The 72,089-nt window shown below is 43.4% G+C and overlaps 1 protein-coding gene across 2 annotated transcripts; it reads right to left on the reverse strand.

Moving 5' to 3' along the window:
- Positions 1-887: 887 nt before the first annotated feature.
- NT5E (5'-nucleotidase ecto) lies at positions 888-56,261 on the reverse strand. 2 transcript variants are annotated; one of them, XM_067560733.1, is made up of 9 exons: positions 55,611-56,261; positions 37,270-37,492; positions 32,123-32,311; positions 21,095-21,292; positions 19,146-19,300; positions 17,267-17,375; positions 14,826-14,975; positions 6,661-6,861; positions 888-2,166 (listed from the first exon to the last, which is right to left on the reverse strand). In XM_067560733.1, exons 1-9 carry the CDS (start codon positions 55,965-55,967, stop codon positions 2,003-2,005), a joined length of 1,746 nt encoding a protein of 581 aa, XP_067416834.1. In that variant the 5' UTR covers positions 55,968-56,261; the 3' UTR covers positions 888-2,002. The 2 variants fall into 2 exon arrangements, with proteins under 2 accessions (XP_067416834.1, XP_067416836.1); XM_067560735.1 differs by lacking the exon at positions 21,095-21,292.
- Between the last annotated feature and the right edge of the window lie 15,828 nt (positions 56,262-72,089).

Here is a 72,089-nt window from a genome sequence, read left to right on the forward strand (position 1 = left end):
TACATGGGCAGTGTTGTAGCGCTGTTGGTCCATGGATATTAGAGACACGGTGGGTGAGATATCTTTTAGAGGCCCAACTTCTGTTGGTGAGAAAGGCAAGCTTACATAGAGGCCTTCAGGTTTTATTACATGGTAGTTACAGTAACTTTAAATGAGTGAGTGAAGACTGGTGTATGTATCTTCCTCCCCGCTGCTCCCCTGCAATCATTTTCATCTCACCATCTCCTTAAGCCATTAGCATTTCAGAAGCCAGCACAAAAAACATTGCTACAATCTGCTAACTTCAAGAAAAGCTGTTCCTTAAAGGGGGCTGCATCTCAGAAATCTCTTGCTTAAATTACTCCAAATTTGGGTCATTACCTCCCTCCCGCCCTTTCAATGAGGCATAGCAAATAAAGACTCTGGCTAACGATGTGGATTTTGCAGCATTTAGGATTGTTCTTTAGACAGAACAGCCATATCAATCTCACCCATAACAGAACTAGTTCTCTGTTATAATATTGTATTGTATGCAATTAATCATTAGCACCTGCTTTGCTGTATCCAGATACCTATCAAAGATTAATCCCCAAAGCAGAGATGGCACTGTGGGAGGTGGCCCATTTATTTCCCTCTGTGATGGTCTCAGGTGACCCAAATACCCCATGAAGATGACTAAAGCCTGAAGCAATAGCTCTGATATGTGTGAACTGCTCCACTCATGTTAGAGGCTATTTCCCTGTTCTCCTCCCCCATGCTTAAGAGCATCTCATGTATGTAGCAAGCATGCCTGTTCTCAACTCCTCCCCCTCGTCTTATCAACGTGTTCTCGGTGCATGTTTCTAGCATGCCTGGTCTCAGCTTACCCTGAAGAGGAGCAGAGCTTCCTCCAATCCCAACTCCCATGAGAAGTGGCTTAGACAGCCCCCAGACCGGGAATGGAGATCATGCCTGCCCTCACCTGGAGCCCAGCACACAGGAGAGAAGGGGTAGGCACCCCCCATTCCTGCACACACACAGGAGGGGATAGAAAAGGGGGCAGGCACCTCACAGAAGCAAGGATCTCCAGATCACAAAGGTGGCATGGGAGGGAGTCAAACTCCCAGAGATGGATAGGGCCTCCCGCATCCTGGCAAACCCATGTGAAGAAAAAAAACCCTGGGTCTGATAGGCACCCACCCCTGCCACTAACCCCCCCTGTCTCCCATCAGTCCCCCACCAAACAGTCAGGGTAGTTTTATTTGCAAAAAGTTTAATTACATGTGTCCAAAATAATCCTCTCCCTCCAAAAATAGAGATTTTTTAGCATCATGCATTCAGACCTTTTACACTTATCTGTCCTGGCTCAGACTCAAATGGGCTGGGTGTACGACAGGATCAATAGCTATTACCTATTCCCTTTCGCTACTCAGCTACAGAGAAAACAGATAGGTGACAAACTCTCATGGCTATTCAGTGTGTGCATACTCAGTGTAATCCATTTAGTTTGTGAGCACCAGATAAATCCCTAATTTGAGAATATAGCTCTTACAGCTACCATTGCAATTTTGCTCCCCCAAAGGGTTAGTGAGGGCCATCCAGTAGTTGGGGTATATGTACAGTGACAGACCATTTTGAGCAGGATCAGAGCCAAGCTTTGATCCCCAGATCTGGGCAAGAAAAACAGTGGTAGAATGTGTCAACCTTCAGAAAAGCTGTTCTGTTCTATTTGTTCCCCAGTGAGATGCACTTCAGGAACCCCTTAGTCAAATGACTCCCAATTTGGTTAAATAATCCTACGTCATAACCCTACACTGCATATCAAATTTCAAAGCAACCTGGGTAACCAGCAACATATTAGAGCATTTAGAAGAGTCAAGAAAGAGCTGGTCTCAATCTTAACTGTAGCTGAGCTGCCCTTCCATTGTAATTACTGAATGCAGGCCGAGACCTAGAACCTGTGTAAATGTTTGTTGGGAGGTGTTGGGGAATAGGTTGGGGAACAGACATTCTACCAGCAGCCCCAAGCCACTCCAAATAAGCATTAAAAAATGAAGTGCAAGAATGTCACAGTAAATAATCCAGAAATCAGAGTAAGACTTCCTTGGATGAAATTTCCTGCAGAAAACTTCACTCGACCTTCAACTGCTGGAAAAACATGTCCCATTCTAGAGATGTAATTGGAAACTACATCAACATCAAGCTCACCTAGATAAAGAGAAGTTATACATAGTCAAATTACTATTCAAATCTCCCATGAAGTAGGAATTGCTTTCTACATTTTCATATTCAGGAGAGCACAATTACTTATGACAGTGATTTTCAACCTGTGGTCTACAGCCCTCTAGCGATCTGCAGACTATGTTGAAGTTAGTTTTTTTGCCCCCACTGCTCCGCTTGGAAGGCTGTTCAAGAACTTCACTCCTCGAAGGTTGGAAACTTTCTCCTAATTTCAAGCCTAAACGTGATGGCTAGTTTATATCCATTTGTTCTTGTCCATACTGGAATTTAACTTAAATAACTCCTGTCCCTCCCTCATATTTATCACTCTGATGTATTTATAGAGAACAATCGTATCTCCCCATAGCTTTCATTTGGTTAGGCTAAACAAGCCAAGCTCTTTGAGTCTCCTCTCATAAGGTAGGTTTTCCATTCCTCAGATCATCCTAGTAGCCCTTCTCAGCCCTGTTCCAATTTGAATTCATCTTTCTACAATAGAGACTAGAATTGCACATAGTATTCCAGATGAGGTCACACCAGCGCCTTGTATAATGGTATTAACACTTTCCTTTCTCTGCTGGAAATATCTTGCCTGACGCATCCTAGGACTTCATTAGCATTTTTCACAGCTGCATCCCATTGACAGCTCATAGTCATTCTGTGATCAACCAATACAACCAAGTCTTTCTCTTCCTCTGTCTCTTTCAACTGATACATCCCCAGCTTATAGCAAAAGTTCTTGTTCTTAGTCCCTAAATGCATGACCTTGCACTCTGCACTATTAAATTTCATCCCATTTCTATTACTCCCATTTACAAAGTCATCCAGATTTTATTGTATGATATTCTGGTCTGCCCCTGTATTGACAATTCTTCCCAACCTTATGTCATCCTCACGTCCTGTTAGCATACTTCCACTTTTTGTGCCAAGGTCAGTAATAAAAATGTTAAATAAGATTGGTCCCAAGACTGATCCCTGAAGAACTCCACTAGTAACCTCCCTCCAGCCTGACTGTTCACCTTTCAGAATGACCCAGTGTAGTCTCCTCTTTCATCAGTTCTTTATCCACCTTAAAATTCTCATATTAATCCCCATCTTCTCTAATTTAACAAATTTCCCATATGGTACTGTACCAAATGCCTTATTGAAATCCATGTAGATTAGATCTACTGCATTTTCTTTGTCTAAAAAAACAAAACAGTTATCTTCTCAAAGAAGATCAGGTTGGTTTGGCATGATCTACCTTTGTAAAACCATGATGTATTTTATCCCAATTACCTTTCACCTCTATGTCCTTAACTACTGTCTCTTTCAAAATTTGTTCCAAGATCTTGCATACAGTTGAGGTCAGACTAACAGGCCTGTAGTTTGCTGGATCACTTTTCCCCCTTTTCTTAAAAACAGGAACTGTATTAGCAATTCTCCAGTCATAGGGTACAACCCCCAAGTTTACAGATTCATGAAAAATCCTTGCTATTGGACTTGCAACTTCATGTGCCAGTTTCTTTAATATTCTTGGGTGGAGATTATCTGCTCCCCTCCCCCCAGTTTAGACCCATTAAGTTATTTGTGTTTTACTTCCACCTTGGATGTGGTAATTTCTGCCTCCATATCCTTGTTGTCATTAGCTATCCTGCCACTACTCCAAAGCTCCATTTTAGCCTCATTAAAAACTGAAGCAAAGTTTTTGTTTACGTGTTGGGCCATGCCTAGATAATCTTTAATCTCCACCCCATCCCCAGTGCTTAGTGGTTCCACTTCTTCTTTCCTTGTTTTCTTCTTATTTATGTGGCTATAGAACCTTTTACTATTGGTTTTAATTCCCTTTGCAAGGTCCAACTCTGCTTGGCTTTTGGTAGTTCCACTTTATCCCTACACTTCTGACCTCAAAGAGATTGCTTTCCTTGCTCATCCCTCCCATCTTCCATTCCTTGTAAGCTTTCTGCTTTCTCTTAATCACCTGTCTGAGATGCTTGGTCTGCCACCTTTCCCTACAAATTTTTTGCCCTTGTTTGGGATGGAGTCTTCAGATATTTTAAGTCAAAGTTGCAGAAGCTAATTACAAGCCTCCTCCACATTCAAATCCTTCAGTTCTTCAGTCCAGTCCACTTCCCTAACTAATTCCCTTAATTTTTTAAAGTTAGCTCTTTTGAACTCAAGGACCCGAGTTGCAGATCTATTTTTGTTTATCCTTCCATTTAGTTTAAACTGAATTAGCTCATGATCACTCAAATCAAGATTGTCCTCTACAATCAGTTCTTTCTTTTATGAGGTCCTCAGTACTCACCAATACCAAATTGAAAATGGCATAACCTATTGTTGGTTCAGCAACTATTTGGTGATGAAATCTGTCAGATATCACATCCAGGAAAATCTGGGCCCTACTGTTATTAGTACCACTTGTCCTTCAATCTATATCTGGAGAGCTAAAGTCTCCCATAATCACATAATTCCCACTTGTATTTATTTCATTAAAAACATTAAAAAGAGGTCTCTGTTCATATCCAAATCAGATCCTTGTGTACTGTAGCACACCTGAAGCACTATATCAGGGGAACCTCTAGTAGCTTTCTTCCTCAAAGTGATTTTGGCCCAACCAGACTCTTTCTTATTCATTCCATCACTTCTAATTTCTTTCCAGTCTACCTCATCATTACTTACAAAGCTACTCTGCCACTTTTGCCTTTCTCTTTCTTTCTTTCTTGAACAGCACATATCCTTCAATACCTCTACTCCAGTCATGACTACAATTCCACCATGTTTCTATTATCCCTATATCTGGTTTCACTTCCGGCCTTCCTCTCGTTCTTTCTGGCTGCAAGTCCTCTTGTCTTTTATTCTCCCTTGCAATCTTCTGCAAGTCATCGTGTATCCTCCCGGGGCTCTGAACTCTGGGTATCTCCATTGGCTCTTCCCCTCTTCTTAAAGGACTGGCTGCTCTTCTCTTCTTCCTTATCTTCCCTCCTTCAGTTACAGCTTGCTGTGCTCATTGTTCATTTTCCAACTCAGCAAACCTGTTCCTGAGCTTTATTTCTCCTTCCCTCGCTGGTCTTATCCTCTGCTTGGTTCTCGTAAACACATGCTTCCACTGATCATTTTCCTCACCCAGCAGCCTCCCCTCCAAGTTCTTTAGTCCAGTTTGAATCTGCAAGTCTTGACTTTTCCTTTGAGCCTTCTCTTGCCTTTTCCTCCATCATCTGCTCGTACCTCCTTTGAAACTCAACCAATATGTTTAAAGTGAGACATCATACAAACTAAAAACTGTCTGAAAAGCTCATGAGAACGATGACCCAGGAAGAGAGAGATCTTGTTGGTAAGGCATGAAGACCAAAAGGGAACTTACTCTATATTTTTGTGGACAGAGCTAACAGGACAGTAGCCAATCTGAAAATGGGAGACGCCTCAAAGTTAGGTAACATTACAGATCAAATGAAAACTTGTGCTAGATCGAGAAGCATGCCTTTCCAGGGTATTCTGTTTTATGGGAGGTTCTGTCCTTTTTGTATCTTCAGAAAGGAATTTGAATATATGACTGCTAACTCTATATATTAAACATTAACTCCTTTACAAATTTTTCTTCATAACAGATTTGGATGGCAGCTATACAGGACAGAATATTTTACTTGCTAAACACTTAAATGCTGTTTTAAGTATTTTTAAATGGCTTTAGAAGATCCATTTCTTTTCTTCTCCTCTGGTGGCTGGCTTGGCTTTTATTCTTGTACCAGCAGCTGTATGTTGATGCTACCTACTCATATGTGACTAGTCATAACTTGATACAAGGCTCCAATTGGCACAAACGACACAGTGCTAGCTTTTAAAACGCTGGCACTATTTTGTAGAGAATAAGTATTTTTTTCCATCTATAACTTGTTTCCAAGTTCAGTGGATACTTCAGTACCTGGCTATGCGTCTTTGGTAATCACACATGACACTGACTCTTAGATTTTGGACTAACCTTTTTGGTAAAAGCTACTTGAGCAAATATATTTCTAGTTGGTGGAACGTTTGAGGTGTATATGAAAGCAGTCACTTCCTCTTCATTTATTACTGTGCACAGAGCATCTAGTGCACATACAACCTGTGGCCCCTCCACCACACTTCTGCTCATTTCCTTAAAACGATAGTGACATCATTAGTGACAATGTGGTTCCTGCTTGGATGATAATCTAAACTGTTACATGCAGCCAAAGAACCTGATCCTGAAAGGTTCTGATTTCAATGGAAGTTGCAGGTGTTTAGTCTCTCAGGATCAGGCCTAACTCTTATCAACTAAAAGATACTGAGTTAAATCTGGACAATTAATCCTGAATGTTCAGTGACTGAAATAAAATGGATATAATTTGCTTTAAGATGAAAACAGGAGGCCTCGTACTACAACAACATCTTCAACATTCTTAAAACTAGGGGGATGTTAGGCTTTGATGTCCACTACACTGCTAATAGTTTGCTATATGTTCTATAGAGTGTGCCTATGCTTACCATAACTGTGACTCAGTGATTTCTCATTTAGCATAGAATATCCATCTCCTCCATGATACAGAAAAGAAGGAAGAATCACTTTGTATGTTTCATCCATTTGGAGTGGTACATAGACTGGTACTCTACAAGCTGTGCAAAGAACTACTATACTGACAGCTCTGCTTCCTGGTGGTCTGGAAAGATCGTAGACTACTTGAATGCCTAGGAGAAAACACATTTTTAAACATCACTTTAAATAGCCCCAGTTGAACATCTCAGATCCATAAAACTGTTAAATCGAAACTCCACACTTCCTTATGTGAGAATTAGGCCTGACTTTTGAACAAGAACATTCTGATTGTAAATAGCTTCCTGTCCTGTCCCCCTCCTACACACAAAACAGTTTTTACTCTTTACTCCAGAAAACTCCTGGGTTACTGGAACTGTTAAAATAGAGGGAGCATCCCATCTCAAGCTCCGTACCCTTTTTCTTTTCCTGGTTCCCTACTGGCTGCTCACACACAAAAACAGTTCGTTGGCGAGTGGGTGGGACTATGATATTGGAGATAAGACACTTTCCCCTGTCATCCAATTCCTAGTCTGCCTCATTGTCCTACATTTGGTTACATACTACAGTCTTACCGGTTGAAATGAGTTAGGCATGTGCAGACTGATATGCTAACACTGTGGTTATTACAGATAGTGGCTATGTTCCTTATTCTTTTTTGTACTGTAGCTACTAACTCAAATAGATCTAGGTTCTATGGACTTCTTGGCCTCCTTATACATTATGTATGGAAGTTTTAAGTAGTGATGGTATAACTCTGGCCATAACTGATTCATAAAATATTAAAATGCAGAGCCAGACAATGAAACCTAGCAACCATGCAATTACATTTAGGTGTCTCTGTTAATTGGAAGACAGCAGCATGAGTGAGCAGCTAGCATTAAAGGAATTACACACAGGTCAAGATAATTACCAGTCTCATGCAGGAAATAACTCACTACAAGGTGGATTAGTAATCCAATCAATATAGTTATTAGTCTACTTCAGAATCATCAACACAGCGACACGGTGACAAACTGACAAGAGAGAAAGGACAGGGAAAGTAACCCAGTGGACCGATTTAGTGCAGTTTATTTAGGGACACCTCTCCAGGTCAATTTTAGGCAGAACGTCATTTTACTCTCCTTAGAGGCACATGCACTGATTAGTCAAAAGTGTCATTCAAGCCACTGCTATAACAGAGTATTGAAATAAATGTGGGTACCCTACCCACGGCTCTGGAACTGCTACAGCACATGATATTACATAATCTGGTGCAGCTGCTCCTGCATGGATCCTTAGAATGGTTAAGAACATAGTTATATGAACAGGTGTGAATAAGATTTCTTACATGGTCATTTTCTTTCTGTTGGCAGTTTCTCTCCTCATTCATTACTAATGGGTTAATGCCCTCCTCCCCACCTATGTCATTTGGAGGTGATCCAGTGTTGTTGCTGGAGGCTCCAGGACTAAGCCCTGCCCTTCAGCTCAGACCACCTGAAGAGTTGTTCCAAAGCTGCAGAAATGCTCCAGCAACCCATTATCTACATTGAGAGAACAACCTGATATATTTTTTCTTAAAGTTAATTAATACACTATGTCTAAGTCTCCCTTCAGAGAGAAACTTTCGATTTTGCATTCTGGTCATTTACCAAATTAGCAAGGTGGGTTGAATTCAGAGAGAAGCTGCTAACAGAAAGAAAATTACCTGGTAAGAAGTTTCTCATTCTGTTTCACAGCTTCTATCCTCATTCATCACTAATGGGAAGTAGCGAATCCTAGAAGTGAGGGGTTGGGGGAGGGAATCATAGAATCATAGGGTTAGAAGGCACCTCAAGGGTCATCTAGTCTAACCCCCATTTTTAGGAAGGATAAGCAGAGTTTTATAGAATAATAGGCAGGAATGGATGTTCTTACCATATAAAGCAAGAGATTTGTAAGCTAAAAAAGTTACATGGAACCCAACCTACTAAAGGAAGCACCTTTCTACCAAAGGATGAGGAATGGAAACTTACTTTGCACATCTTCCTCAGATGAGGCTCAGAGGTGTATTCCCCAATGCCCATAGGGACTTCTCTGAATAGTTTCCCAAGTACCTAGCATGCCAACTGGTCCAGAATTTAATATCTTGCCTGTGGCAAACTTGAGGCCCCGAGGCCCTGGCATTTTGGATGGAATAAGATGAACAGGGTGCAATTGGCACGTGTACTCTGTATGCGTGAGACACATCCTTAGAGTGCTAGGAATGCCCATTTACTCCACTACTTCCGAAAGGAGGGTTAACGTTTAGAACAAAATGATGGCACTATCTCCTAGGAATTGTGGAAAGAACTTACCTTAAATAGAAAAGGTTCTGGAGTTATAAGAATAATCCTTTCCTCATGACAACAGCAGTGTGGTTCTTGTGTAGATTGGGGAACTAATTCCAAAGCTTGCCTTTTGGGGGTAATGGCAACTAGAAAAACCAGCCACAGGACTTGTCTAATCTGTCGTTTATTCACATTGACATCTGATGATACTCAAAGGGAGAGTCCAGTGTGCCACTGTACAAATAAGAGGCAGTCTCTGCTGTTTCCCCTTGCACTAGAAACATATGTTTGACCAGATCAATAAATGAGATGTCCTGGTTGAGTTCTGTCAAGATACCCAACCATAATGGGGAATCCATGCCCAGCTACACTTTTCTTCTGATGCCCAGGCTGTTAGCTGTAGGTGTTCCTGGCCTGAATGAATGAATCCCGACTTCAAGAGGTCTGGTCCCTTCAGCAGGTACAACGTGGGATCCTTGGCTATCTAGCAAGTCCAAAGTGCCTTCTGGGACAGTGGAGACCTTCAACTCTCCCTTTATCTCTATGTAAACAGTCTTGAAAGGCAGCAGATTGTTCTCTAACCAAGACATTATTTCCATTCCCATAGAGAAGCTATGACCTCTGGTTACTCCCTGGTTTTGGAAGGGATATAATCATAAGACAACCTCAGATGGAAGTCAGTAGGAAAATTCCTCTATGATTGCCTGCTACATGATCTCTTGCACTTTCTACTGGTGCAGCTGGTACTAGCCACAGTCATAGACAATACTGGACTTAATGGACTATTGGTCCAATCCCATGTGACCATGTTTGTGGTTTTTATCATTTTGTTCAGACACAGCCTGATAGGGCTGTCAAAGTGAACTATAGAGATGCGTATTCTGCAATTTTGGAAGTCTGTCTTCCAAATATGCCCCCCACTCTCTGAGGCTTGCTTCCATAGTGAGTATGCAAGAGCTAGAGTGAAAGTTGGGTTGACTCTTAGCATGTTGTTTGAACCATCTGCACACAAAGAGGCATTCAGATGTGATCTGAGAATGACACCTAATTTTGCCCTGCATCAAGTTCATGCATATAGGTCCTCAGAAGGATTTTCTGCAGGCACATTTTCAGAAACCTACTCCGGGGATGGAGCTGATGCATGATACCAGCAATCCTACTGATTGGAGACAAGTGGTTACTGATGACCCGCTCAGGAATTGATTGCTGCAAAGTTTTGGATCTTTGCAAATCTTTATCATTATGGTAAAATTACAGCCCAGAGCCATGTCTGTTTTGATATCTGGGTGAGCAATTCTCTGCACTGGAATCAAAAGCTCTTCTTGATTTTGAAGGACTTGTAGCTATGAATCCTTTCCAGTAGCTTTCCAGTTATGACTGAATCTGTGTAAGCTGATGAATCATCCCGGAGCTAGAGAGTCTGATTAAACCACATGTGTTGATGAGCTATTCCTGTACTAAGTTCCAGTCAAACCACAAGCCTGGAGCTGGTCTGGTGACTCTCAGGACAGAATTTAAGCCTCACAAGAGAAACAGCAACTCAGTCTGCTCACTGGCACTTCCTGAGTTGAAACTCTCCTCTACCTGATAGTGGTAACAGACTCCCCAGGCCTTAGCCTGATCCAGCCCGGCTCCTGTTACAGCCTTGCTCTTACTCTGGCCTTGTTCCAGCACTTCTCTGGATTCCTGATTCTGGCTCTGTCCCCTTGGCTCCAACTACTAAGCCTGACTGCTACAGCTCTGGTGACTAGGCCTGACCATCCTCATCATGGTTTCTTACAGTCTGTTTCCCTGGACAGAGTACTGATTGGCATGCTGTCTACGCGAGATACAGGTCTAACGTACAACCTGTGTTTTGCTATGATTACTACCAGCCACTTAGACTCTGGGGGCAGAGAGTTGATCAGAAGGAAGAGTCTTGTAGAGGAATTGTAAGCTCTTGTACACAAATGCTTTTTGTTGTTGTTGTCGTGGTCGTCATGCTGAGGATTTTGTTGGTTTGGAAGAAAACTTACCTAGGTTTCCTTGGAAGTTTCTGCTTGTAGCATAAATATGAAATTGAAGAATTAGAGTTAGGCTAAGTTTCGTTAAGGAATATATACGTGTTGTAAAGAAAGGCCCTGACTTGCAAGCAGAATGGAGGCCTTGAAAATAATGAGTTATAAAGCCAGAAGGAATGAAGTAGGGAGGATGGCTGGTTCAAAGGATTACTGAGATAAGGTGAAGCTTCTAAAAAGAAGGCCTCTGACCGACAGGGGTTACTGCAGGTGGTTTTAAGTAAGACAAAAGGAATCTGTCTTAAAAGGAGCCAACATAAACCTTCCCACTCCACATACCAGTGCTTTTTTAAAAGTAGAGCCTGTCTGTACCCAGATGCAATGGGAAAAGTGTTGGCCAGCAAGAAGGAGGTGAAGAAAGGCAGTGGTATATTTTATCTGGATTAAGACTGGAACTAAGGGAATTGTCTCAAACTGGTTTTTAGCTGAAGTCAGTAATTAACGATGACATCACTTGTTTGTTAAAGGGTATAAAAAGTTATGAATTTGAGGGTTCTTTGTCAGATCCTACCTGATCATGCCCGAATGAGATGGCTTCCCTTAGGTCTGGCTTACTTGTAAGTATAATGATCACATGCCTATCAATACTTTGTTGCTGTATTGGGTGTAGTGACTGTTTATTTTCAGGCTGGTAGGCATGTTTAGAGCAACTGTATAAAATACCATTTGGACTTTGGCCTTTGGACTTAATATAGGAATTTATGGTTAAATTAGTGTCTGGCCTCCCATATTATTATTAATAATTTCTATTATTATTCATAATTCCTGCACTACTCCAGATTTTTCTTCCGCTAGAGGAATAATCCCTTGTTGGATACTGTTAGTTCAGGCAGCAACCAATGGATTGCTATGCTGGTTTTCATAGTGAGGGTTGAGGCCTCTCTGATATCTCAGCTACTAATTTCTCTCTTTCCATAAACAGCTCCCTCATCTAGAAATTGGGATGCAAAAGATATCTGTTTAGAATGAGTGATAGCTATTCATGGGTATAACATGGCTTCCTTATCGCCATAGAGTTAGAAGCCATTGCTCATCATAAATCAAATCAGGAGTTTCACCAAGACAAAACCCAAGACATCTCACTCCAAGCAAGGATCACACTCCTAGATGAGGTGGGCTTTTCCTACTGAAGTATATGGAAAGTGTTTGGGATAAAAGGGTATATCTGAGGCGTTGAAACTGCTCTTCACTCTTATGAGCTGTATGGCTCACTCTTATCATCACTCTTATAAGGTATGTGGCTTTTTGTTTGTTCATTTTTTTTCTTCCTTTTTTGGAAATAACAAGCCTTCTGATGGCAACCTTACACTCCCTAAATTTATGGGATGTGTTTTTATGTAACACTTTAGTTTAACATTGGTTCTAATGAGATGTCCACATTTGGATCTTAAGATGTCCTCTGGGGAGGTATCTATGGGAAACTGTATCTAATAGTTCCAGAGGGGTAACCATGTTAGTCTGTATACAGCAAAAACAATAAGAGTTCTGTAGCACTTTAAAGACTAACAAATTTAATTTCAGCAGGCATAAGCTTTCGTGGGCTTCAGCCCACTTCCTCAGATGCAGTTGCAAGCAGTTGCATCTGAAGAAGTGGGCTGAAGCCCACGAAAGCTTATGCCTGCTGAAATTAAATTTGTTAGTCTTTAAAGTGCTACAGAACTCTCGTTTTATCTAATATGACATTTTGCTAAATTAATGGAGTTCCTTGCTAGCCAGACATCCTGTTACTGAAAAAATCCTGCAGGGTATTTTGGGGGTGGCGGGAGGGGGAAGAGGGGTTTCTTTTGTGATGTGTGCATGGTACTTACTCTGAACATTTAGAGAGAGGAGGTAGCTTGCCATTCATCCTGGTCTGGGGATCTCACCACTAAAGAGAGCTACTGTCTAGTACACATCTCGGTTGTGGAAATAGCTTGCTAAATGTCCAAGGGACCTTGAAAGGCTGCCTGCATTGCTCCTCCAGCCTAGCTAGCACCCAAATAAGTAGGAGAAGTCTACTATCTGGGTCTTTACTCAGGTGTTGTCTACACAGTGGGGTAATGGGCACGACGAGGTTAGGATTTCTAACATGCACTAATGGGTTGCACATTAGATGGTCTGCGTGGAGCCTGCTGGTGTCAATGAAAAATGCCCTTGTGCGCTTTAACAGTGCTGTTAATGCACACTATGGAACTCTTCATGCGTTCTGGCAGGGTCTATGTGGACTAATTAATGTGCAGCACATTAATGCACTTCAGAAATCCCAATCCCATTACTCCACCGTGCAGTCAAGCACTTAGTCAATCAGGATCATTTTGAACATGGGAAGGGATCTGCCACTTACACCTCTGTAACCCCATGATGGTGCAGCGTGGTAGGGAGTGGAATCCACATCTGTTCTGGTCACAGACTGCCTGAAGTACTCCTAAGGCTTTAATGTGGAGTTAGCCATGGGGGATGGAGAGAGAGACTCTTTCCTTCCTTTCAGCTTCTAAGCCATTCTAGGGCAGAGCAGCGGTTTATGATTGCTGATCAGAAGGCACAATTTCCATTCTGCTGCTGCCTGAAATCTGAGCCCCTTCCCTGGCAGAGCGATGGTGATGGGCCAAAGGCCAGACAACCACAATTCCTGTTATACAGCTTTGGGCTTCACTGGAAGAACAGCATGCTGGTCCAGACGTGCTGCGGGGTGCGAAGGGGTGATAGGCTTTCACAGTGCTCTGTATCAAGCTTCTGTGTAGGAGAAAAGCCACAGCAAACACTCCCTCAGGGGAAGGCAAAGGAAGGGTTTAACTCTTGTTTTCACCCATTGTTCACTGACAATATTAATTGCTGCGCTACAAAGGAGATGCTTGTTTTGCCTTTTTTAGACCCATGTGGGGTTTGTAGGACTTATCTCTGAACATAATAAGAATCCCTCAATTCACAGTGGGAGGCAGGAGAGTTGTATAGGAGCCTTTCTTCTTTCCCCAAGGGAGAAGAGGCCCCACTTCAGTATATGAGGGTTGGGGAGGGACTTCAGGAGGTTTTCTTCCCTCTGGCCCAGGTCTGCTGAGCAACCTACCCTCTGAGTTGGCTGAGTAGCATTCTCCTCTCTCCCCAAATGCTCAGAAGCTCCTGATCAGGCTTTTTCTGCACTGGAGTCATGGCTCCTTGGGGCAGGGAGGGGACCTGAGCTGCTGGTCTGACTCTGAGTCCTGTATCCTGGCAGTACAAGGGTTGGCTGGCTGGGAACAGGCAGGGCATAACTTTCCCTCTGTAGAGACTTCAAGTGCTGCCTCACACAGGGAACATCACGGGACAGCTCTGCCAGGCCCGAGGGGAGAGGAGTCCTACAGAGAAGCACTGGAATGACAGATGCAGGTGGCTGAAACTGCTATGTACCCGATCCAGGGGAGGCGGGGAAAGACTGATGTCACAACTGCACAACGATGAATACAAATTTAATTTTAAAACCAAATGGTTGGCAGAAACTAAACCACCAACTCCTGGAGACAAAACTTCTGGTCATCAGAGCAAAAAGGCGGAAGTTAGTCCTGCTCCCTCCGTGCAACAACACTGATCTGCCTCCAGATTCCATAGGTGGGGGCATTAACCCATTAGTGACAAATGAGGAGAGAAGCTGTGCAAGAGAATGGTGCACAGAACTGGCATGAAGATAAATGTATTTTCAACTTTATTTCATTTCTATTTGGGGCAGTGCAGCTGGTTCCCCAGAGGTATAAATGCCAACATGGGCAACGAAGTATGGCTATCTTGGAAAGAGAAAGAATGGAAACAAACCAAACAACTTACCCCCAAGCTGCAGCAGCTCGCCAGTTCCTTGCCCATGTCTGTGCACACTGTGCTCAAATGCTTCTTTGAGAGTGGAGCCTTTTAACTCGATCAGGTCAAAAGTTCCTCCAAATGGCAACACAGCCAGCAGCTCCTCCATAGTAATAGTACCTGAATAGAACAAGACTTTACATAAACAAATATTCTTCATAATAAAACAACTTACAAAACTTATTTAAGATTACTTAATAATGTGCTACATAACATATAAAGCCGTGTATCATTTGAGGTGATTTTGTTTAGTAGTATAGCAAGAGGCTACGAGTCAGGAAAATCTACAGATTCGGTCTTTTGATCTGTGTCTCAGTTTTCCAAGATGCAAGCTAGATGTATCTAAGGATCTTCTACTTCTGCTTATATTGTGATACACATAACCCATCTATAATGCAGCTTCACTAGTGGAAATAGGAACAAGAGGACAACCCTTGCATGGTGCTTCTGCAACATATTAATAATGAACATAATGAATATTGCCAAAAGTCTACTAGACATCAATTTGTCGATCTCTTGGTATGATTAGTAATATGAAATTTGTTAAGAGTTCTGTTTGTTAAGAATTTGTTAAGTCTGGGACAGAATCGGAGAACCATAGAACCAGCTCTACAAGTGTACCAACTTAATGTGGGAAATCTGTCCCATGCTATGCATGACTATCTTCCAAAGGTTCGCAAGAAGAATGACACTGAGGCCAGGTCCGCACTTTACCTTGAAATTCGGCAGCAGTCGACGAGAGTTATGCAAGCTACTCTATGTACATATGTACATACATAGAGTAGCTTGCATAACTCCTGTTGACTTTGTAACTCCCCTTCCATGCTGCGTGTTCACTGTGCTGCGCCGACAGGAAATGAGTTCCCTTTGATGCAGCGCTATGATCATTGAGGGGGTGGTTTTAGTGCATCGACTTCCGGATAGATCGAGCAGGCCTTCACTGATGGCTCAATCGATCCCGATAGATCGAGCAGGCCTTCACTGATGGCTCAATCGATCCGGATAGATCAATCTGATGGCAGCGAATTTGCCGCCATCAGTGAAGACACACCTTGACATTGTTGAGGACCTCCAGAACCTCCCAAAGATACACCTGAAATCTTGCAAGCCTTTTTGGGATAGGGCTAAAGCTCGTAAAGCATCTTCATTCAATGCTGAGGCACACTGCAAAGAATTCTGGGACAATACTAATGTTTTGAGCAACCACCTGACTGCGCACCCCAAAAACCTACCCTGGGAACAGTGGTCTACATTGAACCATTTCAGAACACCGCATGGCAGATGCTGACATTTTTTACACTTTTGCAAGATGAAAGACAGCGCACAATGTGACTGTGGACACCAGTTGCAAACTACGGATCACATTGTAAATGAGTGCTTGCTTCAATTGTTTGCCAGTGGCATCTCAGGATTTATACCAAGCCACTTCCTAGGCTATTTGTTGGCTCACTAATCTGAGCTTGGTTATTTGAAAGTTGCTAATCACCTCTCTTGCCATTCGAAAGATGATAAGTAGAAAATTGCTACCCCTCAATCTGGGATCAAGAAAAACTGAAATTCTTACAAATGTAGGCATCTTATCCAGTTGCTTATAATTGCTAGAAGCAGTCCTAACAAATGAGTTATCCAAAATTAAAACAAATTGTTCTTAGATTTTATAGTATTAAACTGAATTTATGCCACCAGAATGATACCAAGGAGCATACAGAATTAACTTACCCATGTGGCAGAACACAACAGGTTTCTAATGGACATAGCCACCCCACAGAACAGTTTAAAACAAGAAGTGGAGATGGGATTCTTCACTTGAATCCCATCTTCACTTCTTTTGAACAGAATGATGAGCCACAGTGGTAAAAACATCAGGGACCAAACTCTGCTAGTGCTCTCACCAATGTGCCAGACTTACAGCGGACGAAGTTGAGAACAGTCTCGGTGGCAGATGCAGCCTAAGTGTCTAAGGCTATTTCACATTTTTATATTATCTGTTGGTGGAAACTCTATTTTGACTGTTAATGCCTACAATACTAAAATGGATAAGCTCTACTGAAAGAATATTTATTATTCTTAAAATTCAAGTATTCTATTGCGGCTTGCTCAATTAATTTGTTACTTCTGGGACTGTACTGTGTACCCTCAAGCCTTTAAATATACATGTTAGTTATTTCCGACTGTGTTTCAGAATCAGTTATGCATACAGCATGCTTAACTTTTACGCATGTTAGTGGTTCCAGTGAAACTACTGATATGAACTAAAAATTAAACATGTGCATAAGCACTGGCAGAATCAGGGCCACGGTCCTCAACCCAGAAAAACTGTCCTTTTGTAGTTAGTATAGTACACAATAGCGGAATATGTAAAAGCACAGGCAGCTAACAGTGTAAAAAGCAACATTAAACAAACAAAATACCATTATTGTGGTGTTCATCAATGGGTGACCGTATCCCACCGCCATTTATGATGCACATTGAAACATGATTCCATGTATTTTCATCTTGATGTTTGAGATTATTGTAAATCTGTAACATTAGCATAAAATAATTTTAACCACTCTTTGCTTAATCTAGATGCAGGAATTTTACAAAATTGAGTTTCTGGGAGTTTTTTCCCCAGAGTGTCAGCGCTGTACTTCTCCCTAGCAGTTAACTGCAAACCAAAAAAAAATAAATTGTTCCATTAAACTGCTATCTTTAAAGACCAAACTTTTAAAAATTCTGCACCCAAAGTTTTATGTTTTATAATTTTTACAAACAAGTCAAATCAAGTTTAAAAATAAGTTCCTCTCTGTCCTTTACCCCTGCGATTTCTGGAATTCTTTGAAAACCAGAATGTGACATTATAGGAGGCAGAAACCTAAACTGCACCCTCTCCAGCCAAAACTAAATGAGGAAAGGGATGATTAATAGATATTGTCATAAAGGAAAAGTAAAGGGTGATTAGTTTTCTGCAGAAAATGTTGAAATACAGAGCAATAACTTACACATCTGAAGAATTAGAAAATGAGGGAGACCTCAAATATAGCTGTTCATAAAAAAAGCGTGAAGGGGAATAATTAAAAAATTTACACACATACAAATCAGTTCATCTAATGATGTGCCTTCAAGGTTTACTAAGGGACCTGACAGAGCAACTTACTGTATCACTGGCATTTAATACTTGAAACAGTCTTGAAAATCCTGGGAAGGCAGAGAACTAGAAGATTGGAGGAAAGCAAATGGAGTACAAATTTTTCCAAAAAGTAAAGAGCAATCTATATATGTGTTGATCAGTGGACCAAAGTAAACTCTAACTTAAGTCAGAATGGTGCTGCACAAGATCCTCCTGTATTTATCTCTAATAAAGTAATGGTAAACACACACAGCAAAGAGAATCAAAAGACTGCTATTGAATAATAAAGAACTTATCAGCCTGATTTTTGAATAAACAACCACCAGACTAATCTGGTAAATTACAAAAATAGTGGCCGAAAAGAAGAGAAAGCAGTGAACACTGTGTACTGGGATTTTAGTGGGGGCATTTGAGAGTGTTGTAAAATCTTACTCTAATTCAAATCTCTTTGGATATGAACAACAGCCAGGTGAATTAAAAATGAATTGAATGGGGGTTGGATAGTCTTAATACTCAGCAGATTTTCAGCATAAAAACTTGTTTATGAATTGGAAACTGGCTTTCTGTGAATATTGTGCACCATTCACTAGACATTTCCTATTCTAGAGAACATTCCACAATAAATGTATTTGCTAGAATATCTGTGGAAGGTAAATGACATTAACACAATCAAAACAAATTTGTTTAAAAATTCAAATGACTATTCCCAGAAAGTCTGCAGTATCCAGTGCAACAGGTGCCAAGGATCAATGAACAGGTTTTGATCTGTCAGTTCCCTTCTTTGCTCTATTGAAAACAGTCCTGGCTCCACAAAAGGAGTTTCATCCTGAAAGTTGCATAGCAGTGAGTTCTGGAGATCTATTCATTGACTTTAATGGGAATTGTGGGAGTTTTGAGTCTCTCAGGCTCAAGTCCCAAAAAGACAGCTTCCTAGGAACTGGTAGATCTTCTATGTCAAACATTTACAAAAGGAGTAAACTGCTGCCACAGAATTCTATGAACGCTGCTAGGGTCCTCACTATTACCAGTCTTTAACATGAAAGGCATTCATATACTACAGTAATGGGCAGCAACACAAAACACTAAAATAGACAGAATTCTCTAGAGTCCTGTAATATTGAACTGTAACAAAGACCTCAGATTATTGATTCATATTAAATTATAGTCTGTATTTTTTTTACCATGGCATCACAAATCAAATTTCCCAAGTTGCATTCTTGGAAACGGCATGCCTGACTTGTACCATTTAGGTAAACGAGAGTTTTTCCTATCTCGTGGGCAGAATAATTATTTAGCTGTATCTTCCACTTGTCCACTTCTGCTCTCACGACTTTATCTAAAATAGAAGCATAGAATGAAGTTAAAACAAGTCTTCCATTCATTAGATCCCTATGCTTATACAAATGTTATGGCAAATTTGATCCTTAGCACATTAACCTTTCCTTGCTTCAAATCTCATTGAACAATATCTAAATAACTTTACTTGAAATCCAATTATGAGTGAAATTACAGTGGATCCTGCTTGTTGCAAGATTTTAATATTCTCTAGAATCAGAAAACCTAGAAACAGAGGAAAATACAATTAAGTGAGTGAAGTGATCCCCTCCCACTGAAGGATTATTCCCAGTAGTACATTTACGAGTACTTTTGTTCCGTTTTGTTTTAAACTGCCAAACAATGGAATTTCTACCATATCCTCTGGGAGACTGATAGCCTCTGTTGGACTATGCAACAAGTTTTATTTTTAAACGTTCAAACTAAATTTTCCTCTTACTTAATATCATCCCAATTACTCCTACTTATAGCAGCACTACCTTAGAAATTTGTTTAAAATACTATTTACATATTTCAATACTAACCTGAACAATCCTACAAATAACCACCCAAATAACCATATAGGATTACTCAACTAGGAATTAATTTTGATATGCATACCTGTCCTACTAGTAGCAAATTGATGGTTTATTTTCAGAAACCAAATATAACTTGGATACAACCAACATACAATTCTCTGATGAGTTTGTATTGCGTACATCATTTGCCATGTTGTAAGATCAATTTGCAAGCAACAGATAAGCATTAAGCATACTTCACCATATTTCACCATGTATAATATCTAGTAGTCTGAATTATAACATTCACTGATGTTGGAGAGTTGCTATAATGTTCAAGACCTGGGTTTAATTAAATTAATTAATCTTGTGAAAATCATGTGACTGGCAAAGCTGAAACACCTTGTGAATTTTGAAATGGCCTATTCTTTTATTTATATGCTGGTAGTGCCTACGAGACCCAATCCAGGATCAGGGCCCCGAGACGGTAGACAATGAACAGACAAGCAAGAAAGAATACACACCCAAAGGACTTTCAATCTGTGTATCAGACAGTAAGCAACCAGTGAATGAAACAAATGGGGTGGATGGCTTGGAAGTATGAGATATGTATTTGCAAAACAATGGAAGGATTTTCATCACAATCTTAAAAATGTTTGATGAAAAACGTGTGTTTTTTGTATATTATGTTTGCACATTGATGTGCTTTCCCTGAATGTATTAAAAAGGTTATAAGCAACTTATGTAAAACTGCTTGGTTGTTTTTACAATTAGAGTGAATTGAAATCCTTAAGAAAAGTGCTGACTTGACAATCTCAGAGATCAAAGCCCTTTGTTTGTCCACAAACCAAGTATAGTAGAAATACAAAGAGTCCAGAGTTCCCCATCCTGCCCCATACTCCGTTCTGAAGGAACCATCCTTATGGGATAAGATGTTTGTTTACTCTTCAAGCCCATTTAAGCAATATTAACAATAAATAAGTATAGAGTAGCATAAAATGCTAAATGTCAGGGAAATATATCACCTGAAAGTCTGTGACGAAGCTATTAGTGATTTTACATAGACAAAAAATAAACTGAATTGGGTAAACTGGAAATTTATTTGATTGCTGAGAGGAGTCAGTGAAGAAAGCAGCTTATAGCACTGTAACATAGCCACAACTTGATGCCAAAGATGACCAAATCAAGAGGAATGCTAAATTCTCCTGAAACACATTATACTTTACTTTTTAAAACAGTAATAAAGCCAAAAGTATAGCTAGGTGACCTACAAAAACTCAAATTTCTGTTTCACATACCTTCAGGAATACTACTATTTAGTAGAATAGGGTTTCCAGATGTTCTAATTACATTTCCTTGATCATCAAATGTTACATTTAAATACCCAAGATATTTTCCAAAAGCATAGGCTTGTACGACTGGCACCAGCCTATTATCATCTGACTTCACCAGGAATGGATAGTTGCCAGCTGGCACTTCATTGGAAGGTGGGGGGCCTGAAACAAAATAACCACCCAAATATTTTATCTTCAGAAAATTATAAGTATGGAATTTCAAATATGTTTTTCTTTCTTAAAATAATATATGGAATATTTAATATATATTAAGTAATAATTTGGAAATAAAATAAGGTTCTTCAGGACGTGAGTGCAAGGATGTATTTTCTCCTTTTAGAAGTGAAAAAGTCGAGCTGATTTTAACCTCTTATTTTGGTATAAGATCTCTAACTCATAGCAAGGAACTGAGAATTAAAACTAAAAAAACCAATGATTTTTCCATCATTTATAAATGGGTTGCGTTTTTGCATATTGCTTTAATAATAACTTGGCTTCTCAGATGACATTTTTCTTGTACCACAAAGCCCAAAAAAACAAACTTAAGGAGGTGACTCTTCTAAGCCAAATTACTATGCTACCAAATGATTCCTTGATTCCACCTCAAATTCCTGGTCAGATTGGGAGCTCATGATATGCTGTCTGATCAGCCACAATGTGTTCACAACAATAACCGCAACAGTAGAGAGCAGTGCAGGATCCATCCTTTCAGGCAGAGATGGTGGGCACACAGTAAACAGGGACGATTGAAAAAATGGCACAAAATGCAGTCAGAAGCCCATGGAAAGATGGGACAGGAAAAAACTGCATTATGGGATGTTGAGCCTGCACCCATGGTACACAGAGATCCACTCCACCTTTTCACAACTCCCAGCTGCAGAAGGTGGCAAGTAGCATAGGATATCTACCCCCAGGGCACTGCTCTCACTGTCGATGCTAGAGCACCAACTGTGGACGTGCTCCGCCAACAGAAGAAGCGTTATGTGAACATGCACAAGTGATGCAATTATAGTAGTTTATGATCATCAGTGTAATCTGAGTCAACTAATTCTGTAGTGTTGATAAAGCCTTAGATTCTATTTCATTATAAATATATGCTTACAGGGGATAACGTAAGAAACAGTAACACTTCCTAACTTTTTTAAACTCCTTTTAACTAAACTTTTGTCTGAAGACACTACCAAATCACCACACTACTGAATGCATTCCAGTCACTATGTAACTTGTGGATACACTGGAAAAACTAAAACTGTATTTGGGTTCCAGAGCTAGCTATCTTCTGACAAATGTGTAGGCATTTGCCACCACATGCTGTAGTTGCATAGAGTATGTGATGGATTTTTTTTTAAGTCTGCCAAAGTATGCACTTCCTGAATCAAAGCAGAATCTTTGATTCTGCCAAAGTAAATTTTTTTTTGGCTGAACAGATGGATGTATCTGTAAGGATCTCACATAGGTAGCTCTCAGAGGTCATTTTAGGTTGTTCACTTCTTTGTGAACGTTGGCAGGACAAACAGAGCTCCTGGAACAGTTCCCAGATGTATTTATAATGTTGCTAGGATAATCAAGTGCACATTTGTAGATAGTCAGCCAAAGTAATGCACTTCCAGAATCTTTGACTCTGCCAAAGTGTTTTTTTTTTTCTGAACAGATGGTTGCATCTGCATGGATTTGGTGTGGGTAGCTCTCAGATGTCATGTTAGGTTGTCCATTTCTTCCACATTAACAGAAAAATTTGAAGTATTTCTGAATTAGTATCCGTCTAGATAATCTAGATATCCTGGAAGTGCACAAGTATTTATTTGGTATCCAAGTCAGGAGAATTTCTTGCCTTCATGTGTGAACAGCAAGACCAATGAAATAGATTGTGAAAGTAGTTTCAGCATTGAAAGTTATTCAAGTGGTGCTTACAAGGGTTGGAAGATTATCCTGTTCCTATGTCTTAATTCATAACTTTAGGGTGTGATTCTTTCTAAACAACTAGAGTAATAAAAGGAAACAGAGGCTGCTGGAGAAGAGAAACTGCAGTAGAAGAGAGGGAGAGGGAACTGCAGTGTGAGGAGAAGGAAGCAAGCAGGGATGGAAGATAATGAAAGGGACAGTGTGTTACCATCTTTCTACACACACAGTTAAGAAAGTCCCAGGTTACACAGTGATGGCTGGATGAAATGAAGTGTGTGGGCAGTTTTTTACTGTAACTCACAGAACATTTCCTGTTATGTTTTCCATGTCTGTTCTGGCAACATTAAGTTGGGCAGAGACTTACAACTGTTTTTGATCACTTTAAAAACAAGCCACTCACTTTTATTCATATATATGTTATTTTTATTAATAAGGAATGCTGGTTCTACTTATTTTCAATAGATCATAAAATAAAAGCGTGTGTGTGAATATAACAGTGAGATGAGGAGAAATAGCGAATGGAGACCCTAGAACAGTGGGATAGGGAAGGGAAATCAGAATTGGAAGGAACAGGGAAAGAGAGAGAATGAGTGCATGTAAAAAGGAAGGGCCATGTCAAATCATACTCTACGTGACAATTTTGTGGAAATGTTATAGGCTGCTGACAGGAAACAGGAGGAGTTCGGGTGATACACTGTCGCCAACCAAGCCTGGAGAGGTCTGAGTCAAAGCCTAGTATATTGCACCAAATGGGTGCATGAGGCCATAGGGCCGAGCAGCTTTAGACAATTTTACGGCGTTGTCGTAGGGAAGCATCAGCGGTTGTCTATGATGGAGCACAAATTGCAAAAACAGGACTCTGGCAGGAATGCCCTCTCCTGGATCGAGTCCAAAGTGGCTCCTATAAACTCTATCCTCTTGGAGTTGACTTGGAGACATTCAGTCCCAACTCCCTGAATGTTGCCCGAATCCTAGATACCTGTGTCTCTACCTGGTCTGTGGAGCAATCTCTGACTAAGTTGTTGTTCAGGTATGGGAATACCTGAATCTGTTGTTGTCTGAGGAACACGTCGACCACCACCATGGCCTTTGTGAATACCTTGGGTGCTGCTGAGAACCCAAAGGGCTGTGAAGTGATAATGTTATGAACCTCATGAACCACCTGTGATGAGGGATTATTGATAAGTGGAAGTACACATCCTGTAGGTCAAGGGCGGCGTACCAGTCTCCCGGATCCAGATGGACTGATGGTAGCCAAGGAGACCACGTGAAATTTTGACTTCCTTATGGACTTGCTGAGATTTCACAGGTCAAGAATAGGTCTAAGACTACCTTTGGCCTTCAAGATTCAAATAAATGGGAGTAGAACTTCCTTCCCCATAGTTCTCGAGGCACCTCCTCCATTTCCACTGCCCCTAGGAGCATCTGCACCTCTTGTATAAGAAGTTACTGTGAAAGGGGTCCCTGAAGAGGGACAGAAATGGAGGGTGGGTGGGGGGAACAGAATTGGATAGAATATACTAGTTCTACTGTGCGCAGCACCCATCTGTCTGAGGTTATCTGGGTCCATGAATGATAGAATTGGGACAGACGGTTCAAAAAACCAGGGGTAAGGATTCGGAAGCTGGACTGGTAAGTCGCCCTCGGGAGCACCCTCAAAATGATTTTTTGCACCAGGGGGCTATCTCGTTGAGTTCTGGCCTTGGTTGGAGAACTGGAGGGCTTTTCTATTGTTTCAGCCCCTCCTCCTACAGTTGTCCTGTCTGAACTGTGGGGGAGGGGAGGGTAAAAACGTGAGGGCAGTTGGGCCTTGAAGTGTTTCCACTGCGGGGCAGGAGTGTGTAAGCCCAATGACTTTAGAGTCACCCTGGAGTCCTTGAGGCTGTGGAGTTTGGAGTCCATTTGCTCCAAGAATAGTCAAGAGCCTTCAAAGGGCAAGTCTTGGACAGTCTGTTGGACCTCTGGGGGGAAGCCCAACACCTGTAGCCATGAGCTTCTTCTGATGGCAATAGTGGAGGACACTGTCCTTGCTGCTGAATCAGCCACATCCAGGGCAGCAGCTTGGAGCGTGGTTTTTGCCACCATTTTGCTCTCCTGAACTACCACCTCAAAGTCCGGTCAGGAATCGGCTGGGATCAGGTCCTTAAACTTCAACATGGAGTCCCAGGTGTTGAAGTTGTAATGACTGAGAATCACTTGTTGGTTAGCGATTCGAAGCTGGAGCCCTCTGACAGAATAGACCTTTCTACCAAAGAGGTCCAACTTATTAGAGGTCTTGCTGACCCTGTCTCTCCTTCTCATTCACAGCCAACACCACCAAGGAACCTGGCTGCAGATGTGTGAATAAGTATTCATGGCCCTGAGATGGGGCAAAGTACTTTCTCTCTATCTCCTTGGCTGCAGGGGGAACAGAAAATGGCATCTGCCACAGTCTTCGTGGTTGACTGAATAGTCTTGATTAGGGGCAGCACCATTCTTGAGAAACCTTTGGGCATTGAAATGTCAACCATGGGGTCCATTGACTCCTTGACTTCCTCCATCTGGAGCCCCATATTTTGCGCAACCCTGCACAGTAGTTCCTGATGTGCCCTGTTATCCGTGGGTGAAGAGCCCGCAGACGTCTCTGCCACTGCCTCATCTGGTGATGAAGACGAGTATGTCCTTGACAGGGTTTGATCTTCCTGCCCTTCAGGATCTCTTTGGGCAAGGGCATCACCACCTGTCGAGACAGAGATGGCCCGCGTCTACTTTTTGGTGCCAGCCCTGGTGCCAGTGGTGGTGCCATGTTCGGTGCCGAGAGTGCACCCGTGCTCACTGCCAATCTCAGTGCCGGCTTCAGTGTCTCGTGTCTTCCTGGAGTAGCGCCTCTCTGAGGCAGAGGTTTGAGGTTCCCTGATAAAGGACTCCTGGGCCAGGTGATCAGCCCAGGGTTTCCAGAAAGGCCATTGATGGGAGCTGCCATTGGGTCTGCTATGGTCCCATGAGGGGGACCTGTCTGGGGTCCTGACCATGCTGGCTTTTCCTCGACCGGTGCTTGCTGCAGTGGGAAGCATATGACTCTGCTTCTGAGTCGGGAGGACCTCGAGTCAGAACATGGGGACCACAACAGTGCCGGGAAGCAGTTTGTTGGCAATCGAGAGTGGTGCTAAATCATGGCTGAGATTTGCCTCTAGGAAGCACCATGCCCTTTTGCCGTGCTGAAGGTCTCACAACCATGTCCGACCTAGCAGGAGACTGCTCTGCCATCATGGCAATCAGCTCTCTACTGCCTCAAAGGTGCCTGGAGTGAACAGGAGGTCTAGGTCCCCCGCCTGGCTGTCCATTGTTGGGGAGTCCAGGGGTGCCAGACTCAACATGCCCCTCCATGGGCTTGGAGTTGGCGGTGCCACCTCTGGTGGGATCGGGGCCTTGGGTCCCTGTACAGCACACGCACCATTAGCATCTTTGGATCTCATTGTGGGGGGGTGCCCCTGTCAGTCTTCTTGTGCCTCTTGCAAGGCACCAGTGAGTGGGAGCAGTGCCAGGACAACTTCGGTGCGTGAGGGGAGCGATGTCCAGAGTTCCTGGGTGCCATGGACTTCCTCAGTATCAATGGCCCCCTCACTGATGGCGGTGTGCTTTGCATTGAGGAGCTGGGATCCAATGGACCTGTCGGTTGGGGGCCGGACAGCTGCCTCCATGAGGAAGTGCTTCAGTCTCACTCTCCTTTCCTTCTTTGTCCTGGGTTTAAAGTCCCTGCAGATCTTGCACCTTTCAGTCTGATGCGACTCTCCAAGGCATTTTAGACAGGAGTCGTGTGGGTCACTTCTGGGCATAGATTTATGGTAAGACCCAGATGGCTTAAATCCATGGGATTGGGGTATGCCCAGAGAGGGATAAGAAAAAGAAATGGGGGGGGGTCCTAAATTAAACTTAGCAACTAACTACTCTAACTATATTACTTGAACTAAACTGTTTTAACTACTTACAAGTTGGTTTAAAAACGAACTGCAAGAGGATCACTTGCCGAAGCAAGAAAAAGAGAAGCTCCAACGACCATCACGAACAGCAAGAAGGAACTAAAGAGGCAGTGGGTCGGCAGGGCCCTATTTACGGCGCCATGGTAGCGCGACTCCAGGGGGTGCTTGGCTCGACCCGACAGGTACTACAACAGGAAAATCTTTCTGATGACTGTGCATACGGCGCTTACACCTACTTGGAATCAACATGAGCAAGCGCTCTAAGAAGAATTTCAAATATTATGTCAATTTTTTTCCTACGATTTTTCATTAAAATTTCTCTTTTGTTTGAAATTTGTGAAAAATGTGACTAGCTTAGAGAGCTAAGCAGCAGTATTCTCAGAGTGGGAAACAGAGAGTCTGTGACTTGCCCTAAGTTACACAGAGGTGAGATTAAAACTCAGGAGGTTCTAGCTCCCAGCACTGTGCTCAAACAATGAAACATCAGAGAAGAGTCATACTATACTCTGAAGCGACACATGTTCACCAAATGGTACTGACAGCTGATCTATACTACCCAAGCCTTTTCACACACACCGAGTAGTACTGCAGTCTATAGCCAAACATCTATGATCCTTACCTCTTCTATCTAGCTTGCTCCTAAGCCATGTAACCTGCTGCTGAAAATCCTTTCTCCATGATGGGTGCACAGGGTTTTTACATACAATGTCCTTCAAAATGCATGGATAAATATATTACCTATTGTTTTGCACTATTTGTTTGAAAGGGGATCCATAGTTATGCAATCTACTACATGCTTTTCTATGTACAATATCATTCCTTTAAAAGTCTGATATCACATAGTCCTGCAAGACTAGAAATGGAAGTTTAGATTACTGCAAGGGGCATTTTCTCCATTTCCAATGGAACCATGCACTTGTTTCTAGCCCGAAAAGTCCTATGATGTTATGATTTTAAAGTTGTAACATTTTCATATAAAAAGGTATTTAAAATAAATTTTAGGTGGTTTTTGTTATTTACTGCTTCTGAGTTCTCCACAGTTGGCCTCATGGTAACTTTGCAAGCAGAAGAATGAAAGAAAAAAGATCCTAGTAGCATTTAAAAAAAAAATGTCCTTAAAGCATATGGCAGATACAAAATATGATGGTGTGATATGAAGGTTCTACGGGCACTCATTTGGGATGATCTGCATAACTCATTTGTGGAGTTACCACTCACTAACAAACAGCATGCCCATCCTAAACTCACGCTGATAAACCTTTGCACCATACCACAGCGCCATGTATTTTCACACATACAGTTTGCGTGCATGTATAATTTATATAAACTTTTTAGAACTTCATAGATAAAAGCTACAATCTGGAACAATGTTCAAGGCAAAACTTTTTTAAGCATAGAAAGACTATCTGAGCATTTTTAATTTTCTATTACAGCATGGACAACATTCATGCTAGCATGATGCTTGGCAGCAACCGGGTAGGCAACAACATAATTTTCTATAATTCTGTCCCTTTGGGCATATATTCAAGATCTGCCCCAACACAGATCCATGTTTCAAAACACTTCCAAGTGTGTTTTTATGAAATATTTAGGATTTTATTTTCTTCATCTTAAAACTTTCAGTGGGATTCTTTTTAAAAATAAATGTTTGCCCTCAGGCACTAAATAATGCTGTCACTAGGCCACCGAGCATTACAAACTAAGTTAAGTTTTACCCTGTTTTGAAAACCTATAAATACAGAAATAGGTTCTACAAGGTAACAATCAGCCACAGGATATTTTGAAAAACAATCACGTAATATACCTTGTTTTATATTATTTTGTCTCACTGACTTCTTTAATGCATGAATCATATACAAGGTAAAATGATAACATTTTATTTATTTACTCCCTTATTCAGTAAACTTGTAAAATACATGTTAGAACCATAGAAATGTAAGGCTGGAAAGGACCTGATGAGATGTCATCTACTCCAGCACCCTACAGTGAGGTAGAACCAAGTATAACTAGAGTTTAGACCATCCCTGACAGGTTTGTCTAATCTGTTCTTAAAAACCTCCAATTAAGGGGGTTGCACAGCCTGCCTTGGAAGCGTATTCCAATACCTAAATATTCTTATAGGAAAACCAATAGCTAACCTAAATCTCCCTTGCTGCACGTTAAACCAATTACTTTTAAACCTACCATCTGTGGACATGGAGAACAATTGATAACTGTCCTCTTTATAACAGCCCTTAACATATTTGAAGACTGCTATCAGCTCCCCTCTCAATCTTCTTTTCTCAAGACTAAATATGGCCAGTTTTTTTTTTAAACCTTTCATCATAGGTCAGGTTTTCTAAATCTTTTACCATTTTTGTTGCTCTCCTCTGGACTCTCTCTAATTTGTCCACTTATTTCTTAAGTGTGGTGCCCAGAACTGGACAAAGTACTTCAGCTGAGGCCTCACCAGTGCCAAGTAGAACAAGACAATTACCTCCCGCATGTGACATATGACACTCCTGTTAATACATCCCAGAATTATATTAGCCTTTTTGTTACCTGCATAACATTGTTGACTCATTCACTTTATGATCCACTATAACCCCTTGATCCTTTTCTGCAGTACTACCCCCTAGCCTCTTTATTTTGTAGTCATACATTTGATTTTTCCTTCCTAAATGAAGTACTTTGCATTTGTCTTTATTGAATTTCATACTGTTGATTTCAGACCAGTTCTCCAATTTGAGAAGGTTGTTTTGAATTCTCATCCTATCCTCCAAAGTGCTTGCAACTCCTCCCACATGGGGGTCTTCTCAAATTTTATAAGCATACTTTCCAGTCTATTATCCAAGTCATTACTGAAAAGGTAAAAAGTACCGGACCCAAAACTGACTCGTACATGACCCCACTAGGTATGTCCTCACAGTTTGACAGTAAACCATTGATAACTACTCTGAGTATGGTCTTTCAACTAGTTATGCACCCATCCTATAGTAATTTCACATAGACCACATTTCCTTAGTTTTCTTATGAGAATGTCATGTGGGACTACTATTAAACAAGCTGGTCAATAATTTAGCAATATTACTACTTGCATTGGTGTGAGTGCACAGGTCATCCTGAATTATTCAATGAGTTAGGACACTTCTAACTCACAAATGGCATAAAATAACTTGAAATGGATTGCTGGTGTCAGAGTCCCAGTCTCATATGTCTTGCTTACAGTAAGGACTGCAAAAGAACTAAATTTCATGTGGTTTAGTCACAATAAGATATATGTGCTACATATAGTTGATTAATTTTAATTATACAGGGTGCCAGTGTGACATTCTTCTCTGCAATCTGGACTGGTGTATAGCTGTGTCACCCCAATCCCTCACTCCTAGAGCCTGACTAGCACTTGATCCACTGTGTGAACAACCCACTCTTGGGTCAGCCCACGCACAGCCTCCTGCAAGCCAGCGGCTCTTACCTGGCTTCAGTGAGTGAGTGCATCTGGCCAGCCACTAATGGGATTATGCAATAGAATGATCCCATCAAACACCCCCAATCCCAGATGCAATCCTAGGAATTTGCCATTTTAGAGAGTTCAGTGCTGCCCACTAGACTCTGCAAGCTCATATGTTCGTCAGTTTATCAAAGAAATTGATATGGACCAGCTCTGTCACTTTAAATGAAGTCTCTACACACCCAAACCACATGCACTGCTTTAGATAAAACAAATAAGTTTATTAAATACAGAAAGATTTTAAGTGATTATAAACCAGAGGAAGGCAGGTCAGATTTAATCAAAAGTAAACAAAAGGCAAATCACATTCTAAACTAAGCTTAGCCTTACAATCTTAGATGGGTCTTAGGCTGGTTGGTTGGCTTCCAACCTGGCTCTCCCCTGTGGTCACTTGATGTTGTCTGTAGCTGGATTGCAAGAGAGAGAGAGGCCAAAATGTCCCCCCTTTTCAAATGTCTCTGCATCCCCCTCTGAGGCCTCACCACCCTCCTTCAGTGTCAGGTGACCAACAGTATTCCTGCATGATCTCCTCCATATCCTGAGTCAATGAGCATCACCTTATCAGATGGTTAGGCTAGTTCATTGTTCCTGGAAGAGCTGGGTTGTTTTGTGCATGCCTTAGTCAGGCGTGAACTACCTCTCTGCTTTTATTGTTTGCCTTGATTTGCCTCAAGCCATGTCAGACATATATTTGGGATTATTACATAGCAGAGTTTCATAACCTTACATATGACATTGCAAGAAACATACTACTATAAACAATAATGTTCAGCTTGTCATGAGCATTCCAAGAACACCTTACATGTGTAAGGCTTGAGGCTGTTTTCAGCTAACAAGTTGTAGGTCGAAACTCATTTAAATGGCTAACGAGCATACCTGAGCGTCAAGGATAATGCCTAGTGTAAACATCCGATGGCTCAGGAAGCCAGATGTCCTCTTAGTGATTCTAATTCCAATGAGAACAACACATTTTATTTCAGAAATTCTGTCTGTCTTCCTCCTATCTGTAAGGATCCCCCATCTTCCTCCACCCTACCCCCACCCCAAGTGTAGCCCTAGGATCCTTGATGTAAGTAGAGTAGTTAAAATGTCTCTGCATGTATATAACAACCATTATCACTGTTGTTCTCTCCGGATGGGACAATGTCTGTATTTGTAAGTGAATAAATAAAGAATTTAAATGTACTATGTAATTGATAAGAAAGAGTATATAATTGACCACTGTAACACCATGAAGTTGAAGCTGATTTAATCAGAATTCCTGGAATCGTGAATAAACCTTTTCAGTATTGTCTGTGCTGCCTGATTCTTGGAGAAAGACTCCTTCGTGCATTACACATGACATATTTTGCATTAAACAATACACAGTTACACTATAAGGGTGAACATGAATGATACACAATCACACCATAACAGTGTACATGGGGTGCAGTGTGTCACAGCCAGATCCTCAGCTTCTCTAAATCAAGGTAGCTCCCTGAAACTGCTGATATTCACCAGTTGAGGATCTGGCCAGAGTACTTAGTTACAAGTAAATTACCATTTTACAAAGTCATCTTAGTTCAATAAGAATTTTCTTTCAATTAATCATCAGTTTTGGTTTTACAATAAAAGGAACATTCTACTGAGAGGATCAAATACCTGTATAAAGAAATGTGTTTGTATGTCCTCCAATTACAACATCCACTCCTCTCACTTTTTGAGCAATCTTTTGATCCACAGTGAAACCAGAGTGTCCTAGTGCAATAATTTTATTCACTCCCAGTGTGGTAAGTTTATCCACATGTGGCTGCAATGCTTCAATTTCATCTTCGAAGTATATATCCTTTCCTTAAAAAGAGAGAAAGGAGATTTTTATTAATATTTGAGGTATCTAAAAATATATTTATCTATGTTTTCACAAGACCAGATTATTGAAACAGCTGATGGACCATGGCCAGAGCCCCACAAACTGTGGGGAGCTCTGGCCTCTCTCATTGTTTAATTGCCCATTTTTGCCATCAAACACGGGCTACTAGGTTGTGATGCTTAAGGGATCTCTGAATTTTAGTGGTCCCATATTCATTCACGGAATGAAGCAAATGGGAGACTTTCAATTAACTTTATTGGAAATTGATTCAGACTCTTACTCTGGCCTAGTGTTGTCAAGTACTATATAACATTTTGTGCTCAGTCTACCAGCATTTATTAATTGAATTATGTACACTCAACTATATATAACAAAGCTGTAATTCCATGAAGAGATTCCAATGATACCAGCCAAGGAAGCAAAGCCCAAATGGTTTTTGAATGTCATTAGACCTGAGAGAGAGAATTAAATTCTAGTTTGTTTCATATGCATCGTTTGGGTGTTAATATAACTTTTTTCTGCCATATTACTTCCTACTGATTTTTCTTCTTTTCCTATGTTAATTCTTCTCCCACTTAGTCTCCTCTCATCCCGTTTTATTTTGTTTGACTCCTCCCTATTTCCACAGCTGCCCCCTCAGAGTCCTGCTGCACTAAATATTCACATTGAGGGCCAAATCCTACTTGCTTTCCATATGCAAATTATCCCATTGAATGAGACTGAGTCATAGGATTTCTGACAGTCAGTGGTACATAGCAATAGCAAAAAGTATAAAGTTGAATTACTCCCCTGAAGGGAGAACCTAAAAATAGAGATTAGAAAGAGGTAATATTTACCCAGCTCACAGTCCTGAGAAATCTTGTGGTTTCTAGGAAATGTATTTCTATGTTATTGTTTCAGAATAATTTCATTTTGAGTATAAACATTTACATGTATCTATATTGTATTTGCTGTATCTCGGTCACACTTTTAATTTCCACAGAAAGGATAAAAGGGCACCTATTCAAGGTACTAGCTTCCTTTGAGAAAGTTTTAAAATACAGTTCTTCTAATTACTGATCCAGCAAATTCCCCTTTAACTCTCTGGCCAAATTCCACCTCCCTTCACTCACAATTCTCCTGCATTCCCAGGCATCTTGGAAGAGTAACAAGCCTTGCAGCATGCCCTACAAATCAACCGATCTGGGCTATTGAGAACTAGTCTACAGTCCAATGCTAAATCCTACAAGTAATAAAGAGCAACAATGACAAAGCAACATTGTGGGGTTATATAAGTTTCTCAACTGCAACAGTTGTGTTGTTGCCTAAGAGTAACCCAAGATTCAAAACAAAACACACATTGCATTGCTTGGTTTAGTACTTGGTAACCCACTTCTCAAAGATTTTTGAGCTAAATTAAACACATTTTTATATAACAGTTATTCATCTTTTCCTTTGTGGCTTAGCAATTCCATCCATTTCTTTTTCAGTGTGTTAAACTAACAGGAAATGAGTTTTCTAATTTCTTTGAACTTTAGAAAGAAAATACAGAAAAGGCAACTAAAAAGCATTATTCTTTAATGAGAAAAGGTAATGGGGCAGGGATATCAAAAGTATTAAGCACACAGTCCAAAGATAAGATAATTGGCTGCTACAATAAGAATATAATTAAAAAGACAGGATCACAATTCCCAGAACATGGTTGTGCTATTGTTTTGGAAAACAGATCCAAATGATATATGTTGACAAGTGTTTTCCTGTCTATAGAATGATAGAAATATTCAATGAAGAAGTTTTCATCAAGATACTTAAGTAAAAAATTATGAGCAAAAATGAGATTTACTATTTTGCAGCACAAAATGTATGCTAAGCGCCCCATAGTACAAATAAAAAGACATGGTCCCTATTCTACAGATCTTACAATGTAATGAATAAATTAATGGTACCTTGCTTATTTACCTATACTTGGGCAATTGTTATAGGAATAGGAAAACACCTAATAGGGTGACTCAAATGTGGCAGGGGGATTTAGTTACGCATAGGACGTCTTTAAAAAAGCTAACAACTTTAATTTCAGCAGATATAAGCTTTTGTGAGCTTCAGCTCACTTTCTCAGATGCAGTTGGTAGAAATGATACAGCAAATAAGTAACAAATGTTTAACAACAATATATTTAATAACAATGTTTAATAACAAATGTTACCTATTTGCTGTATCATTTCTACCAACTGCATCTGAGGAAGTGAGCTGAAGCTCACGAAAGCTTATGCCTACTGAAATTAAATTTGTTAGTCTTTAAAGTGCTACATAACTCTTGTTGTTTTTGCTGTATACAGACTAACACGGCTACCCCTCTGGAACTCTTTAAAAAAGCTACAAGTTAATGGCTCTCATTTGAACTATCGATCTTTATTAAAGCAGCTTTCACCCACTGTTTCCAGATATTTGTTAGCAATCATTACTGGGAGGCAGAGGGAGAGACTGTCTGTCTGTTGTGGGAACAACGGGATTGAAGGGCCAATGTTTTAAAAGGTTTAGGATTATAATATGGTGACAGTTGTGAACAGACTGTGAAGGTGACAAATGGTAGCAGTAGTGATGAAAGAAATCTAGTGATAATAGAAAACAAATTTAGATAAACATGCAGAGAAAAATTGGTGTTGTAAAAATCCACATTTTCCAGCTCCTTAGAGAAAACTGTTTAGACCAGAAAGTCCTGTAAGGGCACAAGATTTCTAAGATTTTTGGTAACTAGGGTGAAATCTGAGAATAAACTCAGCTGAATTACCTGAAATAAAGTGTGCCTAGTTAAGCATGATATCTATCTGGAATCCAATCTTACAATTACTTCTTTTTTGGATTAAGGACCTAGATTAATGGTTAACTCACCAATCCACAACTTCAGACAGGAGTTTATCAGCACTGCAGATTACTAGGTCATCTGTGACATAAATCACAGCATGAAGAAACTGAATCACCTTCTGAAAGCTACTGAAAGCTTCATACACTAAAGAGGTGTACAAATAAAAAGCAAGTTACAAATATTGTGTTTGCTACATGTGGTGGCCCCTAGAAAATTCCCAATTAATGCCAATTCTTTTTGGATTCCTCAGTTATACCACATAATGTACTTAGTCTGTGACTGCTTTAGCCTTGTCTAAGAAAGTAATAAGCCTTCTGTCTTAATACTACTACTTCTCTTTTGGCCCCTTGTTATTGGATCTTTCAATACAATTATAACCATCTCTAGGTTTTGCTACAAATTTATTAAAATATGTCCCTTTCCTTAACAGAAATGATAATTCATCACCATCTAAATTCTCCTCTAATATCTTTCACAGCTACAGAAAGGCTAATTTGACAGTCTATATCGTGCTTCTCTCAAAATTAATAAACCATGACACTGTTTCAGGAACTTATTTTAAATTCCTAGCATGTCCAGTTTAGCCAAATTTCTGGATTGTATCAATGGGAAATCAGTGCTCAGGGCATGCATAGGCTTTGACCCAGACTCTTTTCCACATTGCTTCTTGGATATTATATAAGCAGGGATACTAAACAAGCAGAAATGCTAGGGGCCGAGACTGCCAACCTGACTGGCTGGGCCAGCTCTTATACTGTAAACATAAGTAGAAATTTTCTTTTAACTAAAAAATGCTGAATTCTTTGTCATACATCTTATGTGTGTATATTCATATTTGTCTTCATACCCTTGAGCACATATTAGCTTCTTATTTTGCACAGGCAAACTAGGAATACATTTTACCTTGTTATTCCTTAGAGGAAAAGGAAAGTCTCTTATGTCAGAAGGCAGGTTAAAAGTTTCTATTGGCCACAGAGATATCGCCTCTGTGGATGTGTTTAACCATTTGCATTGGATTTTAGACTTTTATGTCAGTTTTACATTTGAATTCTTGATTTAAATATTACCATTCCTCCCCTATTCTGGGCTAAATTTCATCTTTGTTTTTACAGTTATGTTATTTCAGTAAGGAATGGACAGAAAAGTAGTAATATCTTCCTTGTATTGAAGGGTGATTTAAAAAAAATTATGTTCAATACATTTTAATTCCATTGTGTGTCTAGTTTAAACCCAGAGAGGAATGCAAGGTCTTTTTATTAGGAGAGGAAGTGGCTCTTTTGCACCTACAATGATTCACTTGTTTAAAAAGACAAGGTGAGAAACCCTAATGTGAAAATGGCATTTTTATTATTCTAAAATATAATTATCTGTTCTTTAAATCAGAAGTAGTCCATTTTTATGTCATTGCTTTACACTAATTAAACAAATCTTGATCACTGAAACAACTTATTTGTCAGAAGAGGATGAGTCTATGTTTCAATCACTTCTGCTATCACTCACAGACAGAAAATAATTGTGGTTCCTTCTTTGGTTTAATTTCTAGCATATACTTGAGATGCCAAAAAATACACGGGGGCAATTCTGCCCTCAAATACACATATGCAATTCCCACTGGCTTCAGTGGGATTTTGGCATGTATGTATTTGAGGGCCGAATTATGTTTCTCAGAATTCAAAAATATCAGATTTCAATAAACTCTATAAAAACACATTTTTCTTAATTATACAAGATGTATTCATGTCTTCAGTCTCTTTTACATGGCCAATAAGGAACAAAATATACAAACAAGTAAAAAGTTTATAATGGTAAAAAACAAAAACAAAAAACAGAACTTTTTATAGCTGTGCTTCAGGTGTTCTAAATGGATCTGTGTATGGAATGCATCTTTCCAGGTAACATGAACATCCAGCAGTTAAAAACAGTCACTGGCCATAGAGCTAAATAATACAAAAGTTCTATAGGCAAACTTTTCAACTAAAACCCTTCATCAGCATTCATTCATTCATTCATAATAGGAAACTATATATAGTTAAAATTTTAGCATTTGACTGTTTAAATGTATATAGATTATTCCCGCTACACTAAAGAAAAGCATACCTGGATTTGAAAGGAGAGGTGTTTCCTTAGTGGTATAGCCAACAATTCCAATTTTTTCTGAACCAACATGTAGTATTTTGTAAGGCTGGAAATATCCTGTGATGTTGGAGGCTACTGATTTGCTTGCCTTAATGTTTGCACTCAGAATTGAAAAATTAACATTTTTAAGTAGCGGATCCAATAATCCATCCAGACCATTATCAAACTCATGGTTCCCCAAAGTCTATGAAAAACAAAAAAGAAAATTATTAGAGACGACCCCAAATAATTACTGTAAGCGCTCTCTCATAAATTACATAACTGGGCATTTCTGATAGTACAACGTTTTATTCTAGAAAAACACATTCCTATTATTTTCCAAACAACATTCTATTGTTTTGCACTAACACAATCATATTATATGCATCTTTATACTATTTCTTCTGCCTCCCAATCTCCCTTACACCTATTCCAACTCTGGTGCTAGCTTCTGGTACCAAGCAGATGCAACATCCCAAGTTCTCCCATTCAGTTATACAGTGAGTGCTGAGTGTGTAGGTGTGAACATCAAATTTAAAACTGGTATCAAACATGACACAAATGTGTGCACTGATGCATATACTGGACTAAAATGTGAGCAACCTGGTTTTGTTACCTGCTAATCTTGTTCATATGTAAGAGATTAGTAGTTAACACAACCAGGCTGACATTTTCAGTAAACAGACTACTATGATTGTTTAACATCCTGATAGAGTACAAATGAGAGTTTACCAAAATGTGACTATCATATTACAGCCCCAATGAAAATGCACTATTATATTTGTGAAAGATGTGGCAATTTCCTGCATTATGCTTAGCAAACCTTACTGAAATAAACTTAATTCAGCAAGATTTAACTTAAGTATTTTAGGAGTTAATTGTATTAAAAATGCAAATGTATTATTGTAGGATTGCATGCAGCAACTCAAGGGCAGGGGCTGGGGGAAGGGGAACTGGAGAAGAGATGCCTAATGTAAATCCTAGGAAGTGTTATGAGTTTCAAAGGACAAATGTCCCAGACAAAAATGAACTTTTAAAGTTAACTGGATTTCCCAGAAAATCTCTAAGGGAAGGTGTATGCAAATATACCACCCTCTGGGATGCAAGAACTCAGCCTTTAGAAGCTTTGCTCTGAGGAGGGGACCTTTGCTGGCTAACTGCTACCTGAGGACAAGATCAGAGGCCCATAACTACAGAAAGATAGATTTTAAGTGATTATAAGTGGTAGATGTAAAGGATCAGAGATAGTTACCAAAGAAATAAAAATAACTTAGCAGTCTAAGTTCTTCTACATTAAACAGGATTTGAATCAGCAATATCTCACCCTGACTGATGATACAAGCAGACTACAGATTCTTGATACACAGGCTGTATCTGCTTTGCAGCCTGTACTCCCCTCCCCTGTTCTAAGTCCTTTGTCTTCCAGACGTTACTTCAGGTGCTGAGTTGTGGGGGAGTGAAAACAAGCAATGATGTCACTTCCCTCCTTTTATAGTTTCTTCCAGCTTGCTAGAAAGATCCATATATGTGATGTGGGGGGCCTCCCCCCCACTGGTCAAGCCGTGTCCATTGTGTATGTGCTTCCTCTGTGAACTCTCTAGGGAAGGGGCTTGGGAGAGTGGATTCTCTTTAATGGGCCATCAGCATGTCTGGCTACTCTACTGCTGTACCTGAAAAGCTGGTTTGGGTGTTTCCTACTGTGATACACTACACCCCCATATACACCCTTCTGGTGTAATTGTGTATCATTCATGTTCACCCTTCTAGTGTAATTATGTATTGTCTAATGCAACGTATGTCATGTAAGATGTTTTTGGAATTCTCATGGCATACTGAACATTATCGTTATAGTAATATGTTTGTTGCAACATCATGTGTATGGTTATGAGGCTTCACTATGTAATATTCCCAAATATATGTCTCATGGCTTGAGATAGATCTAGGAAAAACTCTACAGTGCTGAGAAGTAATTTGCATCTCATTAGGACTTGTATAGAACAAGCCAGGTCAACATTCCAGGAACAAAGGACTGGCCCAGATACCAACAAATGAATCCATAAAGGACCACAGTGACTCAGGGCATGAGGGAACCATACACCAATACTGTTTGTCTCCTGACCCTGACGGGGGCGGGGGGGAGAGAACGGGGGAAGGGGAAGACAAGGCCCGAAAGGGGAGAAGAAACATTTTAAAAAGGAGAGACATATTGCAGGCGCTCTCTCTTCCACCTCCATCTACAAACACCACCAAACAACTGAAGTGCTGATCACAGGGGGAGGGCCTGGCTGGAGGCAGACCAGCCAGCCTGTGATGAGAATCATCTGACTTTGTAAGATTGCTCAAAGTGTTAAGCTTAGTTTGTGATTTGCCTTTTATTTTCTCTTGATCAAATCTGACCTGCTTTTCTCTGATTTATAACAACTTAAAATCTTTCTGTACTTAATCAGTTTGTTTGTTTTCTCCAAAGCAGTGCATTTGGTGTAATATGAGTTAGACACTCCATTTGAAGTGAAGAGGCTGGTGGACATCAGTTTCTTTGATAAGATGACGAGCACATGAGCCTGCAGAGTCCAGTAGGCAGCACTGAACTCTGTAAAATGGCAGTTCCTAGGGTTGCATCTGGGACTGGGGATATTGACTGGGGTCATACCATTGCATAATCCCATGAGTGGCTGGTTAGAAGCACTCACTCACTGAGTTGGGAGCAATTTACATGCTATAGGTGGTGTGTGAGCTGTCCAGGAGTGGGGGTTCTCACAGCAAAGCAAGGTAAGACTGGCTCCAAGAGTGAGGGATTGGGCTGACACAGCGATTCACCAGTCCAGATTGCAGAAGGGAACGTCACACCTACCTCACAACATCTTTCAGTAGCACGCACATAGCAAAACTTTGTAACTTCACATACGATACCTTATCAGATTGTATGTGCTATTAATGTTTAGCAGATCAAGACTTTTAAAATGATACCTAACAAGGCATACTTTGTGTAGTAGAAAGTAAAAGCCTGAGACATGAGGCCTAGTATAACAGGCCAGGTATGAGGCCTGAGCTAAAATAATGGTCAAGTCTGTTACAAAGCAAAGTTAGCAGAAACCATGCTGTGAAAGCTGATAGGCTCACAGTAACGGGCAAGAACAGAGCTGGTATAACAAACACACCTTCCAAAGAAGTACTAGGCACAAGCACATTCTAGAAAGGCACCAGGACATTCTAATACCCCAGAGATAACGAGGGCTCACTGACCTCCTTAAATGACACTATAATGGATAGAAAAGTCTTGTTAATATGATGAATAGAGATGTTTTGACTCCCATGTGAGTTGATGATAAAGAGATAACTGCAGCTGATGATACTTGGTTCAGATACTGCAAGGGACAGGGAGTCTGTTCTCCCTGTGGAAGCATGCAAGGGGACTCTATCACAGGGCTTCAGTGCTTAAATTTTGCTAGGGCTTACCTCTCAGCTTGGCAGGTCATCCTCCTTGTCTGGGGGGGAAGGGCGGGTGGGGGGGGAGAAGAGTAACGACAGCATGCACTCCATGACTCCAGGTCAGTTTCCCCACATGGGTGCAGGAGGAGGTGCAAGGGTGAGAGGTACAGGAGGGGAGTGAAGGTGCTCTCAAGCTGCCCAGATAGTGTTTAATTGTTGCTGGGGCTGAGTCCCAACATCTTTTTCAATACAAATTAAGCACTGCAGGGCTATCTACCTGCCCTGAATTGCAGGACTTGGACTTAGATGTCTTCCTTGGGACAGCTGATTTTCTTTGAAATATTTCTGTGTAAAAACATTAAATCATCCAGTTTCTGGCTTAAGTGAAGCATGAGTCTCATTAATTGTGTGACCAGAGATTGAGAAGGCTCTCTCAGAAGGTGCACTGGATGCAGGGAGAGAATGCACAAAAACCATGCAACTCGACTGAGAATGGGAAAGTTCACCACTCCAGCAGTTGCACATCTTCATTCTTTGTCAGCTTCAGGGTGATATAATTTGACACTTCATCATCATCACTTCCACAGTCGCTATCCAAAACCTCAAAACGCTGTATGTGACCATTTTGTCTCCTTTGGTGACGGTGTCTGTGTTAGCTAATGAAGCATAAGACAAACTTCTTGATCTCTTGATAAACTTCCTGTTTCTCCGCTTCAGTGAAAACTTTCAGCCCCTTCATTCGTGGGTGTAGGAAAACTGCTACTCTGTGCAAAGGCTTGATTTCAAACTTTTCAATGAGACATAGCAAGGTTTTGGATTTGACTTGACTTACACTATCTACATCAGTGGTAGAAGGATGGAGATGCTTTTTCAGCCTTTCATAGCAAATGGGCACCAAGTGGAAAGCGGGCTGTGATGACTGTTCTAGTGCATCTGACTCTTCCTTAAAGGGCTGCAGGAACTCTATTAAGATGCTCAAGGTCTTGTGGTCAATGCTATCAATGACTGAGTGTCCCCTTTTTCTGTCAAAATTTCATATATTCTGTCCCACCACTCCTTGACTGTCTTAAAACATAACTGGTTTGTTGTTCCATCATGTTTCTATATCTCCTTTCAGAGACTTTTGCAGTCTGCTTTGAAGTCCAGATCTCCTGAAGTAAGCAACGAGATTTCGGCATGCATGGATCAGTTCGGTTACTGCTTCCTCCTTCTGGTTTCCTGGTTAGATAGTGTGTTCAAGTATAATATTTATAATATGTGCTGAGTATCTTATTTGCACATAGGACTTGAGGGCTGCAACCACGTTCATTCCCTGATCCGTAACAAAAAACATTTGGATGGTAATGCGGTGTATATCAAATCTTCTGAGTGCTTGAACAACAGCCAAAGAATGTTCTTGGCAGTTTTTGGTTTCCTGCTGTCAAACTGAGTCACACAAAGCATCTGCTCCACCTTTCCGAACTGTTGTGGCTTTATGTAATGAACAGTTACTCCCAAATAAGCAACCCTTCTGCAGTCATCCATCCACAGATCAAGGGTAACCAAGAATGTTTTTCAGCTCCGTGGATATTTGTTTTTTTCTTTTGCCACAAGTGCAGCATGCCAGGCTAATGTTGTAGAATGTGGTATTAACATATGTGCATCCATTTGACCATACTTGGCACCCATGTTAATCAAACTGTGATGGGGCCAGCCCTGACGGCTATAGGAGGGTGCTGGAAGGCATATATATTAGCCCCAGGCTTAGCAATTCTTTGTTCCCTGGGTGATCCAGCTGCAGCCACTCCAGGGCAATTAGGCCAATCAGGCCAGCTGCGGCCACTCCAGGACAATTAGGCCAGCTGGGGCCAATCAAGGAACTTGCCCCAGCTGTTAAAAGCCTCCCAGTCAGGCAGATGGGGGCAGCTGAGAGGGAGTTGAGTAGAACTGCTACAAGGTGTGGAGTCAGTAGAGGAGCGGAGCGGCTCTGCTGCAAGGTGTAGAGACCGGAGGAGAGCCTGAAGGAGAGCCACAAGCTGGGGGGGGCTACAGAAGAGCGACCCAGGGAAGATAGTAGCCCCTTGGACTAAGCTGTTTGAAGCTACTCCTCGCAGGGTCCCTGGGTCGGGGCCCGGGGTAGAGGGCGGGACCGGGCCCCCCCCCCCGCTCCCACCCAGCCACACCACCGGCATAGCCGTAAGGAGCGCAGACCCACGGGGCAAAACAGGCCCACCTTGCCACAACTGGTGTCAGCAGTGGGATTTGTGCGCAGCAGCTAGAGAGAGAGAAGGAGAGAGAGAGAGAGAAGGGAAAAAAAAAAAAAAACCCCGTCCATAATGGAGGACATAGTCAAGGCCCTTATACAAGCCATGGCGGCCCAGCAAGAGGCCACCAGGGCTCAGATAGCCTCCCAGCAGGAATCAATGCGGCTCCAGCAAGAGACTAACCAGTTGCTGATCAGCCAGGCCAACCAGGACCAGGCCCTCTTGCGAGAAGTGGTGACCCACCTAAAGACCCTGACCTCCCACACTCCTGGGCCAGAGGGGATGCGAACACTACGGGCCACCAGCTATTTGCAGAAGATGACTGCGGAAGATGATGTGGAGGCATACCTCCTCACCTTTGAGAGGGTCGCCACCCGTGAGGCTTGGCCCCAGGCCCAGTGGGCTGGTATCCTCGCCCCCTTTTTGTATGGAGAAGCCCAAAAGGCCTATTATGACCTGCCCGCAGTAGCTGCAGCAGACTATCACCAGTTAAAAACAGAGATCCTGGCTCGGGCGGGAGTAACAATGGCTGTGCGGGCTCAGAGATACCACAGCTGGAGGTACCAGGAAGACAAGGCCCCGCGATCACAACTATTCAGCCTTGCCCATCTCGCACAGAAGTGGCTGCAGCCAGAGATCCACCGGCCAGAGAAGGTCCTTGAGATTCTCGTCATTGACCGGTACATGAGGGGACTACCACCGGACCTCCGCACCTGGGTAGGCCAGAATGACCCGTCTTCCTACGATAAACTAGTTGCTCTAGTAGAGAGACAGGTAACTGCCAGGGGTCTTACCCGATCCACCAGAGAGGACTTACCCCGGATCAAAAGGCCTACCCCAGTTCCTGGGATCCGGACACCCGAGAATCCGGGGAAGACTGGGCGGAAGATGAGGGAAATGGAGGGCCCTCTGGAGGCTACCAAAGGATGGGGTGATGTGGGCAGAGAGTATAGGGTCAGACCCCTTAGCCCAAAGGATAAAGGTGTGCCTAGGGCCTCCTACCGATGCTATGCATGTGGGGAGTGGGGACACATAGCTGCCCAATGCCCCAATTCGGAGGAACCCATGCAATGTAACCTGGGGACCTGGGCAGACTCCTGCAGCCTAATCCACCTGGTGGGGGTCGCCCTAACCCCATATAGGTATACAAGGCCTGTGAAGTTAAACGGAGTTAAGACCCTGGCCCTCGTAGACTCCGGGAGCGCCATTACGCTCATTTCTGGGAAATTTGTAAAGCGCAGCCAATTGACACAGGCTAAACGCACAGGAGTAACTTGCGTTCATGGGGCCATTAGTTACTACCCAACCATCCCAGTGGATATCGAAGTTCCGGGAGCTGTCACCAGGGTGACAGCAGGAGTAGTTCCTAGGCTTCCATATCCGGTACTCATAGGAAGAGATTTCCCAGGGTTTGGAACCCTACTTCCCCTGGAGGGGTCCAGGGAAGGAGAGGGCCTTGAAGCTAATGGACTGGCCTCCCTAGATAGCCACCCCCCGATGTTCTCCGAGATTGCTGAGGATCTGTTCCCGGCCCCAGGGAAGAGCCGAAAGACCAGGGCTGAAAGGAGGGCGGCCAAGGCACTGGGTACAAGGATCTTGGCCCAGGGTTTGAAGCCAGCCATGGTGGGCAGGCAGACCCAGGCAACAGCTAGAGAAGCTGCCCTGAGAGAGGAAGGGCCTGAAGCGGACCCCGAACCAGATCACACCAGACCAGAAGCAGAGGTGGAAATGGGTCCCTTGGATCTTGAACAACCCGGATCGGCACGAGGGAACTTTGGCTGAGAACAGGCTGAAGACCCGAGGTACGTCAATGCCAGAAAAGACGTGGCAGAGATAGATGGAGTGCCTGTGGAGGGGAAAACTCGGGGTCCAGGGCCGTATTTCATGCTAAAGGGGGATTTACTGTATCGGGCTACGGAAGTAAATGGAGAGAAGGTGCTCCAGCTCCTGGTGCCCCAGAAACACCAAAGAGCTGTGCTGAGCTCGGCCCACAGCCATCTCTTTGGAGGGCACTTGGGGGGTAGAAAAAACACTGGCCCAAATCATAAGGAGGTTCTTTTGGCCGGGCATACATGAGGAGGTTCGGCGCTACTGTGCCACATGCCCGGAATGCCAGCTACACAGCCCCCAGCCTCACTTACGGGCCCCTTTAGTGCCCCTCCCCATCATTGAAATCCCGTTTGAACGGATTGCCATGGACCTAGTGGGTCCCTTGGAGAAAACGACTCGAGGCTATCAACACATACTTGTCGTCCTCGACTACGCCACTAGGTACCCGGAAGCTGTCCCCTTGCGGAATACCACCTCGAAGGTAATTGTGAATGAGCTAGTGAAGATTTTTGCCCGGGTGGGGCTACCCAAGGAGATATTAACGGACCAAGGTACCCCATTCATGTCAAAACTGATGAAGGACTTGTGTACTCTCCTACATGTGCGGGCCCTATGGACTTCTGTCTACCACCCTCAGACGGACGGCCTTGTAGAAAGGTTCAATAGGACCCTCAAGGTCATGATAAAGAAGGTGGTAAGCCGAGATGGGAAGGACTGGGATGCCTTGCTGCCGTACCTCATGTTTGCCATCCGGGAGGTTCCTCAGGCCTCCACAGGGTTCTCCCCCTTTGAATTACTATACGGACCTCACCCCGGGGAATCCTGGACATAGCCAGGGAAATATGGGAGGAGGAGCCCACACCAGGGAAGAGCGTAGTTGATCATGTGCTCCAGATGAGGGACTGGATAGCCCGAGTCACCCCCATTGTACGGGAACATTTGGAAAAAGCCCAGCGGGCCCACTATAACCGTCAAGCCACAGTGCGACGATTTCATCCAGGGGACCAAGTAATGATACTAGTCCCCACCGCTGAAAGCAAGTTGTTGGCCCAGTGGCAGGGGCCCTACGAAGTGGTTGAGCCTGTGGGGGAGACAAACTATAAGGTACGACAACCAGGGCATCGCAAACAAGAACAGATTTATCACATCAACTTATTAAAACCCTGGAAGGCTCGGGAAGTATGTGTGGCCTTAACCCAGGACGTAGAACCCCTTGAACAAGTGAAGATATCCCCGGACCTAACACCAAACCAGAAGGCTGAGGCGACCGAAGTGGTAGCCCGAAACCGGGATGTCTTCACAACTAAGCCAGGACGAACAACGGAGATTGTTCACCCCATTATCACAAACCCCGGAGCCAGGGTTACGATGAGGCCCTACCGAATACCTGAGGCCAAGAGAGAGGAAATTAGGGCCGAAGTCAGGAAAATGTTGGAGCTGGGGATCATAGAAGAATCCCATAGTCAGTGGTCTAGCCCAATCGTGTTAGTGCCTAAACCTGACGGCACGACGAGGTTCTGTAATGACTTTCGCAGGCTCAATGAGGTTTCTCAGTTCGATGCATACCCCATGCCCCGAATAGATGAGCTCGTGGATCGATTGGGCAAGGCTCGGTTCTTAACTACCCTGGATCTGACCAAGGGATATTGGCAGGTCCCTCTAGCCGAAAAGGCAAAGGAAAAGACCGCGTTCTCTACACCAGACGGGTTGTTCCAGTACACTGTCCTCCCCTTCGGACTACATGGGGGCCCAGCTACCTTCCAGCGTCTAATGGATAAGCTGCTGCGCCCCATGCCGACTATGCAGCCGCGTATTTGGACGACATAGTCATTCACACCCCAGACTGGGAAACCCATCTGAGGAAGGTAGAAGGGGTATTGAACACCCTGCGGCAGGCCGGCCTCACCGCCAACCCCACCAAGTGTGCCATAGGTCTAGCTGAGGCTCGATACCTCGGATACATCGTAGGGAGGGGTGTGGTGAGATCCCAACTAAATAAGCTAGAGGCTATCCAGAATTGGCCCCGGCCTAACCGGAAGAAGCAGGTCCGAGCATTTTTAGGTGGGGTGGGGTACTACCGGTGATTCATCCCACATTTCGCCTCCAGAGCCATCCCCCTGATGGACCTGATAAAAGCCCGGGGCCCAGAGATGGTACGATGGACCACTGCAGCCGAAGAGGCCTTTACAGACTTGCGGATGGCCCTCTGCAGTGACCCCATACTCCTCACCCCGGACTTTACAAAAGAATTCATCCTACAGACTGATGCCTCTGAGGTGGGCTTGGGTGCGGTCCTCTCGCAGATGGCGGGAGGCGAGGAACACCCTGTATTGTACCTCAGCAGGAAACTCCTCCCTAGGGAACAGCGGTATGCAGTTGTAGAACGGGAGTGCCTCACAGTCAAGTGGGCTATGGAAGCGCTCCGCTACTACCTGCTGGGGCGCCACTTTACTCTTGTGACTGATCACGCTCCCCTCCAGTGGATGCACCGGAACAGGGAGAAAAATGCACGGGTAACCAGGTGGTTCTTGTCCCTGCAACCTTTCTGGTTCACCATACAACACCAGGCGGGCAGTCACTATGGGAATGCCGATGGCCTGTCCCGCGTACACTTTATGACGTCCCAAGTTGCCCAACCTGGTGGGTTTGAGCAGGGGGGGAGGATGTGTGACAGGGCCAGCCCTGACGGCTATAGGAGGGTGCTGGAAGGCATATATATCAGCCCCAGGCTTAGCAAATCTTTGTTCCCTGGGTGATCCAGCTGTGGCCACTCCAGGGCAATTAGGCCAATCAGGCCAGCTGTGGCCACTCCAGGACAATTAGGCCAATCAGGCCAGCTGGGGCCAATCAAGGAACTTGCCCCAGCAGTTAAAAGCCTCCCAGTAAGGCAGATGGGGGCAGCTGAGAGGGAGTTGAGTAGAGCTGCTATGAGGTGTGGAGTCAGTAGAGGAGCGGAGCGGCTCTGCTGCAAGGTGTAGAGACCGGAGGAGAGCCTGAAGGAGAGCCACAAGCCGGGGGGGCTACAGAAGAGCGACCCAGGAAAGGTAGTAGCCCCTTGGACTAAGCTGTTTGAGGCTACTCCTCGCAGGGTCCCTGGGTCGGGGCCCAGGGTAGAGGGCGGGACCGGGCCCCCCCCCCTGCTCCCACCCAGCTGCAACACCGGCATAGCCGTAAGGAGCGCAGACCCACGGGGCAAAACAGGCCCACCTTGCCACAAAACATTGAGAATATGCAAGGAACCCTCACCGCTGACTTCCTCAAAAAGTCTTATGTCTGTTACTACAAACTTCAATAATTCCTGAGACACAGTTGTCTTCATGTCTTCTGTGATAGTGACATATTTCTTTAGCAAACTGGAGCCCAATTCTGGTCTACATTTATGTTTAAGTAAGTTTGAAGTACCGGTGTTGACTACTAAACCTATAGATTTTTTTGCACATGACACATTCAACATATTCAACCACAGTAACTCCCATTTCATCAATAAGAAATCTGAATGAATTCCAAATTGGTGATTTGCCTCTCTCATTTCCCTTCAAACTGTATGCACCAGCACTTAATTTCTTTTCAATTTCCTTTTCCATTAACTTTTTAATTACAGAGTTTGGAAACTTTTCTGGCAGCAACTGGTAAGAAAGTGCAGAGCAGGTGACAGTGATGAGTTCAATTTGCGCTGCCGAACTGACAATGCAATAAAAGAAAGTGAACTTTCACCAGTATTAGCTGAATCTGAATAAATGGGGTGTATGGCCCATGGGGTGCAAACTGCATGGTACAAGCCATGGGCTGCATGATGGAGAATGCAGCATGCAAAGTGAATTGCATAAAATACATGCTACCATGGAGGTAAGGTAGTATATGCTACAAGGCTGCTTCATGCAGTCGTATAAACCCATGCTTCTCGATACTTATCCTTCTGCTGTGCACCCAGTAACTATCATTAAAGGAGCCTATCCTGTCACCAGAAGGACCCAGGATCAGCTCTTGCTCAAATTGTGCCTTCACAGACGCATAGAGCAGGTTGCCTAAGGACAAGGGCTAACCTTGGGTCTGAATCTCTCCTGTACTATGGAGATCCCTCTCCGGTGGATTTCATTTTCCTTAGGCGGAAGTGGTGATGTGGTTGCTGCATTAAATGGGTTTCTAGGTTGCAAGTTCCCAGTTGCAGAGCTGTGTCAAAATACAGTGAGCATCGCATAATGAGAGGTTTGTACTTCCACCTTCTCTTAAAGGTGGAGAAGCAGCTGTCTGCAGCTCATAGCCTATGAGATTGCGTCCCCACTTTTGATATCTTACATTTCCTCTCCCCCGATATACAGAGAAAGGAAAGGTGATAGATCAAGACAGCCAACAAAATCCTCCATGCTCTTATTGTCAAGGTTTAAGCAGCCAAGCAGTTCAGGAAATCTCTCCCAACTTTATTGCCATACCAGGTCAGTGGGAGAGGAAGGTAGCTGCTTCTGCAAAGTCAGTCAGTGTGGTTTTCTGACTCTCTCCCAGAACTCCACCCAGAAGGGGTGAAGCTTCTGTTTACAGTTTAACACTCTCAGGGGCACACACTACTGTCTAAGCAGTCAGCATACACACTTTGTACAGTCTAACACCCCTGTGCTCTTGTATGCGATCTCATGTAAAGCACAGGACAGGACAGATCACACAAAACAATAAACTCTAAATGAATGTCCCTGCCTTTAGTTTCTCCACCAATTTAGGGTGTTCTCTGGGCTGGGATCTGAGTATCTTGGGTTGTCCAGAGTCCTTGGGGCCATCTGGGCTCAGAAAAGATGGAACGGCTTCCTGCCTCTGGAGGCTGTTACGTGCAGGGTGACCTCTCTCTCCTGGAGCTTCCTTGCCCAGGTTCTGTGAACCTGCTCTCTCTTGTCTCATGCTCCCTATTCCTGTGAGTTTCTTTATTTAACCTCTTCCTTGTCACCTGGTCTCTTTTGTTCTATTCCTGATACATTTCCATGGCTCTGACCTTCTCCCCTCCCTCTAGAGGGATAAGCTAGCCCAGATTTCCCAGGCTTGAGCTGCATTTTAGTATAACCTTTAGTGAGGGTTAAGTGCCATTGTTAAGGATAAGATTTTGTCATGGTTATTTTTAGTAAAAGTCACAGACAGGTCACAGGCAGGAAACAAAAATTCACGAAAAATTCACCTGTCCCTGATTTTTACTAAAAATAATCATGACAAAATGAGGCTAACGGGGATGAGAGCCCAAACCCTGCTGCAGGAGAGGAGTAGAGGGAAGGGGGGTCCAGCACCTCTGCCTTGGAGGCCAGGATGGATAAAAATCAATTATTTTTTAAAAAATAAAAATAATTAGGTTTTTTTTATTTAAATCAGATTTTTTTAAATTTTTTTTAAAAAAATCATCAATAAAATATTACATTTCTCTCTCGTTTAAAAAAATAACAGTTACAATTAAATCTATCACAAAATGCTAAACCTACCCACGCAGTCCCATAAAAATGAAATAGCTCTAGTCTGTCCAGCCTAACTACCAGCTCTTGTATTTGAAAGTTCTGGGCATTCAGTTTCTGTTTCTCAGCAGACTAAAGTCACATGTGCAAAGAAAGACAGAGGCTGGATAGGATTGCTGTTTTGTGCTTATGTGGTGGTGTAGCTGGGCCAAGCAAGGCAGAGGAGTTAGTTAAGACACTGTCAATGACAGAGAGACAAAGCACAGAGGCAGAGTAGACAGGAACAGTGGAGTGGACTGGAAAGAAAAAGGGAAGACATTATTCAGTACACACACAACTTCCTATATTCCCCCACACTTTTGCTACAGAAAAACTGTCATGGCTTCTGGGTGTAAGAGAGACCCTATCTGGGAATATTTTGAAGAAATTCCTTCCCTGGGTAAAAAAGGAAAACGTGTCCAATGTAAGCAATGCAACAAGGAGATGAAGGGCCTAGTTGCAAGAATGAAACATGAAAACTGCTTATTGGGAGAAAATTATGTGGATATGTCTGAAGAACAATCTGGACCAACTGGTTAGTAACTTAAATAATTCACTTTGCAATGCATCATTCTTCAAGACTCTCTCTATGCCTTTTAGTATAAGTGTGATTTAACAAGTAAATTCCCAAGCTGTTTGCTATGTTGGATGTTGCAAGTATACGGTACAGAAAGCTGCAGTAAGAAATCTAGAGTTGCCAGTTGCCATTGAGTGTCATTTTCTTATTTTATATTACGTAATATATGCCCCTTATTTTGCAACATCATGGCCACAGACCATAATGATGATGCCATAAGTCTATTCCCTATTTTACATCAGCATAACTCAGCTTTCCCAAGGGAACCCCATCCTATACTTGTTTTCTCAAAAAACAGACGTGCCAATGAGTTTTATGGCGTTTACTCCAAAATTAAGTGCACTCTAAGTGCAGTCAGTCTTAGCTTTTTGGTAATTTGGAATTGGATCTGCATCCTTGCTGAAAAAAATGTAAATGATAGTCAAAGAATAATATAGTGAGAAGAACTGAGAAGAACGACTATTCAAAATCATTTTTGAATTTTGTTTCAGGATCCCATTTAAGCATAAGAGACTTTGACTGTGACTGTCTATCTGCAACAACTTCAGAGTCATCCGGTGGTACTTTTAGCAGCAGTGCTGCAACTAAACGTAAAAGTATCAGTAGCAAGCAAAAGATTTCAATCATCCAGTAAAACCACCATCATGGATAGGTTTGTAGTAAGGACCAGCAAATACCAAAAAGACACCATAGATGAAAAGATTGCTCAGTTCATTTATGTCACAAATTCTCCATTTTGCATTTTTAACAATAAACACTTAATTGATACGGTTGAGTCCTGGTAGAGCAGACGTTGGTGGAAGGTTGCTAGATACAGTGTATGAGAAGGAACTTGAACAGTGTGCAGGAAATACTGAGGGGAAATTTGCTAGTTTAAACCTTGATGGGTGGAGCAATGTACACAATGATCCAGTATTATGTGCCTGTGTGACAACAGAAGATGGGGTTGCATATCTTTCAGAAACAATAGATACATCGGGAAATGCCCACACAACAGAATATTTAAAAGAAGTGGCAGTGAACGCTGTAGTAAACTGTGAACAAAAATTCAACTGTCATGGGCACAGTTTTGTCATAGACAATGTTGCAAATGTGGCAAAGATGAGAAGATACTTAGAAGAAGAAATGGAAGGATGCTCCTTAATAACATATAGCTGCAGTGCCCATTTAATGCATCTTTTAGTCAAAGACTTAAGCACGTCTTCTCCAAGAATAAAAGAAAATGTTGTTGAAGTTGCAAAATACTTCTGTAACGACCATTTTGCTTCAGCTTCACTGAAGAGAGCAGGAAGATCCAAACTAATTCTCCCTCAAGATGTTCGAAGGAATTCTGTGGGTTGATTGTTTTGAAGAATTTATTAAGAACTGGCCTATTCTCAAAAAACTTTGTGAAGAAATGTGATAAAATAGATGGAAGTATCTCATCCAAAATATCTAACACTGGAGTAAAGAGGAATGTAAAGGATATGCTCAGTATACTGAAGCCTATATTCATAGCCTTAAACAAACTTCAGAGAAATTGTTGTTGCATTGCTGATGCTGCCAAAATTTGGAAGGTACCGGTACTTCAAGAGACATTGAAGAAAGAAACACCTCACCAGAAAGTTTAACTGCAGGCAATAAAGCAGCGAATGGATCAAGCACTAACTCCACCTCATTCTCTTGCGAACATTCTCGACCCCAGATATAAAAGTAGATGCCTAGTTTCTGAACAGTACATGTTTACTGATGATGTTTTGAACAAAGTCACTCCCCTGAATTTCTGTTTCAGTCGATGAATAAAAATGACAGTGGGAGTGGGGAAGATGAGAGCTAGTTGTAGAAGTTTTAAGGACAGCATACGTTTAGTGTTGTGATGACTTATCTGTTGAGTTAATAACATTTTAAAATTAAAAAAAGAGTTTAAGCCAGCAACTCAGGAGACTGCTGCAATTGCAAATGTGAAACATGTATGTAACATTTAAGATTTAGTTTAATAAATAAGTGCTATTGTGTTTGTGTGTGTGATTTAGATCTTACCATTCCTAATGTACTGCTGCTGCATCTGCAGCTTGATACATGTAATGAGTATTATGTACTATTTCCTAAATTAATAAAAATCAAGTTATCTAAAAATTACACAAAGTATACCCTCTTAGATGTTGTAAAATGCTGTATTGAGTTGTAAATTAACGTTTAAGTGATCAGATTTGCACCATTGTTTAAGAAATATGTGAAGAAGTATCAGTGGAAAACTTGATTTAAATCAATGATTATCTTTAAATCGCCTTGATTTAAATCAATCCAACCTGCTGGAGACCCAGAGCTCCACCACACAGGTCACCTTCCCCGCAGCGGGGACTCCCACCTGGGATCTATGGGGACCAGCTGAGCTCCAGGCTCCCCCAACTGACAGGGAACTGCGTGTCTTGGAGCTGGGAACCCCTGGCACCCTGGCTGACAATATAGGGGTTATGGGTTGGAGCCGCGGGGTTGCTGCTGCCGCTGGGGACTGAGAGCTATCACCCCTTGAGAGCTCCGCAGCCTTCAGAAGCTGACAACTTCCACCCCTATGTCCGAGGTCACGGGATGGAAGATGAAAAGGATAATTTCACAGAAGTCATGGAATCCGTGACCTCCCTGACAAAGTCTTATCCTTAGCCATTGTTACACACCAGATAACCATTGTCCCTATCTGCTACAAAACCTGTCAGCAATAGGGTGTCTACATGCAGGCACAGATGATACAGCAGTTTTTCATAATACAACTTCACAGTATCACTCAAAATTCATAAGTTTTACCCACCCAATCCAGTAGGTGGCCTCTGAGCATGCCTATGCATTGGGCCTCACACGCCAGCTAGGTAGACAAATGCCTGTCTTCCTCTGGTTTGTGAATCACTCTGGGGGTTAGGCAGGAGATAGTCATCCAGATGTCTAGGATAAAGAGACAGTGCACATCCCCAGAGGAAGAACCTTAGGTGCAGAGGGAACATCCACCCTGAAAATTTAGATGCTGAGTCAGTTTAGGTGCCCAGAGTTCAGAAGGAGTTTTGTGGATCACAGTGCACGCAAACCCAGGCTTTAGGCACGCAAATACCTCTGTGGCTCTGGTCCCTAGTACCCGACACAACTAATTCCTGGATAATTCCGGCTTGTCTAGCAGTTACACTTGCCTGTTCGGGCAAGACTGAAAACTCACAAGTCCCCTAGAACTAAACTTGGAAGGATTAGATTTTTATTGGTAAGTGTGTGTCAATGTCAATTTCATCACACACAAACTGAAGTAAAAACTTTTCCATCATAAGCAAAGAAAGAAAAATGCTGTTTGAGAACTTATTAGAGTTTGACTTAGGGATATTTACTTTGTATATTTTGACATGGGATGTTGACAATTTGTGTTTTAATGGTTATAAAGCTTTACCTTTTTGATTCTCATTGCCTACAGTCATTAAATAACTATTGTCTGACCCCACCCCATAGCTTTCCACGACTGTGAAAAATTAAATTTGATAAAAAATAAAAAGTTTAAAAATAATCAGTCAAGTCATACCAAGCTAGAACAATGCATCTTTCCACTCTTATTTACATCACTAAATGCTGCAGTGCAAGCATGTGTGTTAGACAGTGGCTTGTGAAACCTTAAGGAGCTTCCTCCATAAACAAACAAGTCTGAGAAGCTAAACTCAGAGATTCAAGAGCAAATTCTGCTCCGGATTTAACAGATAAAACATATAAAAGTGGGATCAGAACCTTTAATGTGGCGTGGTAGATAAATGTATCTGAAGTCTCAGAAGAGGCTAATACCTGGCACCAAGATTATCCTATGGTCCCATAAAAGCAGCTACAGCACAGTGCAGATCAATGTAATTTTAAAATCAAGTGCTACATTTTTTAAACAAAGTTCTACAATTTCTCAATGCAGGTTTGCAAGCACTCCAAAATTTTCTTGGAGGAGCCAAGAAACTGGTCTGGGCATCAAGAGGAAATTCATAAAATATCTCTCTCCTCAGGAAGGAGACTCGGTTCACAAACACAGTGAGGCAAATCCTGCCTTCAGGTATGTTGGAGCAACCCAAAGGAGAAACCTCCCCAATAATATTCTGACACCAACACCACTGCAAATATAACAGACGAGGTGGCTGAAGAAGAGCTCAAAAGCTTGTCTCTCTCACCAGCAGAAGTTGGGCCAATACAAGATATTACCTCACCCACCATGTCTCTCCAACAGTCAATGACCAGGCTTTCAGGTCAAGGCACCTGCTGCCTCACCTTTTGCTGCAGATTCCCAACACTTTTTATTGCTTCTGGTGCTCAACCCCAAGGCTCAGCTGGGAGCTCTGCACTAGGGTGACCAGACGTCCTGATTTTATAGGGGCAGTCCCCATAGTGCAGGCATTTTTCTTATATCGGCACCTATTACCTCTCCCCCCCCCCCCTCCTGATTTTTCACACTTGCTATCTGGTCACCCTATTCCACCCCCTGGTTCCCACGGCCCCCATTGGGGGGGAGGTGGGTTCTTACTGAGCACCACTCCCTCCCCCTCATCCGGAGTAGGGTCGCCTGCCAGGCGATTTGGAAACACAGAAAGCCCATTTTCCCTCAGCTACAACCCACCTTGCACCAGCCCCTCTGCCTGGGGGGAGGAGAGGGGCTGCCGGGCTAGGGTGCGGCCAGCTGCTCCCTGCCCATCGGGTCCCTCCCCAGCCAGCTGCGCCTGCAAGGGCACGGAAGCCGCCTTGCCCCCCCCGGCCAGACCTTGGGACCCGCCGCGCCCGCGGTGCGAGGTGCCTGCCCTTTACCATGGCGTCGTAGCCCAGCAGGTTCATGAAGCGGACCACCTCCCGCCCCTTGAAGTAGCTGAACCACACGGTGCCCTGGTACTGGTCGCCGGCGTCCAGGAGCAGCACGTTGGGGTGGCTGGCTCGGATCTCGCGGATCTTGGTGTATCTCCGCGCCACGCCGCCGTAGCAGTCCAGGGGGCGGCGGCCGGAGCTCAGGCACTTGCCCGAGTCGCGGCTGGTCTGCTCCACCCGCGCGTGGACGTCGTTGGTGTGGAGCAGCGTGAGCTGGAACGCGGCCCGGGCGGCGCGCGCCTGGCACAGCAGCGCGGCGAGACCCAGCCAGGGGCTGAGCGCCCCGAGCAGCCGCTTCCCCATGCCTCCTGCTCCGCCCGCCCGCGCGCTGCTTCGGCGTGAAGCGGCGGGGAAAGTCCCTGGCAGGCGGTGAGAGGAAGGGTGCGACGGCTTCCCTCACCGTCCCGGTGCGGCTAATCTCGGATCCTTCCTGCTCCTGAAGGCGGCGGGGTGAAGAGATCGGAGCGAGGGTGTCCGTCCCAGATAAAGTTTCACAAGATGTTCCTTGCAAGACGTTTCACTGCGAAACAGGGCGAGTCCCGGCTGTTGAGAAATTGCATCCTCTTGCCTTGCTCTGAGGCCCCAGGATGCGGGTTGGTGGGCGGTGTTCTGGAGCACTGTGTGTAAACAGGCCGCAGAAGTAGGACGGGATGATTCACTCTGCGGGGTGGCTTGGCCCGCGGAGTGCTTGAGTTGGAGACCACTGGCTATTTGCAACAACTGGATTGAGTGGTTTCTCAGATACCTTTAAACCCCACTCACTTTGCGGCTGTGAGCCAGAGCCCACGAACACGGGTGGCCATGTTTAACTTGTAAGCTGGTGAACAGGAGTTTTCAGGATGGGCGAGGAGATGTCTAAATCCCTCATGAAAATGCAGCTACATCTGGGGCTCAGCAATCCTATGAGAAGAAAAATCAGCCAGGAACGTCCAGTTCTCATAAGAAGCCGCTGTGGATCTTTAACGTGCAGGTAGAGCACACAAGAGCTCGGTTTTAAAGGTATTTCTCCCGATGACCCTATGATACTCTGGCTGTCGGGGTGGGGAAGGGACTTCAGTTGTGAGCCGCTCGCAGGGCTGACAGCTGGGGGCGAGGGGGAACTCTAGCTATAAACCCTGGAACGGGGTCCAGCTGTCAGTGCCCCACAATGCCCCACACAGTAAGAAGCGCTCCTGCTGAGGATGCGCCCCACCAACAGAAGGAGCATAGTGTGAATGTGAAACACTGCTTTAATTACTACGCTGGCTGTACGTCTGTGACGGAGTCCCACCGGAACAGTGCTCTGGAACCACTCGGGGTGAAGCCAGTCAGGACTCTACCCGCATGTCCCCTCACATCAGTGCAACTGCCTCCTGAATCTGACCTCAGAGCATTCAGCACCCCTTCTCCACCTGAGTTCCCCACAGTGAGTCCCTCTGGATAGGATGTCTGGGGAGCTCTTACACGCCCCCAAAGGGGCCATGCATCCTGCCTTGCAGTCAGAAGTGATTCACAGCCAGCATGGAAATCAGAAGGGTTCTCAGGATCACAGAGTAGAAAGACTGTTAGCAGAGGATCAAAAGTTACAGCAGCTACCAACTAGGGAGCCCCAGAGCTCACATTCTCAGGCTCTGCTCCCTGCCTTCCCTTATGGGGGACTGGCCCTTCCAGCCAGCCACCCCCAGACATGCCCCCTTGCCCCTCCCCAGTCCTCTGTCTCTTGGGCAAGGTGTCCACCCCTCCTGTTACAATCTGTTGCAGCTGGTTGACCCAGGGCAGAGGGGTCCTGGCTATTGTCTGTGTACATGTGGCTGGGGAAAGGCCCCATCGCCCTCTAGAGGAATGATCACACACCCAGGTCCCATCACCAAAATACATGAGTAACACATAGGGGAAACTGAGGCATGCACACAACACTCAGAGAAAACCCCAAGAATATCTCCACTTTGTCGCAATGTCCACTTAAATCGACTAATTTTATAGCATAGGGCAAATCTATTCACTGTAAAAGTGCTTAAATTAAAGTGCCATTTCAACCTTAACTAGTGTCACCAGTACAGTGTTCTATTTAATTATAGCGTTACTGAGCTTACTACACATGCTGATTTTAGAAAAAGACATTTTGGTTTTGTGGTCAGGTGCTAAAGATATATCTGATGTTTGAGTATATATAGTGAGAGAGAACCATAGTAGGTTTGAAACGATAAACAACTTTGGAGAATAGATTTAAATTGCAAGTGACAGTATGGATGAATATTATAATAAAGTTGCCTTGTAGCTGGTAATCCCACATGGTTTGTATTTAGCACACAACTAAATAACCAGGGAGTAAAGAAAGACCATGTGGTAGCTTCTGTGTAAGTACTGTAACTATTGTATGTCAAAGAATCTCTTCACACAATCTGATATTGTAAATCATTTCCTTGCTTAGTCTCTTGAAAACAAAAATTTGCCACTGTGGGAAAAAATGACACTTTATTACAGGGTTGTGTGTGGCTGTATAAATTGATGTCTTTTTCTTGCTGGGATGATGTCAGGTCCTTGTTTCCTTGGAATCTGAAGTTGCTGAGATGGAATTTGAACTCAATATGGTCTATGACTTTTTCTTCAGCTTACTGAAAAGTAAATGAAATAGTCTTATTCTTCTGCACTGTTATGTCCTGTGCATGGTTTTTGAACGTTAACTGAAATATCTATCCAAGTTGGAATTTGGATGATGGAGATTTCTACAGGCATCAAAGAATAATAAAGTGGAGTGATCTGTGACTACCAGAAAATCATGAGAAGCCAATTAGTAATTTCATCTACTTCTCAGCTGTTAGGGTGTCTCTTTTGCTCAGTCCTGGTGATCTTCATTACATAGTTAGGTTAATGTAAATCAACTTCTGTCAACCTATTTGTGCCTATGTCTACACTGAAAATTGTCTTGGGCTGAAGTAAATGCCCCATTACGGTGATGCAGTAAAACCGCTTTCCGCATGAGGTGGTGCCATGGTTGACCTACTGAAGTCAACTTAGTGTGAGTGAAAACCATGTGCAACCTTTGTTGATCCTAACAGTCCACCAGCAGCTGTCCCACAATGCCCCATTTTTTGAGACAGTGACCACTCTGATCACAATTATGAACTCCACTACACAGGGTTCATTCACAGAGATCAGAAGCCACACACCCCTTATAAGCCCCCACATATATATGAAATACCTTTTTCTGGTTGCCCAGTTTGGCAAGCACACTGATCAGCATTCCTTGTCAAATAAAGTAAAAATATTAAATGAATCAAACTGTACCATAGAATCTTTATGGATAGAAATTCCATGCTTCAACAATAAGAGTATAGGAGTAAGAAATACACTACCAACTGCCTTACCAGGATCGTGATGGTGACTGTGAAATGCTCAGGGAGATTTAGAGAGGCTACAAAGGCAGAAGATTCAATATAATATAGGATTTAACCTATCCTCATATTGATTGGGTACATGTCACTTGAGGAAGGAATGCAGAGATAAAATATCTATACACCATAAATGACAACTTCTTAGAGCACCTTGTCCTCACAAGAGGAGAGACAATTCTTGATTTTTAGTTTTTAATGGACCACAGGATCTGGTCCAAGAGGTAAATATAGCTGAACCGTTCCTTAACAGAAACCATAATGTAATTAAATTTAACATGCTTGTGGGAGAAAAATGCCAAACAAACCCAGTGGCAATTAACATAAAAAGGAGAACTACACAAAAATGAGGAAGCTAGTTAAACAGAAATTAAAATGCAAAATGCTTGCAAACTGCAAGGAGACTATTTTAAGAACTCCATAATAGGAGTTCAAACTAAACGTATACTTTAAAAAAAATAATAAGTGGAGCAAGAAAATGCCACCCTGCCTAAACAGCAGAATAAAAGAGGGGGTAGAGGCAAAAAAGCATCCTTTAAAAATTGGAAGTCAGATCCCACTGAGGAAAATAGAAAGGAGCATTAGTTCTGGCAAATCAAGTGTAAAAGTATAAAAAGCAGGCGAAGAAAGAATTTGAAGAGCAACTAGTTAAAGACAAAAACTAACAGCAAAAATAATGTACATCAAAAGCAGGAAGCCTGCAGAACAGTCAGTGGGGCTGCTGGACAATTGAGGTGCTAAAGGTGCTCAAGGAAGACAAGGCCATTGCGGAAAAGCAAAATGAGTTCTTTGCATTGAACTTCACTACAGAGGATGTGAAGGAGATTCCCACACCTGAGCCATTCTTTTTAGGTGACATATCTGAGGATCTGTCCAGAATTCAGGTGTCAATAGAAGAGGTTTGGGAACAAATTGATACATTAAATAGTAATAAATCACCAGGACCAGAAAGTATTTACCCAAGAATTCTGAAGGAACTCGCATATGAAATTGCAGGACTACTAACTGGAACATAGCCTGCTGCTTAAATCAGCCTTTGTACCAGATGACTGGAGGGTAGGTAAGGTAACAACAATATTTTTAAAATGCTCCAGAGGTGATTCTGACAACTACAGGCAGGTAAGCCTAACTTCAGTATTAGGCAAATTGGTTGAAACTAATAAAGAACAGAATTATTAGACACATAGATAAATACGATATGTGGGGGAAGAGTCAACACAGCTTTTCTAAAGGAAAATCATACCTCATCGATCTGTTTGAGCTCTTTGAGGGTATCAACAAGCATGTGGACAAAGGAGATCCAGTGGATATCGTGTACTTGGTCTTCCAGAAAGTCTTTGACAACATTCCTCACCAAATACTCTTAAGCAAAGTAAGCAGTCATGGGATAAGAAGGAAGATCCTTTCATGGATCCCTAACTGGTTAAAAGATAAGAAACAAAGGTTAGGAATAAATGGTCTGTTTTCACAACAGAGAGAGAGAAATAGTGGGGTCATCCAGGGATGTGTACTGGGACCTCTGCTGTTGAACATTTTCATAAATGATCTGAAAAAAGTGACTAACAGGGAAGTGGCAAAATTTGCACATGACACAAAATTACTCAAGATAGTTGAGTCCAAAGCTGGCTATGAAGGGATCTCACTAAACTGGCCAACTAGACAACAAAATGGCAGATGAAATTTAATGTTGATAAATGCAAAGAAATGCACATTGGAAAAAATAATCCCAACTATATATACAAAAATGATGGGGTCTAAATTACTATTCCAGAAAGAGATTCTGGAGTCATCATGGATAGTTCTCTGAAAACATCTGCTCAATGTGCAGCAGCAGTCCAAAAAGCTAACAATGTTAGTAACTATTAGAAAAATGTAGTCGGGAGGTGTGGCCTCCCTCACAGATTGACAGTGAGGGAGAGCCAAACCCCCTCTGTGGACTACAGCAACACCCGGAAGCAGGTAGATAGGGCAGGAAGTACAAAAGGTAGGCCTTCCCACTAAGTCAGGGGAAGGCGGCCGAGGGAAAAGGATGTCTTTCCCTTGGTGCCGGGGCCCATGCCTGCACTCGACCATTATCTGGAGGAGAGGCTGCCAGAACTGCCCACTGCCTGGGGGCCTGAGACCCTGGAGGAGCTACCTGAGCCCAGCGAGCCGGAGGAGACCCTAGGGTCTTGCAACCTGGAGGAGCTACCCAAGCTGCCAACCCCTTCCAAGCCAGAGGAGACCCCAGAACCCTGCGACCTAGAGGAGCTGCCCCCTGAGGACGATTCCAAAGAATTCCCAGACCTGCTGTCAAGCGATGAGGCCAAGGGCTTCTGGAACTTCCTTCGGGGCAGAGTACCCTGTTGAGATGGGGTGTGACTCAAGGGACCAGGTGTTCTAGGGAGAGGGTGGGTGGAAGTAGCCCAGGGGCAGCTGACTACAGTCTGGCTGAGCTTGTGCTCGCACCAAGTTGGCACGTTTTTGGCTGGAGCCCCGCTGACCTAGTGACGGGGTGTCCCATCACTGCCAGGGCCCTAGGCTGGGATGCAGTGGAGACGGGTGGGCCTGCGTCACCTTCCGCCCTTCCTATTCTGACCTAGGGGTGATCGCCCACAAAAGGCTGGAGCTTGTTCCCCATTGTCTGCCCTGCCTGCCTAAGGGCCAGGGCTTTGGGACTGCTTGCTCACCCCTCTGGGGACTAGAGACTGTTTTCCCCATTGCCTACCTGCCTGGCCTGAGGGCTGGGCCTTGGACTGTTTACTTGCCCTACGAAGGACTCGAGACTGTTCCCATTTGCTTTGCCCGCCCTGACTAAGAGCTGGGGCGCAGAACTGCTTACTCACCCTACAAAGGGCTAGAGATTGTTCCCATTTGCCGGCCCGCCCAGCCTCAAGGTCGGGGCCTTGAACTGCATGCTCGCCCTACTAAGGGCCAGAGACTACTTCCCCATTTGCTTGACTTGCCCGCCTAATGGCCAGGGCCTGAAACTGGGGCTCGCCCTGCTAATGGCAGGAGACGGTCCCCTTTTTTTGGACTCCCCACAGGGCACAGGCACCAGGAGGTGTGGCCTCCCTCAGAGATTGACGGTGCAGGAGGGCCGCCAGCCCCACCCACAGCAGGGGGCCCTTTACAGAAAGATATTGGAAAATAAGACCGAAAATATAATATTGCCACTATATAAATCCTTGGTACACCCACACTTTGAATAATGTTTGCTTCATCTTGAAAAAGATGCATTGGATTTGGAAATGGTACAGAGAAGGACAACAAAAATGAGTGCCCGCTCTGTTAGGCAAAAACAGGGGTATGAACCAACTTCCATATGGGGAGAGATTAAAATGACTGGGACTATTCAGAATAGAAAAAAGACAACTAAGGGGGATATGATAGAGGTGTATAAAATCATGTCTGGTATGGAGAAAATGAATAAGAAAATGTTAATTTCCCTTCACATAACACAACAGCTAGGGGTCACCCAATGAAATTAATAGATAGCAGGTTTAAAACAAACAAAAGGCAGTGCTTCTTAACACAATCCACAGTCAGCCTGTGGAACTCATTGCCATGAGGTATTGTGGAAGCCAAAAGTATAACTGAGTTCAGTATTACTGAACCTTAATGTTTAGGTATAACTACCCTTAATGTTTTTAAAAATAAAGTAAAACAATAGAATAGTTCAACTATTATAAAATATCAATACTAATACTACTACTAATAAATTAATAATTGTAACACTAATATTATGCATTACTACTACTATGTCATTAAATAATGTAAAACTATTATAAAAATAAAAACAAATTTAAACTCAAAAACAAAATTTTGAAATTCTAAAACAACCATCTAAAATTTCCCAAAATGAATTTTTTTTCCATGGGAATCTTTTTGTCAAAATTGACACATTTTTCAAAAAGTTTTTAATTTGACAAAAATTGCATTTTTTATTTTAAAAATGTATTGATGAGAAATTTCCAACTAGTTCTTATGGACATTACGCTCATATTCAAAGTAATGTCTGCTTGTCAAGGCATTGTGTTTGAATAATATGAGTTATTCATTTTAATATGTGAAAGAGCAGAAGAGTTTTATAATGCTCAAAAAAGCTTCCAAATCAGTTTATACGTGATAATACTGACCATTATTGTGCCTGGTCTCACCTTCTAAACTCTTATATGCACTGTTGCTGAAACAGTGTCAGTTCCAGAATATTAATATTTCCATTGTTTCTGACATTTTAGAAATAATTATTAGCAGATCTATTTACTTGAGAGTCCCAATCACTTTAGTATCTTTCTCAAATATTTGAAAATAGAACTCAGAGTAATAGTTTTTCTCTTTCTGCCTTCTCAGCATGTAAGAGAAATAGCTTAATTACTTTATAGCAGTGGTTCTCAAACTGGGTGTTGGAACCCCTCAAGGGGTTGCGAGGTTATTATGAAGGGGTCGTGAGCCGTCAGCCCCCGCACATGCCATGGTTGTGGCTGACAGCCCAGTGCATGGCTGGCAGCCAGAGCCCTTCAGAGTTGAGTGGCCAGAGAGCAGCGGCTGCTGGCTGGGTGCTCTGAAGGCAGAGCTGCCCTCAGCAGCAGTGCAGAAGTAATGGTGGCATGGCATGGCATGGCATGGTGGGCGGGGATGGCATGGCATGGGGGGTCATCACAGCCTGAAATATTTTCAAAGCAGGTCCCAGAAAAAAAGTTTGAGAACCCATGGTCTTGGTCCAGCTCCTGTTCTGAAAAGCCTCTCCATATTGGCTGACAGTTTCATCAGGGAGGGTTTTTAATACCTGGCCAGACCCTGGGAGGGTTTTTAATACCCGGACAGACCCGAACTGAGGTGATGTGTACAAAGTGTCCTGTGCTGCTAAGCAGATAGGCTGTTGCATTTTGTACCAGTTGGATTTTTTTCAGGCTGTGCAGCTTCATTCCCAGATACAAGTGGCAATAATCCAATCCAGAAGTCATGGATGACTGGGACCATGCTCTGTTTTTGATAATATGGAGCACAAACTTCTGGCCAATTTTTCATGGAAGTGTGTGTGTGTGTTAGTCTTGCCAAAAAGGCTATTGGAGCATTCCATGGCATTGAGTAGTCCAGAAGTAACTTGGACTTGTAAATTGATTTAACAAGCTGAGGGCACGTGATCTAAATAAAGGAGGAGGCAAATTCTTCAAAATGCTTGATTAAAAGACAGTGGGCAGGCTGAGCCTTAGAGTCAAACAGCTAATTATTCTCACAGGTGACAAAAAATAACAGTAAATAATTAAGAATCAGTTGTATAATAAGGTTCCAGGATTGACAGCTATCTGTGTGTCACTCTGAAGCCTAGAAGAAGCAGCTACAAGCACGGTTGACAGCTCTCTTTGTTAAGAATATTACAAGGTGGAATCATTACTGGGATTCATGGTCAATTATTTTTCTTTTTTTTTTTCTTTATTTTTTTAACCACACACGTGAATTACACCTGGGCAACAGCATGTTTTTTAGCTACTACTAAAAAATAATTACCTTGGATGATCATAGTAAATTAATTTTAAGGACATCTTTAAAGTGAACACATACTATGTATGACGTGCACAAAGTTCACAGCAGTAAGGGAATTTAGAAAAAGATTAAAGTAGATAAATGAAGACATTACTTAAGGTTTAATTAGTTGTTTGCCAGAGAAGCGAACCACGTCAAACAAGCAAACCTGTAAAGTTTGTTGTCATTTTGCCAGGGAATTGCCCTAACTCAAACTTTCTTTATGGTAGCCTGCCATCATAGTATTTTTAGCAACATATTTATATTGAAATTAGGAAATACAAGACACAAGCAAGACAGTAAAGAAAATCAGGTTAATTTGAGTAAATCTAAATTACATACCAAGCCATATTATCATCATTTTTGCTTTGTACTCACGAATATTTGGGTAAAAATTAAATTTAATCAGTGCAGTCATGGCAAACATTTCGAGTGCAAGTGCTGAAAATAAAATGCTAATTTTTTTTTTCAGATTCACTCTTAATGGTGCTTCTTTTGTTTTTGTTCTCCTTCAGTCTATCTCTACTTCTCTCTGTTCTGCTTCTTTCTGTCTTTCTTTCTATTCTGCTTGTCCTGTCCCTTTCTCTCTGACTCCTATTTTCAGAATCTTTCATTGTGGTGTGCCACACCAGTGTTTTTCATTGTCAGCAGCTCTGGTAAATTCCACAGTGTTGGTTGCTCCTACTACTGGTCATGCGTTTTATGATTGTTTTGGGAGAGGCATCAAAGCATGTAACATTTCATGTCCTACAGAATATGAATGCCATAGGTTCTCTATCGTGGCTATAGATGGCAAGGCTCTGTTCTGAAGCATTTTTTTCCCTTCCTGAACACCCTCCTGTCCTCAGGACTGAGGTTCCTGCTGCCTGGAATTATGGCATTACTCTCTATGGAAAAAGTGATAACTTTTCTGTTCTATTTTGTATGAAATACTGAAATATTCATTGGGCTATAGAGAGTGTGAGACTGACTGTATAGCCCGGTGGTAGGACACTCTACTGGGAGATCAAGATTCCAAACCCTGCTCCAATGAATTTAAGTATTTTATAAACAGTGGAACAGCTTAATTGTCCCAGGGCCTAGCTCCTCTCCTGCCTTCTCTGTGCAGAAACTTCATGGAATCCAGTGGTTGTGCCTTCACCCTACCCTTTTATTTTAAATTCCCCCCACCTTTTCCACAACAACCCCCATGCAACAATCCATTTACAGCATCAACAGGCTGTAAGGGAAACAACAGGCTGTGAGGGAAACATGGGTCTCCCACTCTTGAGGCCTCCATGTAACTGGGCTCACCCAGCTCTAGTCCCCACTCTCTCCTCCTTGTGCCTTCCTGCCTCCTTACTAGCCTTTGGCTGGTGGGCTAACTGGCTCCTCGTCCCATCCAGCTGGCCAACCTGATTGTCCAATTTCCTCTGTCAAATTTCTCCAGGGGGAACTAATTCACTTCTGAGTGTTCAGCATGCAGGCTCACCTGTTCGCTCCCAGCAGCTCCCTCAGCCAGATGTCTCCTGCTGTCTCACTTGCTGGCTGGCTGTGGGGGGTCTTGCTGGCCTTTCTCCTTTTCTGGCCATTTCTCTGCTGCTGCCTGTGCGTTGGCTGCTGATATTGAGGAGGAGGAAGAGGAGCTGCTGGGGGAACATGTGGAGCTGCTTCAGGTTGCTGTGGAGGGGGTACCGTTACTGGACTGAGTGACTGTGTCTTCTCTGTTGCCTCCTGGGCTTGTGGCAGTTGCTACTGTCACTGCGGGAGGAGGGGGAGCTGCTTGGCGCTCTCCCCCTAGTCCATACCTTTCCCTCCCTCCACCACTATCACCACTCTGAAAAACTTCTTCCCCTTGGATTTGCCCTTCTTTTAGCTGCATTAGGCTGATGGGGGTAGGGGGGAGGCCCATCCTCTGTTTGCCCATCAGCCCTACCCCCCTGCAATGGTTTAATACCCCCTTCCCCTTTGCTGCCTGCCCCCCACCTGCTGCTCATCACCTTGTCTGTCCCCCTTCCTGCCCTGTCCTGCCCTAGCAGGATTTCCCTCAAGAGCCCAACTCACAGATATCACTGTGACAGGTGGCAGCAGAAGGTGATGGCTCAGGGCCATCAGCGATGAAGTGGTGGAGTGAACGATGGCACGACAAACAGCACCCAGGAGCAAATGGCCTACAGAGCGGTGAGAAGCTGGAGGAAGGAGCAAGGTTCCTTCTCCCCCACCACACCCCAGAATGGCAGGTGAACTCATGCGAAAACACCTCTGAACTCTGGGTCTCCACTGACCAAGGAAAACAACGGTGAGTGGGGTGCGGTGGAGGGAGAAAGGAGGGGCACGTTAAAGGAACATTGTTTGTTGGACTTTGTTTTAGTGACTTTGCTATGGAGTGCTAGATTTGTGACTAGGAAACTTATATAAATATACATTTCCTAGTAGGCCAAGATTTTTAAAATGCATTATTTGCCAAGGTTGTTATCTCACATCATCGCTATCTTGAGAGGTCCTTATCTTGGGGAGTTTCTGTACAAAACATTTTTATTATTATATTATTAATTTTTACATAAGACTGGACATACTGGGTCAGACCAATGGTCCATCTAGCCCAGTATCCTGTCTTCCGACAATGGCCAATGCCAGGTGCTTCAAAAGGAATTAACAGAACAGGAAAACATCGAGTGATCCATCCCTTGTCATCCATTTCCTGCTTCTGGCAAACAGAGGCTAAGGACACTTCAGAACATGGTGTTGCATCCCAGCCCATCCTGGCTAATAGCCATTGATGGACCTATCCTCCATGAATGGTTATAGTTTTGGCATTCACAACATCCACTGGCAATGAGTTCCACAAGTTGACTGTGTATTGTGAGAAAAGTACTTTCTTATGTTTGTTTTAAACCTGCTACCTGTTGATTTCATTGGGTGACCTCTAGTTCTTGTGTTATGTGAAAGAGTATTTTCCTTATTCACTTTCTCCACATCATTCATGGTTTTATAAACCTCTATCATAGCACCTCTTAGTCATCTCTTTTCCAAACTGAAAAGTCCCTGTCTTTTTAATTTCTCCTCATATGGAATCTTTTTCCTAGCCCTAATCATTTTAGTTGCTCTTCTAGTCTGAATCTTTTCCAGTTCCAGTGTATCTTTTTTTTGAGATGGCACTATCAGAACTGCAGGGCCATTTTGGGGGGAAGTAAGGGGTCCAGCAGGCAGGACACTGTGGCCTACCAACAGGCTCAGTTTCTGTGACTCTGATCGCTTTCGGGGTTGATCACAGATTGCTGAGAGCCCAACGGCCGCATTCCTGACCCAGCTGCTGAAGCCAGCTGGTAGCTAGAGTGGGAGGACAGTATACTTTAGCCACCTCACTGTACCTTCAGGCAGGGTGGCCACCCTGTTTTCCCTTGACCTAAGCCCAAGGTCCTTGGGGTTGCTGAGGTTGTGCCGGGTCACCTGCTGCATTTCTCGGCCTGTGTGGAGGGGCTAACATTGAATCTTGTCAATGTCTATGCCCCAATACTTGGCCTGGAGCGGGTGTGTTTCTTTCAGCAGGCATCTGCCTTCCTCAGCTCCTTGGGTTCTTGAGAGTGCCTGGCCCTGGGTGTGGATTTTAATACCACCCTCGAAGAGTGGGACCACTCAGGGATCAAGAGGTGCTCAGCTGCTGTAGACATCCTCAGGGAGATTGTGGACCATCACTCCCTGGTGGATGTCTGGCATAATCACCACCCGGACAATGACTCCACCTTTACTTATATCCAGGTGGAGGTCGATCGGTCACGCTACTCCCAGTTGGACTGCTTATTTCATTTTCATCTTTCACGGGCCTACTCTTCCAACATCGAGCCAGGCCCGTTCTTGGACCACCACTTGGTGGCCATGATGGCCTCTCTCACCATGAAGAGACTGGGGCTGGCCTATTGGCATTTTAATAGCAGTTTGCTGGAGGACGTGGGCCTCATGGCATCCTTCCAGGAGTTCTGGTTGGTCTGGTGAGAGCAGAGGTGTGCCTCAACACAGCGGTAGTGGGATGTGAGGAAGGTCCGCGCCCGGCTCTCCTGCTGTAACTACACCCGGGGGGGTCAGCCAGCAGAGGGTTGTGGTGATAGAGGAGCTGCAGGAGGAGGTCTTGCAGCTGGAAAGATGTCTGGCTGCCATCCCCAGGCAGGGGACAGCACCCCCCCATGGACTCAGGGGAGTTGTGTGGGAGGACCAGGTGCTTCTATGCTAGCCTGTTCACCCCGGATCCGGCCGATGTCTGAGGATGCTCTGGGATGAACTCACAATGGTCGGCATGGGCAACCAGGACCAGCTCAAGCTGCCTCTCCCTCTGGCTGAGTTCTTAGAAGCTCTCTGTCTGATGCCCACTAATAAATCTCCAGTTGTTGACAGGCTGACCATGGAGTTCTATCGCATGCTCTGGGACACCCTGGGTTCTGCCTTTGCCATAGTTTTGGCTGAGTCCTTAGGGTGTGGAGTGATTCTCCTATGGTGCAGGTGAGCCATGCTGCCTAAGACTGGGGACCTCCATGACCTTCAGAATTGATGTTCCGTCTCACTCCACAGCATGTACTATAAGGTCCTAGCGAAGGTCATCTCACTGTGACTGGGGTCCATGCTGGCAGATGTGGTCCTCCCCAACCAGACCTACACTCTACCATCTCTGACAATCTTTATTGGTCCAGGACCTACTTGCACTTGTTTGTAAGGATGGTCTGTCATTTGCCCTTCTGTCCCTGGATCAGGAGAAAGCATTCGACAGGGTTACCATAGGTATCTCGTGGGCATTCTGCGGGCATTCGGCTTCAGGCTCCACTTCATGACTTTCTCCAGGTTCTGTACGCTTCCACAGAGTATTTGGTCAAGCTCAACTGGACCTTGACCAAACCAGTCAGCTTTGGACGAGGGCTGCGTCAAGGCTGTCTGCTGTCAGGCCAGCTATACAGTCTGGCCATTGAGCACTTCCTCCTTCTCCTCCGCAGGAGGTTGACCAGGTTGGTGCTAATGAGCCAGAGTTGGAGGTGGTCCTGTCAGCGTATTGTTATTCAAATAACAAATATCACAAGATCTTTTTCAGGGGATAAGGCAACATTTATTGTGAATACAGAAATTTGGCAAATAGTATTAATAATGCAAATACCAGAGAAACAGGATCAACACTGTAACAATATCAATATTATGCTTTACAAATACAGAGATTCTTGCTAATAGAGTATACTTCATTGACACATGTTTTAATTGGTACTTTCATTCACACTTATACACACAGACAGACATACACAGACAGGGAAACAGACAGACAAACATACAGAGGGATCTCACAGATGTTATAGTTACCAGCCTCTTGGTGCTCGTGGTAGTCACTGGCCAGGTGACTGTAGCACAAGGGTGAGGAACAAGGTTCTGCCGATGAGCACCGGTACTCCTGGCTGGTGTGGTGATGTAGACCCGAACCTTCAGCCTTCATCTTTCTGTCCCATTTTAGAGGGAAAAGACCCCATGTAAGTCTATGGGTTTTTGCTCTGTCATGCTGCATCTGCATTTGGTGTGATCCTTAATCACCCACATTGTTGCAAACTTGATCAGTTTTTGTTCTTTGAAGTGGGCTGGCTCCAAAGTTATCAGGGTGGGCTCCTCTTCGGCCAGTTGAGTGGTAAAAGTTATTATCTTCACGCCTTTCTTCCTCCCTCAAACGTTTTAGGTGAGGCTGGTGTTTTCTTCGTCTGTTTCGACATCCCTTACTCAGATCAATTGTTCAATCACTCTTCCTGTCTACACCCACCTCAATTGTTCAGCCATTCACACTTCAATCATTCAGTGCCAACTCCTAGCTGAAGAATGCATATATTATTTTTAAAGCAAACATTATTTCATTTTTGCCAGTGTCTTTCACAATTAGATAGGTATATTATGTTTTACAGTGTGGCTTTTTATACTTAAAATAAGGTTTTTACAAATATATTGAAAGTGGGTAAAATTAACAGATAAAATGGTCAGTGAAGTGGTTTTACAAACAATCTTAAAACAAATAGAATTATAGAACGTAAAGAGAGACTTGAATTATTATACAGTAAATGGATATTTTAAAAAGGCTGAAGTGAACATTTCAAAGGGTAGAACAATAAGAGTTAGTTGAGGTTTTAACTTTTGACTAAAGTTACAATGTGTCAGGCTGAAGTGCCTCTTGGTAGAAAGGGGGCGGGAGTGTTTGTGGCTCTGTTCTTTCATGTATTTCATGAAAACAGGATTGGGGCCAACATTATGCCGCCACTGTGCTCCTTGTGGTCCAGGAGCTGGACGACCTGGTGTGGGTGGAGGCTTGCCAGGCCGTCTACTTGGCGGTCTCCTCTCCCTGGGTCAGTTGGGTCAAGAGCTCTGGCCTGATGGTTGGGGATGGGTGGCAAGTGAGCTCCCTCTCACCTGCGCTCCAGGCCATTTGGTGGAATGTGGGTCCACTGCTCTATCTGGGTGTTTACGTTTCCACCACTCATCCCACCCCGCTGGAGAACTGGCAGGATTTGGAGGGCAGGATGGCTGAGCAGCTGCAGAGTTAGGCAGAACTGCTGCAGTGCTTTTTCCTGCAGGGGAGGGCACTGGTGCTTAACCAGCTAGTTCTGTCCATGCTCTGACACCAACTCAACACCCTGAACCCAGCCCCAGGTTTCCTGGCCCATCTCCAGAGACTAGCTCTGGAGTTCTTTTGGCCAGGAATGCACTCTGTCTCTTCGGGGGTTCTGAGTCTTCCCCTGGAGGAAGGAGGACAGAGCTTGTTTTGCTTTCACACTCAGGTCCATGTCTTCTGTCTCTAGGCCATTCAGAGACTTCTTTACAGTGCAGGTAGTCCAGCATGGAGCATGCTGGCATATGTCTTCCTCCACCACCTCCGAGGGCTCCGATATCTCTTTTATCTTCATCTGAGAAGTTGTCTGTGAAACCTGTCTGCAGTGCTGTTCTGCTACCAGGACCTCTTCCAGACCTGGAAGCTGGTTTTGGCAACCAGGTCTGTGGCGGCCGCTGAGGAGGCAGATCTCCTCGTGGAGCCCCTGCTACACAATCTCCAACTGGGTGTGCAGGTGGCAGAGTCCCCCTTGGTGCACGAGACTACAACTGGGGGACTGGTTGGATGCCCCGGCACTAGTCGGTGCATGGAGCACTCCACCCTTCAAATCACCTGACACATACTTCAGAAGGTGAGGGCAGCCTTACTTGTCCGTCTTTTGGGTTTACCTTGCATAGGTCCTGCGGGAGGGTGCTCCCTGCCTGCCCCTCACCCCTGGCCCTCTGGATCTTTTCATCCAGCCCATGCCCCATGGACCCCCACAGGCCACGTCCTCCACACACCCAGAGCTGGCTGCAAGATCTACAGCCGATTTGTTTCCGAACCACACCAAGGGCATATCTGTACACGCCTGTGCTCCACACTCTCCATTTCCTCGCCCCCATGTCCCGCCCTGACACTAAGTGGCAGGACCTTTTGCCACCTGTTGAGGGTGAAGAACCCCAGTGGGTCAGTGCATATTCCACCTTGGTCCCGTGACCTGCTGGGGATATTAGTTGGTGGCTCCTTCATGGG

This window comes from Emydura macquarii, unplaced genomic scaffold (assembly GCF_026122565.2).
Source record: "Emydura macquarii macquarii isolate MOO-44397 ecotype Brisbane River unplaced genomic scaffold, CSIRO-AGI_Emac_v2 contig_2297, whole genome shotgun sequence".
NCBI lineage: Eukaryota > Metazoa > Chordata > Testudines > Chelidae > Emydura > Emydura macquarii.

Bases quoted from the DNA above. Each gene is read 5' to 3' on its own strand.
- NT5E (XM_067560733.1), bottom strand. From the start codon at position 55,967: ATGGGGAAGCGGCTGCTCGGGGCGCTCAGCCCCTGGCTGGGTCTCGCC. The intron at 37,493-55,610 runs GTAAAGGGCAGG...TGTTTTTCATAG, and splicing joins TGCTGGGCTACGACGCCATG to ACTTTGGGGAACCATGAGTT. The intron at 19,301-21,094 runs GTATGTGAAACA...CTTCTATTTTAG, and splicing joins AAATAGTAGTATTCCTGAAG to ATAAAGTCGTGAGAGCAGAA.